The sequence below is a fragment of the Phragmites australis genome, chromosome 9 (genome assembly GCF_958298935.1).
Source record: "Phragmites australis chromosome 9, lpPhrAust1.1, whole genome shotgun sequence".
In the NCBI taxonomy this organism is placed as follows: domain Eukaryota; kingdom Viridiplantae; phylum Streptophyta; class Magnoliopsida; order Poales; family Poaceae; genus Phragmites; species Phragmites australis.
In genome coordinates, this window is record NC_084929.1 from 18,754,192 (window position 1) to 18,826,280 (window position 72,089).

At 45.5% G+C, this 72,089-nt stretch overlaps 2 protein-coding genes and 1 pseudogene across 9 annotated transcripts; 2 read left to right on the forward strand and 1 right to left on the reverse strand.

The window, feature by feature from the left end:
• Window positions 1–10,592: 10,592 nt before the first annotated feature.
• LOC133928045 (uncharacterized) lies at window positions 10,593–26,451 on the forward strand (annotated as a pseudogene).
• On the reverse strand, window positions 25,794–37,175 carry LOC133928722 (TATA box-binding protein-associated factor RNA polymerase I subunit B). Of its 8 annotated transcripts, none has more exons than XM_062375176.1 (10): window positions 36,377–37,175; window positions 35,687–36,294; window positions 35,445–35,601; window positions 34,514–34,638; window positions 33,445–33,940; window positions 33,144–33,329; window positions 32,858–33,062; window positions 30,766–30,933; window positions 30,535–30,682; window positions 25,796–29,746 (listed from the first exon to the last, which is right to left on the reverse strand). In XM_062375176.1, the coding sequence occupies exons 1-5, from the start codon at window positions 36,999–37,001 to the stop codon at window positions 33,479–33,481; spliced, it is 1,977 nt and encodes a 658-aa protein (XP_062231160.1). In that variant the 5' UTR covers window positions 37,002–37,175; the 3' UTR covers window positions 25,796–29,746; window positions 30,535–30,682; window positions 30,766–30,933; window positions 32,858–33,062; window positions 33,144–33,329; window positions 33,445–33,478. The 8 variants fall into 8 exon arrangements, with proteins under 8 accessions (XP_062231167.1, XP_062231164.1, XP_062231163.1 ...); XM_062375177.1 differs by having other exon boundaries at window positions 25,797–28,125; window positions 28,446–29,746; window positions 32,858–33,329; XM_062375183.1 differs by having other exon boundaries at window positions 25,794–29,746; window positions 32,858–33,329; window positions 35,445–35,598.
• Window positions 37,176–50,523: 13,348 nt separating this feature from the next.
• LOC133928724 (SAGA-associated factor 11-like) lies at window positions 50,524–58,719 on the forward strand. The gene is made up of 3 exons (XM_062375184.1): window positions 50,524–50,652; window positions 50,772–51,104; window positions 58,217–58,719. The coding sequence occupies exons 1-3, from the start codon at window positions 50,611–50,613 to the stop codon at window positions 58,385–58,387; spliced, it is 546 nt and encodes a 181-aa protein (XP_062231168.1). The 5' UTR covers window positions 50,524–50,610; the 3' UTR covers window positions 58,388–58,719.
• The last annotated feature ends 13,370 nt before the right edge of the window (window positions 58,720–72,089 follow it).

Here is a 72,089-nt window from a genome sequence, read left to right on the forward strand (position 1 = left end):
CCGGTTCGGCCATTAGGGCAGCCAAACTACCGCAATCAATGTCGACATACCTGTTGTCCGGTTTCTAGACGCGTTCTGCGCGCGCACCGGATTTGCATTCGTGTCCCCCATCAATCCGAAAGCCGTATGGATGCACCAACCACGTCACAGCGTGTCCCATGGAGTCTTCTATGTTACCCTAGGAGTCCATCCCCGTTTGTGCAGCGACATGACCAAGACGCTATTGCCAACCACAGCATGTCGCAGCTATCACCCGTTTCATCTACGCTGATCGTTCTTCCTCTCAGTAGATGATCTACCAAAACCCATGCCATAGCATTGTGTTCCCAGGTTATATAAACATCCTTGTTCAAACGATTCCTCAAAATTCATAACCAATCTCTGGGAACGCGAGCGTCTTCGTTCCTACATTTGTTCACGGTCACCACCAGGCCTAGAAGCAGTCATCGCTGTTTTGCCGCTACCTCGGATTACCCCTTCCAAAACCAACCATACCACTGAGTTAGTCTTTCCACGTTCTACGCCATGCTTCCCTCGTTTCACTGAAATACCACTGAAGCCGACATTGATGTATGTGGCCACGCGCCCGATCGCTGTCTTCGACGAAACCGGAACCACCACCGCTATATAGAGTCACCAGTAGTATCCTTAACCTAGAAGTGCAACCTTCGGCCTTTTTGATCTATCATAGGTGGTCGATACTAAACCTCAACGTATTCCTTATTTAATCCAAGACGGTACTTGCATAGTATGCCAAGTCAGCGCCACATCATTATCCTTAGCCTAGTCAGTAAAGTCTAGTCTGCCCTACACTTCTTGAATCTTGTGCAATTATGTTGACAAGCATGACACAGTGATTGTGCGATAAAACCTTTCCCATAGGAAGATAGTTTCGGAAAATCACTATTTCCTTTCAGCCTAATCCATCTTCCGAAAGCCAGTTCTCTTTTCATCTTAACTCCGATTTAGGCAATTCTTGCATATAAATGTTTCTAAAATTATCCTTATCCAACCATAGTAGTTTTAAAGTGTTCTAATGATGTTTGGTATGTTGTTCTTAGTGTTTGCTTTGTGTTGTTTGTCGGTAGTTCTCGCGATTAGTCGATAACGTTCCGGAGCAGTTCGAGGGACTTCAAGACCAAGATTTTAACAATACTGAGCAGCAATGGGTAAAAGACAAGTGTCCTTGATCATCTTGAACCTATATTTTTAAATGTTTTGTTTTACAAAATTGCATGCAGTGTCTATCAACATGATGGGTAGTCACCTATGTTAGGGTTTTTCCTAGATTTTTCCTTATCATCCCTTGGAACCTAGATGGTTTATGGTTAGGTATCTTTGGTGGGTAGATTGCTTAGCCATGCTTTTGGGATGTTGAGAAGTGTCATATACTTGATTAATGAAATTATGCAACAATGGTCGTTAATATATTAATAGTCTAGCAACATGGAACCTTAGGCCTTGAGCAAAGTGATTTTGGTGGTTGTCATGGTTATGTTGTTGGTTTAGTGTTTGCTCAAGTGACCTAACTATGGACCGGTTCGTGGAGCGATAACCCAAGAAATATCGTACCAACCCCACGAGACCTGGTATGGGACAGGCCTAGCCTATTAATTAGTGGATTCTAATTTTTGTGCGTGCCAAACGGAAGAGTGGATGTGTGGGGACGGTAAAGGGCCGAACCATTTAGTTAGTGGTATGAGATGTGTAGTGGAAAAGAAGGGTGAAAATTTTCTGGAGCTTCAAGGCGCAAAAGGGGGCTTCTGGGTAGTGTGATGCCACTTTGACGGCGGTGAAACCTAGCGGGCATGCAAATACTGGATGAAACTTTGTAACGACTTTGTAGTAACTTTCCGGGTGACACACCACTGGCGTGTGTTAAGTGTCTAGCTAACAAGGCAACATGAAAATCACGACTTGTGGGGAAAGCTGGACAACCTCTGCAAAGTGTAAAAACTGTTATAACAGCCGTGCTCACGGTTATGAGAGACTTTGATCCTCACATGATTAGTGGATTGTGGTTATGAGTTTGGTTGTGGTTGTGGTTGTGGTTATGGTTATGGTTCTGGTACATGGAGTACTAGATAGTTGTGGTTATGGTTCTGGTACAGGAAGTACTAGATGGTTGTGGTTGTGGTTTTGGTTATAGTACAGGGAGTACTAGACGATTATGGTATGCAAGGTGGGGAGCCTTGTATGCTGCGTGTTAGACTGTGTGGGTTATATTCACTTAATAATTGTTTAATGCTTTTGAGTCCAAATATCTTTTCATTACTCGCATTTACGCAAATATACCATGTGTTAGCCTATCCTTGATATAAGCTTGCATATCATTATTTTTTCCACACTTGCTAAGCGCATCATGTGCTTACACTTGCTATTTTTCCTATACCATGCGACATGTGTACTTCTGCTCAGTGAGTGAAGATATTGAAGACTATCAAGACAAGGTTCCAACGTTCTAGGCGCGTGTCTCCTGGTCGGTTGCCTGTGGTGTTGTTGGGCACCGGTGCTTCTGTTCCGCTGCAGATATCTTCATAGAAGATAATATATGTCAATTGTTGTAAGGGTTTAACGTTTATTCTATAAAAGTATTGTTTTTGTTACTTCACCTGTGACGTCCTTATATGTGTTGAACATCCTGGACACACATAAGCTGCATCTGGTTTTGGCCGTTAAAACCGGGTGTGACGGGGTCCAAACTACATCCATTTCTTTCTTATTATCTCTACTTTACTGACCTGATCTTGTACATGCTCTGCTTCAATAGTTGATCTATAGCAAATTGTTAACGGGACTATTGTTTTTTCTTTGAGCTGCAGGACTATTGGTTTATAACACATTATTAGCATGAGATTGCTCCAACAAGTTACGACTCTAGATTTATCTGTAGATCTACTCAAATACGTCCTTGTGGGCCGGCACTACTGCCTCTGCCACATGTGGCCTAAGCTAAGCAGCCGTTACTTTGCAGCGATTTGCATATTTGACCTCGGTTTTCTTTGGGTTTTGCACGCTTGCCATTAAGAATAATAATTGCATATCTACCACTGAAATCGTATGTCTCTATTCTATCTAGGCGTGAAAAATAGATAGCAGATATCCGTATTATGTAATATTCATATTCGATCAAATGTAAATGTGGTAAGAAAAATCCGTATTCAATGGATAGACGGATACGAATATAGATAGATCCGAATTCGTTTCCCACATATGAATATGGATATATCAAAATCCGTTTTTTCGAAAATGGATAAGGATATAGATATGAATAATATCTGTATCCAAATCTGTAGAAATAATCCTATGAAATATAAATATGACTGACATAAAGTTCTATTCTTTTCTTGTTCTCTTACTTAATTCTTATGATCATACGTACTATTTTACTGTTTGATATTATAACACGTATACTATAGCGATAAATCTAGCTATTTCATCTCCCATCCAATGGTCCAAAATCATCTAAAGTCATGGTATTGTATCAAAAATGACTCTTTGCCTTAAAGTAGATGATCAATCCGCTAAAAATGAAGTTCCTTATGTTGAATTGTCATCATGCTCGTATTAAATAAATTTAGTATTTCATAATTTGTTGTTAAAGTTGTAATATGTTCATATACAACTTAATATAATACGTATTCGGATGTGGATTCATATTCGAATAATCTGATTTGTATTCGCATTCGAGAATATTTAGATTTGTATTCATATTTGTATCAAAATATGAATAACAATGTAAAAGTGGATTATTCGATTCGTATCCGATCTATTTTCATCTCTAATCCTATCATACTTGCCATCGAAATGACAGAATTGGTTGACTCTTGGAGAGTTGGAGTTTAGGACCCTAATGCCCTCATCCCGTTGAAGCCGCTGGTTGCAACAGCTCCTCCCACGCCGCCGGGCTCGCCTGACCACCATTGTAGTTCCTCTACCCACACCGGCCGTAGTTCCTCTCATCTTCGAGCTTGCACACCTGCACCTTCGCCCACAACCAAGCTCACATGTCGGCCAGCCAGTCGCACGCAACTCCCACCACCGAGCTCTTAAGCTAAACGCTCATGGCTCCCCCCAACTCACCCACTGACCGTGCGCACCTCCCCATGCGAAGCTCAAATGCCCAGCTTTCGTGCTCCCCTCCCACAGCTCCCCCCCCCCCCCCGCTGATTTCACATGTCGGACGCACGCTCTTTTCCCTCTCACCGTGTTCTTGGCCGATTTCCTCCTTCTGGCTTCACCACTTTAGAGCTTGTTTGGGAACTCCAACCCCAACGGGGATCTCGGCCCATTACCTGGGTGTGAAAACCATGAGGCAAGCTTCTCCACGATGAATGAATGCGTCATTTGGAAACCCACGTGACATGGATTTTATGGCCTAAATCCCGTCATTTCCACTTGGGAATGATCCATGCCTCCTGAGGTCTGGAATGTTTCCCCATCGCTGAGTTGCGACCTCATCTCGGCCTCCCCGCTCATGACGCGAGTCGCGACAAACACCATGTTCGTCTCGTGGCCCATTTCCTCACTCCGGCGACCGCATCTAGCTCATAAAGTGAATCTACTCTTCTTCCTCCCCTCCTCCTCCACCTCCTCCTCCTACATTTCATCTCGCACAATGAGGGATTTGGTTCCACACCTCTAAACTTCTCAGATCTCAGCAAGAGAGTAGGAGCTCGATAAAGGCAACCAAGGAATGGAAGATCATCGGGATCGTGTAGGAGCTTGAGGAAGGCGACTCGGGGAAGGGAACATCTCTGGGGGCTAAGCGGAAGGCCAGCGTGCTTCTTCCTTCTCCCTCTGACCGAAGGTATGGAGCCAAAATCCTCTCATGTACCTCAAACGTGGCGGCGATGGAGGGGGATTGGTACTTGTTCTTGGTTGATCCGGCAGTTACACGTGCTGATTTTGTGCAAGATTCGGTATATCTAGTTAGGCTTTGTGGTTCAGTGTGATCTTGCGTCGGTTGTGTAGCCTTCCGGTGAATTAGTCAGATTTCTCTAGTCTATGATTTTAGTTGGATATGGTATGATCTACAAGGTTCCGCTGTCAATTGCGCTTAAGAATGGAAGTGAATGATCCTTTTCTCCGTGTCTTTCAAGCCCAACCATATTTTTCTCCAGTTATACGAGTAATTACAATAGAATGTTGATATTGTCCCCTCTACTTCTCTCTTCAACCCCGTCGTTGCCTAATCGCCACTTGCACGAGTCTACCGCAGCCTGCGTGACTAACATGTAAAATGCTTTCGACATGTCTAGTTCGATCTGGTAGTTTGTCAATATGTATTGTGCCATTTTCGTTTACATATGTCTTCATGTTTGTCTTCAGTTCTTCGTATAAGCATATATGATCCATTTACATTGACTTCATTCTTGAAGGATTTGTATCTATGATCCTTTTCCTGCAACTCTTTTCCTTTCCCTGATGCAAATATTATATCTTTTCCTGGACACCTGTTTGCAAATCTTGGTAAAGCGTGCGCTTCAATCTGATATGGTCCACACATATGTTGTTTTTTAGGTTGTATTTCAACAGCCTAATCTGATAAGGATCATTTTTCTATGGTCCTTCTCATTGTGTGCTTTTAGTTGGATGTGGTGTGATCTACATACACTCCCAATCATTGAATCATTAGTAGGTAATTTTTGCTTTTTTTTTAGTTTGGACAAACTTGCTGGGCATTGTCCCTAGTATCTGCTATCAGTTGATAAGGCAATTGGATAGGGTTTTCCACCATTATGACAATTGAAAAGCATGGAATTCAGATAGATGGAGTTTGTGACTGACTGTATACAAACTCAATTGATTGAGTGGTATGATGTGTTCATATACACACATGTATATAATCTAGTTAGTGTTTGTCTATAATCTAGGTTTATGGAGTTGCAGATGCTGGTTTGCTTTGAGCTTGTGAGTAGGAGTTGGACTGTGCATGAGGATTAATAATATGAGACAGATTGTAGTAAGCAATATACTCCTGCAAAGATGTGAAACCCCGCTGACAGTACACATACCAAATGAGCAAATGCATGTAAAGTTGCTACTGTTTAATTTTGAATCCACTGTGTGCAAAATAATTATGCTGACTAACTGAATTTGTTTTACTTGTTCCCTTGCGATTTTAGGTGCCAAGGGTTGCAGCACCCAGATGTTGATGCATTGTGGAGGTGTATGAGAGAAGGGTTTTTTTTTTGACAACTACTTCACAATTTATCTCTTCAAAAAGTAGTGTTTTTAGAAGCAGAAGCGGACAGGGACATGCAATTTTTTGGATTAGAGATCTAGTTCAGTTGCAACAAGATGTATATGAGCATACCACAAGTAGCTTAACTTTACTGGATAAAATGCTAATGGCATACCATTCCTCTTCAAAATCATGTGTCATTTTGTTTATTGCATCCTCATGCTCATGTTTTAAAGAACTTCTGTGAGGCAACACTAGTGAAGTCATGCATGCCTCATTTTGTTGTTGAATTATCTATGTGGATGTATGGATTAACATAAACATCTGCTATAGATTAACTTGGCTGGATGTTTGATGGTACTTTCATTCAAAGTTTGTGTGAATTGGACTCATGCCTGATTTTTATATTTGAAGTATACCTATGGTTGTATTGGTACAACTCTAATTTGAATGTTGGTACAAATTTGAGCTACTGTTTTCTTGAATATTTCATGATTTTGTGATGTTGATGTAGATCCTGTAACAGGTTTCTTATGTTATCAATTTTTTCTGATTTTTTTCTTGGTTTTTCCTGATTTTTTAGAACTTTCTATTGTTCCCCGGGATTTTGACCCCTCCTGCTAGGTCTATGCACATTGTTACCGAACCCAAAAAACCGAGCCGAATATACCGAATCGTACCGGTCAACTTGGTTTGACCAGTTTTCGGTTAGGTAGATGGAAAGTTTGGTTTTCTAGGTTTTGGTTTTTTGTATAACCGGCTGAAAACCGAATGAACCGAAGGAACTGATTTGTGTTGGCCTCATTCTCAATGTCTATGGTTTGTTCAAGTGTTCATTGCGTGATGCCTGTGGCCTATTGGGTTGTTGGCTTCTATTCATTACTCAAGCCCATCTTGGCATCTTCTATCGAGTACTTGTAGGGTGATGCTGTGTTGCACCATGTTGCATTGCCGCCCTATTTCCTAGATGTCGTATTGCGTCGCCACCCTATTTACTAGACACTGTATTGCGCCACTAGTCTCAGTAGGACAGTAGGTGATGGCTTTCTTTGTTTCTTTCTTTTTGCTCTGAATTGGAATGCATGCTGATGCTGGGTGGTGGGTGCTGGTGCAAAGGATTAAACTGATGGATTTGCTTTCATTATTTTTGTTATATCCATTGTCTATTGAAACAGCACATTGACCATTTACTGAGTACTGACTACTAATAGAATGAGCTTGGTTTGGTAGTATGGATTGTTTGTAGTTTGTTTGTTAGTATGGACTATTGACTGTTTGTGCCTTCTAGATTGTTTGTTAGTATGGATTGTTTGTGAAATGTGTTGTGCCCTGTGCTGAACGCCTGAACTACTGATGCTTGTCGCATGATCAACTGATGTGTTGATGCCTGTTGGACAGTGAGGGCGTAAGCCGTTGGGCGAATGGCTAGTGGCTGATGTGCATGTGCTGATGAAATATTGAAATGTGTTGTGCTCATGTGCTGAACCTGAACTACTGATGTGTTGTTGTCTGTTGGACAACAGTACAAGTGAGGGCTAGAGGCATTGGCTAATGTGATGAATTGCTGATGAGATGTGTTGTGCTGATGACTGATGTGGAGGTGATGTACTGATGAAATGTGTGGCGCGTTACGTCTTCTCAATTCGTGTCAAATTTGGTAGGAATGGTATTTAGCGACACCGAACCGGAATAATTTGGTATTTACCGATCTCGAACCATATTTTAAAATACCGTATTAACCAAAATAACAATACCATATTTATACCAAAATAACGAATACACCAAAATGAATTAACCGAACGAACAGCCCTACCTCCCGTTCCCAAACAGTAGCAGGGAAAGGCGGGAATTCCCCAGGGAAATGAAGTGCCCTCTAAATCCCCATTGGGGATTTTTCTCCCTAGGTTTCCTACCCCTTGCATCCAAACAAGGCCTTAGGGATTATGTAGTAGAAGTGACCTGTAGCTTTGGGAATTAGTTGGGGAAGGAAGGGGATATTATTGTCTTTTTAAGTCCCTCCAGATTTTTATTCTAATTTGTCAATTCATTTCATGCACAAAACATAACCATGTCTAGCGGAATGGCAAACTAGTGGCGGACAGATTGTGTTTGGGGGAGTTCCATTGACATTTCTGCAATTTGAGTTTTTTAATGGCAAATCTACAGGTCATGCAACAACAAATGATTACCGTATTGCTATATCCAACCGATAATCCCTATCATGTAATACAGGTTCACCGCCGCCTCGCACAGCTGTGTCGTGCACCACCTCGTGCAACAGACACAACAAACACTGCCATGCAGGCTGGGCCAAGCGTCACCTCCGATCAAGCATTGCTAGAAACAGTCGACTTGTGACCACATGTTAACCAGAGCCGTGTGATTGCCACCATCAATTCTAGCCATCCCTCCCCCTGTCTTGCCTCCTCATGATACCCTACCCAACCTGCTGAGGCAGTGCCTCAGTCTCAATGCCTCCGCCGCCCCCATCCAGCTCCGGCGTGCCCCCACTCGACCCAGTGGCAGACATAGCTCAAAATTTTAGGTGGGGCGAACTCAAGCAAGAAACTAAATCAAACTTACAAATACACCGCATATGCATACCACATTTATATTGCAATCACACAAATTAGAATATAAATTGTAAATGAACTACATAGAAGAAGATTTAAGATGATACCTCTCATATGAAGAGTAAACAACATTTTGTTCACCATATAATTCAAAATACATCAAAAAGATTATGGATCAACCTGCCAAATTTAATAAATAGATCAAATAGTGAGTGCTAATGAAGTGATAACATACGGAAAAAATTGATGAATATTATGAGAATACATGCCACTACTAAATCACTAATCATGTCTATGTCCTCTAGGTTTAGTTGGCAAGTCCATTTCCGATCTTTCATGGTTTGAAACCTCTTTTTAATTTTATCACAATCAAGTACTTTAAAAATCCCCTTATCAATGTAACACAACAAGTCATTGAGTCGATCCTCGGCTCTGTCACTTCATCTCCTCCTCCCCGGCTTCCCATCCACCTAACTACCGCCTCGTCAGGTGCCGGCCAAGTTTTGGGTGCCTGTCGGGTTTGGATATGGCAAGTGATCTACGCAACAATCCTTCTTCCTTTTTGGAAACATTGGGGAAAAAATCCAAGCAAGTTAGGGTTCCTTACCAACGAAGGAGGAGGTTTGCGGACACCAATTGACGCAAATTCCAAATGAAGGATGAACTACAAAGGACGTGAATCCAAATTTCCAGATGCGAATCCAATTGGTGCGGATGACGTTCTTGTTATTCGGTGGTAGGGCGATGGAGGAGGTTCACGACTTTGCGGGCTCGCAGCGGCTACAGAGCAACTGGATCTAGACGAGGTATGATCGCTGGTTAGTGTACTCTCGCATCAACATGTCCACTGCCTTGGAGTGGAGTGACGGCCGCCAGCATGGAGCCGTGGACATGTGGTGTGATGTGTCGAGCACAAAGGAAACTAAGAAGAGGTCGCCAACTATGGTGAAGTCTCCTGACGGTGAAATGGAGCCAGCGGCGGATAGAATCAAGTGTGCGGCGAGCGAAATCGAGACAACAATCATTGGAATTGAACCGGTGGCAGGTGCCCATGTTGTTGGCTTGTTGCGTGGGGCGGCGGCTAATGGGGGATTGGACTATTAGAGATTGAAGGAGCACAGAGCAGGATGGTATAGAGCTAGGTTTCTTATTGGGATGGGCCACTATGTTGCGTGCCGAGCAATCGAACGAATAGTCTATGATACTCGGGCGGCCCCATAGACACCCATAGATAAAACCATATACATGCACCTGACCCACATCCTTTTTGAACACCCGACCCGTCAGATCTAATTTTGCACCCAAACCCGCACCACCCACCAGGGGGCGCAAAACCGGCGGGTACAATTGCTATCCCCACCTGTGTGGAATTCCTCTTCCACCGTTCAGTGCCCTCCATGCCACTGTCAGATCTAGACGGGGCACCCCTGCACCGCAACTCCACCTCTCTTCCTTTCTCTTGTTGGCATCGCTGTCACCCTCGTCGACGCCTTTCCTAGACTGGCGTGGAATGGGGATCCATTCGGGTTTGAGTTGATTTCTCTCTGATTAGTAAGGAGCGCCACCTTAGCTTGCTTAGAGAATTGTTCGCACTAATCTTTCATTTGCAGTGACTGTGAACCCTCAAATCCAAATCTTTCTTCCTCTGCAAACCATCCAATTTTGTTGAGGAATTGTTCGCTGCGTGAGTACTAATAGCAAACAAGCAGTTCGTTTGTTTTTCAAAAGTTTTTGGGATTCAACTGAATTCCCATGCCCCATGTTAAGTTGGCCCTTGCCTAATCTGCCCCCCACCCTCTCTCCTCCTAACAGAGTAAGTAGATAGGTGAACAATGGCTTCGTGGAATACTTCTATGGCATCTGAGGATGATTATGAGGTAGGAAAGAAATGATTCTGGGTTTCTTTATCTATCTGGTGCTGCATTTTCCAATTTTATGTTGACTTCAACTTAGTTTAGATACAGGTGTAGAGTTAGATCTTATTTACCAGTTGCTAGATGCATAGATAACATCCTTAACTACTGCTCCCTCCAGTCATAAATACTTTACATTTTGGTTAAGATCCAATCAAACTTGTGAAATTTTGACTACCAATAACTTTTAAGATATTTAGTTTGAAAACATGAAAATTATATGTATAGATTTGTATTGAAAAATACTTTCAAAATCTCATAATTTTATTGGATTTTACAAATATATTATAAAGGTACACATTAGTGACTGTGTCATATCCAAAATGTCAAGTATTTTTTACCGGAGGGAGTATAATGTTCAATGGGTAGGTCACTTAGATATAATTTGGTTATCTTCTAATTGTTGGGTGAGTTCATATTAAACTGCCACTTGGGTAGATTTGTTGATGGATGACACTTCAACTAGTACAATATTCAAAGGGTGTTTCTGTTACAAAGTTCGAAGCTTCTAATCACCTTTCATTTAGCATTTTTTTGGCTTAGATTAAGTTGATTGAGCACAATTGTCAACTCTTTTTGGTTGAGTATGCAATGCAAACTTCGTAAAGGGTGTAGAGGTATAGAGTTTACATCATAGTGCCGTAAAATTATTTCGACTTACTAATGAATAGCTCAGTATGTAGAATCGAAATAGCTATTGTAAAAATAATAAGGTAAGTGAAGAAATATATGACACGAGAATAACAGGGTGACTAGATGATGCAATCTCATCCATAGGGGAACATTGTATTGCTATTTCTTTTTAAAAAAATCACTTATCCATATATCTGAATTTACTGGAAATTGTGCTTGATATATGCTGTTGTGTTGAATTATGTGTTGCAGGCTGAACAGAAGAAGCAAGCTACTGCAGATGTTCTTTTCCATTATTCACAGTTTGTTATGGTGTGCACTGGTGAGGGTGTTCGCCCAACTGATCTCAGGTTGCACCTTACGAAGATATATTTGTTATCTTGAGTTTGACTTTTGTGATTCTTCCATATTGTGCATTTATCACACATTTTTTAATTCCTCAAGCAAATAATTGTATTATTCTTGTTAGAGTTTCCTTCTTTGTTTTCATTTCCATGATGTTCTCTAGATACTAAGGTCGAGGATGTTTCAACCCACACAATGAGAAAGGGTAAACAGTAACAATGCTTGGCTAATTAAAGTGAAGTTCCAAAAGCTTCCTAAAGTTAATAGATATCAATGCCTTTATGTACTTTATTAACTTAATACCTTCTGCTTTGTTTTATAATCAAACTTGCACCTCCTATTTTTTTTTCTCAGTAACGAGACCTATAATTTGTATAATATACAAGAATTAGACAAATGAATAAAAACTTTCTGCTGTGGCTTGGAATTGTATTTGGTTCTCCCATTGTTCCCACCAGTTCAGCACTTCCCTTCGCTCCTAAGAAATGGCAACTGATGGATATAACCAATAGTAATGCACAAAAATCAGCAGGTTGTTCTAGTTGAGAGCTCAAAAACTCCATATTAGTAATATTGATTTCTTATCTTGTACTCTCATGCACTCTATATATTGTTTCTAATGAACTCCTACTAAATACAAGTTACTATTTTTAATATAATATCACAGCTAGATTTAGGTTTTTCTTTTAGAACGCCGCAACACGTCCCGGATTATATTAGTCCAGTCCACCCTGCCGTCGGCTTCCTTCTCCTGGCCGGCTCCCTCTTCCCCACTGCCGTCAGGAGCTCTCTCTGGTCCGAGCCTCCGACCGTCCAGCCGCCACCGGCTTCCACATGCCAGGCCGCCTCCAGCGTCGCAACTCCTCCTTCGCCCGTCCTGCCGCTGCTCTGATCGGACCGCCGCCGAATCCGACCAGGCGGCAGCCCACTCTCCTCGCGCGTCACTGGATCCGACCGGGCGGCAGCCCACTCTCTTGCGTGCGCGTCTGCCGCGGTCCGTCGTGCCCACATTCCCAGCCGCTGGCTCCCGTACGCGGCTGCTGCTTCGGCACCGCTCGAATCCGGCTGGGCCTCGCCCTTCTTCGCCCGGCGGAAAAGAGCCGCACCGTTGCGGTCATGGACACCTGACGTGCTTCCCTACCGGATTCGTCTTGCCTCCCCGCTGGATTCGGCAATCATGTCCCCTGCTGCCGAGAAATTTCGGTATTTGCCACCCAATTCGCGTGCCTCTCTAAAATTACTATCTAATTCGCGTGCCTTTAAAAATATAATACCGGGTACGCGAATTTCTTCAGAATACAACATCCGCACCAACATCTTTGGCGCGGAGGTGCCCATTTCTCAATTTCATTTTTTCTCTCCACCAGGCCAGACCATTATGCCCCTGTGTATTGTTCACTACCCGCACCAATAGAATTGGCGCGGACCTACTATGCTGGTGTGAGGAGCGATGCTGGCGAGGCTTAAACTATGGATTTTACGAGCTTTATGTGTTCTATGGAATTTATGAGTCTATATGTGTTCGAAAAATTTGAAAGCAACTTCTTATTGAGGAATGTGAACTGCTATGTTCTGCCCTGCTATATAGAAATTTTAGTGAATTTGTCGTCCAGGAATGTAGTGGGTCAGCGCCAAAGAAATTAGCGCGGAGGTTTAGCAGTCCAGCGCAAGCAATACAGAGAGTATGGGGAGGCTGGCTGGTCGTCACTTCCGCGCCAAATACTTTGGCGCGTAAAGTACATTTCGCCACGCCATAGTATTTGGCGCTGAACATCTGCATCTCCACGCCAATTTCTTTCCTAAATTCCTGGCAATGCCAGTTTGCTTTCACAGCAACTTCACAGGCAACTTCACAGGCTCATACAGATTCATCGAGTTTCATAGTCTCCTCGGCAATTAGGATTACAATACCATACAGATCTATAGTTTTGTCTGACTAATTTGAATTACAGTAGCCTTTCACATCATTCACTTATTTCCTTTCCTTGGAGTGATCTTCTTTGCGGCTTTCTTTCTCGGGGATCTTCTTGGTGTGGCCATTTCCTGACTTGTCCCTTCTCCATCATCCTTGTTCAATGCCAACTGCCTGATTAAATACAGAATATGTAAACTTTCATATAGGATCAACAAAAGCAACAACAAATTATCGTTTTCTTACCGCCTTGTGATAGGTCCTAGATTAGCATTACTTATTCATTTGTTGCCATCTTCTACCTTTTGGATGTGCTAGTTTCTCCTAGTGGTCTCCCATTCTTGGCACGACTCTTCCTGCATATGGAAAGAAATGAAATTGTAGTGCATAATGCAAATGGAAAGCAAACATATTAGGATATGATTTTACCTTTTCTTTTTTGTACCATTGTTCAGGAACTTTGAAGATGTCTGCCTATGGCCTTTGCCTCCACAACTCTTACACAGGACTTGCCACTTGCCTTTGGTTCTAGGCTTGCCTTTCTCTAAGCATCCAAGTATCATATTCTTCCTTTGTCTCCCCACTGCTCTCTTTGCCATAGGTGGCAACAACTTGAAGCCAAGGTCCACTTTGGGCCACTGGAACTTATCTATTAGAGGTTGAATTACACCTGCATATGCTAGCCTAAAATGGTACACAGAATAGTAAGGATGAAGATACTCGGCCATCTGGTGATTTCTAATTGTTGTTGTGACTGCCAATGCATGTGGGCATGGTTTCCCAGACACTTGTCACTCCCTGCAAGAGCATGTGTGGTTACTAAGATTCACCACATGCCTAAGTATCTCATGTTCATTAGTGATTTCAGTCACCTCTGCTACATCCCTACCACCTTCAGTCACCCTCAGGTGGTTGCAGCTCCTAGTCATTGCATTGAGTTGACGAACTACAATAGGGAGCATAGTACCTTGAAGCATGTCACCTATCTTCCTCCTCTTTGCATAGAGTTGCATAAACTTGGACCTTAAACTGTCTACAAGCTCAGTAATTGGGAGATCCTTAAAGTCCTTCACCCAGTTGTTCCATACCTCTGCCAGATTGTTGGTGATGAAGTCACACTTTATCTCTTCTAAGAATCTGCTCCTCATCCAAAGTAAATTGTGATTCTTTTTCAACCATGGTTCAACTTCTGGATTTGCCTCAAAAATCTTGTTCATATAGTGCTCAAACCTGTCTGCCTGGAAAGTCCTAGCTGCAGGATACATGTTCCCAAACACTGGGCCATGAAACCTCTTTACAAAATTCTGCATCAAGTGCCAAAAACATTCTCTGTGCTCTGCCCAAGGGAACACATTCTTCACAGCATTCTCTAGGCCCTTGCAAGCATCAGAGCTTGTTGCTAAGTATGGTGGATTCCCTATTGCTTCTTGCAGCTGCTGCATAAACCAAGTCCAATTTTCAGTGGTCTCAGAATCAAAAAACTCCAAATGCAACTAGGTACATTCAATTGTGTCCATCTAAAGTTGTAGCTGAAGCTAGATTCCCATTCCACCTTCCATTAAGTTTTGTGGCATCTATGCTCAAGTATGGTCTACAACCATTTAGGAGACCATCAATGCTTGGTTTGAAGCAACAGAAGAATCTGTGGAAATAAACCTCATCACAATCAACCTTTACATCTATCTCTACAACACTTCCAGGCATTTTCTCCTCAACCTCTGCCTTGAATCTGTACAAGTATCCAAAGCTTTCTTCCCATGACCCAAAAATCTGATCAATAGCCTTTTGCCTACTAGCCCACACTGTAGAATATCCCAGTGTGACATTGTACTTGTCCTCTAACTCTTCTTGCAGTTTTTTTTGCACCCATATTTGGATCCTTCTTTAGAAAGGGGATTGCCTTCTCTGCCACCCAATGAAATGTTGTTGTCTTGGTCTTCACTCTGCCAGTTGATGCACATGTGTGCTCAAAATTGTTCATTGTAACCTGCCACAATAGGAGAAGTTAGTTAGTACAATTGGTTACTAACATAAATTTGATAGGTTACACCAATATGCAAAGTTAAAAGTTAGTACCCTCAATTTTTGTTTCCATTCCTGTGCTCTTATCAAATCCACTCGCCACTGCCTCTTGGCTATTGCCCCACTTCACCCGTGATGCAAAATCCTTTTGCAAACTCTCTAATGAGCAGCATCGATAGTCCACAACCCACTCATCATATTTGCGCGACACCAGCTCACAAGTTCCATCATCCAACTTAGCACAATAATCACCAAACAAAACACAGAGGCTAAAAGCGGCATCGGGATCTATCCTACCGAATACGAAAAAGAAAACAAGACAAAAAATCATTTACCTTCCTACCTAAATCATCCGTGTTCCCACCTGTTTCTTCCCTAACCTGAGCTACAAGGATGGAGATTAGGGCTTACTCGGGAGGAACCTCGCTGGGAATAATGGAAGCCACCGAGATCCACCCTTGCTCAAGCAACCGAGACTTCCCTTGGACAGCCCTCAAGAACCCTAGCTCAAACTACAGAAAGAGGTCGGGGGTTTTTGTTTTGAGTGGTTGGATGGTTGGGGATTGACATATTTATCCCAAACACATAGAGGTTCCGCGCCAAGCAGTTTGGCGCGGGAGGGTCCGCGCCAACTCCATTAGCGCGGGTAGTGAACAGTACACAGGGGCATAATGGTCCGGCCCGGTGGAGAGAAAAAACGAAATTGAGAAATGGGCACCTCCGCGCCAAAGGTGTTGGCGCGGATGTCGCATGCTGAAGAAATTCGCGTGCCCGGTGTTATATTCTGAAAGACACGCGAATTGGATGGCAATTCCAGAGAAGCATGCGAATTCGATGGCAAATACTGAAATTTCTTTGTGCTGCCCTATCCCCATCCGAGACATCTCGCTCAAGCTCCAGGATGAGGAGCGTGAGTGCCGCATGGACTTCATCTCAGAGAAGTCAACGCTCGAGGTCGATGAGATCCGCATTGGCAAGGAGACCATGGAGATGCTCGCTGCACTTGGTATGGCCGACATCCTCTGGTGTCGAGCGTCAGGCCGAGGTCACCTCCACTCCCAGATCTGACCGCTGCACTGCTGCTTGCCTGCTTCCACATCCTTAACGTCCTCCTCCTGGACGTCTCCACCTCCCGAGCCCAAGACTATTGGCGACGTCTCCACCTTCACGCTCTTGGGCTGATTGTGCTGTTCTGCTGCTTGTTTTGCTAGAGTTTTTTTTATTTTTATATTTTTTGATTAAAAATTTAAATAAATAGATTCCCCACAGGAGAATTTGTAAAACTAGACGTCTGCAGCCCTTTCAGGGGGCTGCAGCCCTCTGAGAGGGCGGTTAGAGGCCCTAACCGCCCCCTGAGAGGGCGGCAGGCCTAACCGCCCCCTCAGAGGGCGGCAAGGGGGGCTAACCACCCTCTCAGGGGGCAGTTAGGCCTAGAGAGGGCGGTTAGCCCCCTTACCGCCCTCTGAGGGGGCGGTTAGGACCTCTTTTTCCCCCTAAAAATGTAATTTTTTGTGTAATTCAAGAAATAAAAAGGAAGGGCTTTAAGGAAATTAAGAATTTAAATTTGGAGTAGGTTATGTAATAGTCAGAGAATAAAAAATCAGTAATTAGCAGTCGGAGCATTTTACGTGAGTATGGGGTGCGAACGAGGACAAACATAGTATTAAACATAGGGTGAAAATATTACAATACACTGTTACCGCGACGACATGATGAGGAAACAAAGGTGGCATGTACGGTTCGCACTAAGACCTACTTATTAGTGTGCCGATCCTAATCATAACATACCTTAGGGAGGGAAAGTACGTCGAGTTACATTAAATACTCTCTACTGAGTGCATCTAGGATACTTTCCCTTTCAGAGGGCATCGGGACCTACCGCCTTAGCACGGCGGGCTCTCTCCCGCTTCCTTTCCCTCTCAGCCTCCCGAGCCTGAGCCACGGTACGATCGTGCGCCACCTTCCTCATGCGCTCTTCTTCCTCCCGCTTGAGGCGAAATTCCTCTTGCTGTTGCTCGTACTCCCAACGTGCGTACGCTTCCCTTCTCCACCTCATGTTCATGTCGACTCACTGCTTCTGTGCATCATTTTGCTCATTGTCGAGCCATTGAATAAAATCACAGAGCGGTGGAGGGGACTGAACAAATGGAACAAGATGAGCGGTTAGTAAAAGAGGGTACGAAATCGGAAGAGATGAGGCGAATATCTATTATCGTACCGGTCGATAACCAGTTGTTGCATGTTGAGGCTTGTCATACTCGTAGTTGGCACACATGAAGAAGCGCAGCCTATAGGTGTATGAGATGTCCTGCGACTCACGGAGCTTACAAAGGTCACCACAGAAGCACATTGGTGGTTCAAGACCTTTAGGTATGGTAGTCCCCCAATGTTTCTTTGGTTGGCTTGATGGAGCTGAGGAAGACATTGCACTTGAGAGATATGAGAAATGAGTGATGCTTAAACGTAAGGAGGTTCGACTATTTATAGTTGGGGGAGGCAGGAGCATTGGATTCGCTCTTGAAGAAAGGAGTGAGGGCAGGGGCGTAGCTGGTGCCAGGAGCATCGGATTCCATCTTGAAGAATGGGAAAGTTGTGTCATTGATCATGGTCAGAGATTCCACATTTATTTGTACCCGTGTTGTCATTTATTGTTTGGAAAAAGCTGGCTAGTGTTGTCACGTCTTGTTTAAAGCCTGCACAAGGAGGCATGTTTTGTCAAGTCATGGTTAAAGTGCAGTAGTGTGGTCACTTCTTCATTAAACGTGTCTGAATACGAAATGCAGTTACGACATGCTAAGTCGACCATATAAAGTTAACGTGTCTGAATACATAGGAGTACATCACGAAGCGAATATGCATATGTAAGTTACATAAAATGTAAAATTCTACTGCTGCCTCCCTCGTTGTCGTCGCCCGTGCGCCCCATCGTGGTCCCGATGCCGCTGTTTAACCCTCACGTGACCCCTGGAGTAGGCGAGGGGGTCGGTTGGACCGACGTGTCTGGTAGGCCTAGTAGGGAGCACCGGTGTCGAGGCCTCGGCCTGCGTGGGCTGTGTCCAAAGGGGAGCACTGGGTACCTGGGACCGTTGGAGGACGTCGTAGTCAGGTGTGCCCTCAAAGAAGTCACGGACGAGGTCGTATGCGACGTCCGGGCCAGCCTCATCCTCCTGACTAGGGTAGGAGGACTGTGAAGGCTCCGCAGGTGTCCATGTGTACTGGCTGGAGGGGCCTACGAACAAATAATTACGTTAGATACGAACAATATGGTATTGGAAATAGTAGTAAAAATTGTATAATTGTACCTGCGTGGTATGACGGTGCAGCAGAAGAAGGCCACGCTGTCGTGCCGTAGTATGGCTCGAACGTTGCGGGCGGGGTCGGGCGTGGGGCCGTCGAAGACGGACCGACCTCGTCACCGAAGTAACCTGAGCACAATATTAACTTAATTTGATGAAAGTATTAAAAACTAGGATGAAGGGTGCCGCTAGTACCTCAGGAGGACGCACAGGGCTCAATCTACAAGGCTGCGTCGAGACTTGTGCAGGTGGATCTAATGAAAGTTTAATAATCAATGCAGTAGTAAGTAAATAATATTGTTCAATATTATTCAAAAATAAAATTCGTACCAAGTTGCTCCGAGCCTCCATGACGTGGTAAAAGGGATCGTGTGGGTGCCGACACGGATGAACGACGGTGCATGTCTGACCGCCGAGATGACTCGGCGTGGACACCACTGGACCTGGGAGGCGCCCTTGCTACATCTGTGGTAGATGGGCAGGAGGTTAGCTTTAAGGCACGCGCTGTCTTGTCGAAAACCCGCTTGATGAAGCTCGCAACATCCGACGCACTTAGGTGGTGCCCTTGCCGGAGGCGGTCCATGGCACCAGCTGCAACCCTATGTACATCATAAATGATATCTGCCTACGGATACGAACAGAAGTAAACAATTACAGTATACGGTTTTGTTCATTGAGTATGGACTACTGACTTCAAAAAACAACTTACTGCTAATGCAGCATCCTCGTCCCAATGCATCAGGTATGCCTCCGTTGTCGACGCGATGTGGGGCCGGATACCCTCTGGGGTGTAGGTGACACATGTGCGTGTACGTGGAACATACCACCGTAAGTACTCGTTGAAGTTCCGCTCGGTGTGGGGACGAGCCTCCTCCACGACATCCTGTAGCGCTTGGGCCCATGTTGCCACGTAAGGGGCCAAGTTCTCTACCCAGAGGTTGCCAGCTGGCTGGCCTTTCCGTGTGTACCTGCATTTGAACCATGGTAAATGTAAGTCACAGTAAAACGAAGGTTACGAAAACTGTAATTTTGCATATGTACCTGTGGACTTGCACGGGGACGGTACAGATGTGGACGAGAGGGAATGTCTGGTGATGGCCAAACTGCCGCATGACGTGGTGCGGTGAGTACTCTTCGACGTAGATGTCGAAGACAAGCGGTGCCTTCGTGAGCCAGTACTCCTCGTCGCGGGTACACAACGGTGACAAACCCAATCCTGCACGCCCTTGCACGGCCAAGATGTTGTATGGCTCCTATACCACATCGTCCGGATGTAGCCTGTCGAACTGGGTACAAAAATGCTCGTAAGCACTGCGAGGATGCTCGTGTGCCCAGTGTGGCTGCGTGATAAAAATCGTTACAATCGTTAGAGGAAAAAAGAACACGAAGCAAAGTGTTAATGTAAAATACGTACCCGACGACGGCACCACATCGAGGCCATAGTAGGCGCGTCCTCGTCCGGCTCACCGTACCATTCCTCTGGGTACGGGGAGCGGTCCACCACCAGTCTGCCTATGGCGAAATGCTCGTATGACCACAGTTGCAGAAGAATTGGACACCCGGCGAAAGTGGCTAGTGGCTCTTTTTTCGTGCACACATCGCAGAGCACCCGATATGTCGCAGCAAGGACAGCGGATGCCCAACTGAACTGTGGTACCTCCTCCGCATCAGCATCCGCTATCAACCGGGCGTACGGCACAAGCGTCCTGGCAACCAGGTGACCTTGGCCACTAGTGAACATAACCCACCTAAACAACCAAAGCAGAAAGGCCTCCAAATGCTTGGAGACCGCGTATGCGTTGGCATAGGGGTGTATGTACGCCGACTGCAAATATGACTAGTGTCAAAAACGAGCATTACTACATACTATAATAGTATTTGATAGGTTGTATTGTACTGTACCTGAAACTATAGGATCCACTTCTTCGTTGGCCCTCGTGCATCGGACAAGAACTCAGGCACGTAGGGGGGTGCGTCCGCCTTCCGCTCCATCGGGCCAAAGCGGTGATGCATGTCGTTGATCCAGTCAGCCTGCATATCGATGACCCCAACCGCAGCTCCCGCGCAAGGAAAGCCTAAGAGGTAGGCTACGTCCTGCAAGGTCGGGGTCATCTCGCCGCACGGGAGATGGAACGTATGTGTCTCTGACCTCCATCGGTCGACCAGTGCTGCTATTAGCGACCGATCAAAGTAGAAACGACGGACCACTGCCTCGGGGTTCTCCGTCGATCGGGCCTCGACCAACCGGCAAAGCGGTAGGAGTCCGGCCGTTGCCAACCTATAAGTGTTGCAGTATATCAATAATATGGAACTACATCAGTGATATGACAATTTTGTATGAAATTATCGAAGTACATGTGCTTCCATCGCTCGTCTATCGTGAGCAGCTCTCCAGGGCCCCGTGGTCGAAACACTCCTAGCTTCGTTTGGTGCTCGGCGGATAAGAAGCTGCCTCACTTGGTCCTACTACTGCTTCCGCAGAGTTCACCATATTTTGATCTTTCAGGTACGCCTCAGCTAACAAAACAAGCGGCAGGCCACGTTCACAACATATATCTATATACTGCCTCCAAGTTGATGTGGCTTCAATGGGAACAAGCTCACCAAAGTATCCATGACTAGCATGGCTGAGGACAGCTTTCAACTTCAACTCATGTTGCTGCGGATCCAGTTGGAAAAACCGCATGAGCTATTTGCACACACCCACAATGATCCTCTCATTAGCTTTACTAAGACCCTTCATGACATGACGAAATCCAGACAGATCTACACCGTTATGACCGTACCTAATTTCATCATCACCATAATATATCTGAAAAATTAATTAATCTGCCATCCCTGGAAACACCCGCAAATATAACCAATGTTAAGACAATAAACTATATTTCTAATTATTGGATAAAATTATTTCTAAATGCTATCCTAGGTTCGCAAATTATCATATACTGCTACCTCCTACGTCCACATGTACAACCCCAATATAGTAAAAATAATATACTAAAAATAAAATTCTACATTGCACTGCTATCGTACAATTTTCTAAATAAATTTGTACAATTTTATAAACCCTAGGTCATAAATGTCTAAAACCTATGTCATATACTACTGATGCACTAATTAACAACAACAAAAAGGAAAAAAAGACTTACCCAAAATTATTCTTCAAATCCGCGGCTCAAATGCAGCAGGGCTTCGCTAACCTCTCTTCCTCCCCTCTCCTCTCCTCTCTTCTCCTCCCTCTTCTCAACTTTTTCTTTTTTCGGATTATAATAAAATTTTGGCCTATTTTTCGATCTTTTTATAGGAGAGGGCGGGTGGGCGGGCAGCGAAGCGCGGCGGGCGGGGAGGCCCCTTACGGCCCCTGAGAGGGCGGTAAGAACCCCTACCCCCCTCAGGGGGCGGTAAGGGAGCCGGCTCGGGCGGGCACGCCGTACCTGTCCTCTGAGGGAGAGGTTAGGTCTGCCGCCCTCTCAGGAGGCGGTTAGGGCCTCTAACTGTCCTCTCAGAGGGCTACAGACGTCTAATTTTGTAAATTCTCCTGCGGAGAATCTATTTATTTAAATTTTTAATAAAAAATATATAAAAACTCGTTTTGCTGCATGGAGTCGCGTGTGAGCTTGCTTCTCTTGTTGGCTGGGCTTATAGGCCAAGGTCTGGTAGGCTGCTTTTTGGTTGACATCGGGTTGTCGATCTGCTGCTGCATACTACTAGATTTTGCTTTAATTGCAGCTGCTGATGTGCTAGGTTGTGATACGGTGCTATGAGTCCTTTTGGGTGCTTTTTGCGTTTAGATTTAGCCACTGCCTCCTACATCTTAGTTTCGTATTATAGTTTTTTAATGCCGCTGCATTCACATCCAAATCTATTTTCTCTTTGAGTTTATCTATATCATATGAGTTCACATATTTTTTCATCAATTAATCGATTTCTTTTATGGTTAGCTAAATTTTATCTTTGTTTAGCTAGTCATTTTTCGTCGTTATTGATGCAATTAAGCCATCTAAGATCTTTCTGTAACTTTAGTGATAAATTTATTTTTTGTCTCGCTACTCATCATCTTGGTCTATGACATTCTTATGTTATCTTGATCTTTCCGTAGCTCTAGTGATAACTATATCTGTTGTCTTGCTACTTATCGTCGCTTTATTACTATTCTTGATAAAGACACTATTTTGTTATTATCATCGTGACTACTATGCTTCGCTACATTTTTCCGCTTAATTCGACAGGATTACAAGACTCCACTCTAGAATAGCTTTGAACAGACAGTTTTTTGATGTATTAGTCTAATTTTTTTTACTTAGTGTCACCTCTTTCAAATGCAACACTATTGCATACGTCTTGCATTTAAGGAGGTGTTAGGAATATAGAGTTCTTATCTATTATATATAGGTTAGATTACTAGAGTCGTTATCCTGTACTTTTATGCACTCTATATATTGCTCCTAATAAGTTCCTATTGAATACAAGTTACTATTTCTAACACTCCCATATGCAGACTGTTCTATTATTGTTTTCTCGTTATTTTTTTAGTTGAATCTTGTTGGTTTAATCGCTAGTCTACCTAATTTGTTTGGGACAAAGGTTTTATTGTTGTTGTTGTATGTGCAGTAAGGAATCAATACCCAATACTAAAGAGAGAAATCAAGATACAGATTTCGCTTTTGCTTCTACTGCTGTAGCACGTGGTTCTTACAGGCTTAGCTTGTCCACACTGCACTGCTTGTATGTTAGCGACTACCTTCTCTGGTCTCGAGCAGGCGGTTTCTCTGTGCAGACTGCTCTGATCTGGGCACATCTGCTACTCCGAGCAGCACCCTATACTTGAGTGCTGTGTGTCAAGGACATACCACCTCGAGCCACCATGCAACAAAAGTGAAAAGTTTAACAATTGCAGATCGCCTCGATTAGGACAGATATCGAGCCTGGGAGGAAAAAACGAATCGGTATGGCTTTGAGGAGGTTTATTGAAAAATACACAGGTCACTCCCTGCTAATCGCCGTATTGGGAGTTCACCTAATTGGTCATTGCCTGGCTGGCCTCCTAATGATATAAGACCTACTTAAACATTTTTAGTGACCTAAACATGCGTTGTAGAAGTTCGATGACCTACTTGAACCTATGCAGCAAGTTTGGTGTCCCTTCGTTCAATTAATTTGTTTTTCTTTTCATCAGATCCTTGCCCAATTCAGTTTCTTCTATACAGCATGCCTCTACGTGCTTTGAATCCTTTGTATCATGTCACTAGCTTTTATGTTGTTCCACTATTACCAAATCGTTTGCCTCTTGTAAGATTCCTTGCTATTATGGCTTAAGTTTTGGTGGTGAAGGTTATAGTCACAGTGGCCGAGCTCCTGGACCACAATGGCTGGGTGGCACTGTGGCTGAGGTGAGATGCGCGGGCAACGCAAGAGGAAGAGGAAGAGATGGCTTAAGTTTTGGTAGCTTGTTGTTGCTTGCCTTTGATGTATGACGCCTAGCCCTTTAAGCAGGAGCTTGGTAACTAAAGTAATCTAATCTGAAATCAAATCATAACAAATAGGTGGGATAGCCCAACAACTAGATAAACCTCCTAATTCCTTCAAAAACTAGATACCTCCTAACTAAATTTAGATGGCGCCAGTATGGCAGCTGAGCCGGGCGCGCCAAGAAGTAACATAATCGGTGCGTAGTTGCTGCTTGAGCTCGCCTTGTTTGGTAGTGAAGCCCCACCATGGCACTTGCACTCTTGTCAATCGATTATTTTGCTTCTTGCTTGTAAACCTGAGATAGAATTAACTGATTTACTTGTTGTTCTAACTTTTTTGAAACTCAAGTTCAGATTTACACTTAGGGTTATAACTGTCCAGCAGAGACCTCATTGTAGACTAGATTGTGAGGTTTATGTTTTGAGTGCCCTTTGGCTAGAAATACAATCTCCATTTTGTTGCAAGGTGATTCAATTCAAAAGGTTCTGAAATGATTACTGTGTTCGCGCTATACAATGCAAAAGAGGCTTATGCTTTAGAACATACTAGTGGCACCCTTTTTGGATGTTTAGCAATTTAAACTTCTATGGAATTCCTAGGGAGGGATTACTCTAGGGCTCCGTTTGGATCTCTAAATTGCCTTTGATGAATTGAATTAAGCTCCAATGCAAATCCTCCAATGCAAATCCATGGGGGAATTGCATTTCTATCCAATGCCAATTATTTGTGTTTGGTTGCCAAAGAAATCATAGAATGGAAATCAGATCACTAGCAAATTCCAAATCATGTTTGGTTGTGAAAGAAGTGAAATTGGCTGGCTTCACACACCAACAAACCCCCACTCCGTTGCCCTCATCCCGCCATACCAACGCCGTCGGCCATGGAGCTCGCCGGCCATAGATCCTGCGACGGCCATGGACCCTGTGATGGCCATGGAGCTCCGCAACCATGGATCCTGCAACATCTTCTCCACGTCAACAGTGGAGCCTACATGCCATGCAGGTCAGAGCAGTGACCCCCTCGATGGTGACCATGAAACTCAACGGCGGCGATCATGGATCTGGCCTTCATGGAGTTCAGTGACAGAGAAGATGAGGCGGGGAGCCGTCGGCCACGAGGAAGAAGAGGTGGCCATGGTCAACAGTAGCATGGGGAGATGCCTTAGTTGGATCAGGTCGTAGCGATGGCAGAACGGCAGCGGGATCTCGTCACCAGCGAGGGAGACGCCAGAGGACGGGTAGGGTCGCCGGTGAGGTTGCCGTCGGAGCCCAACTCGAAGAAGGTACCGATGAGTCACTATCTAGGCCTCGCTACTCGCTTCGATTCAGATCAATTCAACCCCCCCCCCCCCCGGCAACAAGTCCAAATCGTGAGGCTCCTATCCTAGTTGATGTCCAATTCCACTGATATCGACTTCCAATTCCAATTCCGATTCTAGAGGACATCCAAACAGCTGAATTGACAAAACCCAATTCCAATTCCTCATTTCCTGGTTCAATTCCGAGAACCAAACAATACCTAGGAATTTTTAGGATTTAGTTCAAGTTTGTACTAAATCCTAGGGATTTAGTTTGGATCCCAAAACACCCCTTCCAAATGGGCCCTAAGTGGGAGGACTATAAAATAAAAGTGGTGGGGGTACTCTTGTTAAATTTGTGTGTCTTGGTGTTCAAGCCTAGGTGATACAGAAGTTACTCAAACTTTCTAGGGCATAATGTCGGGTGCATGCCTTTATGGATCACCACATCAGTGACTGTATGGTTCAGTTCTTAAATTGCGAATAGTTTGGGTATTCCAAATGATGCGGGTTTCAGTGAGTACAATGGCTGTATAGGGCACAATCAGACACTCAACAGTTAGTGACATTGTGCTTCCCAACTGCTATTCTTTTTCTTCGATGCAGTATTGTTCATGGTGCTTGCTATGGTCGAGAAGGCTTGTATGGTTCTGACTCAGATAGTTTATTCTCTCTTTTCTTCAGGAAGTTTCAGGAATGCCCACTTCTCTAAAGGAGCCACGACAGGATGCTGCCACACCGGATTTTAGTGGTGAGCCGTCCTCGTCTGGAACAATGAAAGGAGACAAGAACGAAATCTCTTAAGCTTCCTCAATCATTCGGCTCTGGTCTCCTGGTCTTCCTTATGCAGTGAGAAGATTGTAACGTTCAGATGATGAGACCTACTTGTATCATAGGAATTTAATGTAATAGCATGGTTGCCTAGAATTTCTTTTTATGACAATGCAGAAGGGACATGGTTCATCGCCAAGAGCTCAAGTCTGCTGTTCTGCTGCTTTATCTTCTTTCGTGACAGTATTTGTCCAAGTCTGGTTAAGACTTGCGGAGAGCTGAAAACTGCTGTGAATGATGCTTCATCAATCCTTTGCCTTCATTTGTTTTTATTCTTGACTATGTCATCAGCAGTTACAACTAACATTCACATAATCTGAAGGCACATTTAATCTGTAAGGAGTGGAGAATAGATGTAAGTTTATTTTGCAAGGCTATTGATGCAAAACAAATTGAACACAGCGGATAATCTTGCCAAGAAGAGCTGGCCACACGATAACTCCTGTGTTCTTTCGTGACCAAGAATCAGGGACAACTCATATATGCCTAAATTGTCTTTGCAAAAGAAGTCTGGGTGCAAGCTGCAGTCTGGAACGAGGCGTGTCTGCTTGTTCTTTAGCTGTTGTAGTGGCTAATCATTTTCTAGACCTTGATCTCTGTTGTCTTCGGAGTGCGGATGTAATTTTTTGCTTGATGCATCGTGGTTGGTTCAGCTCCTGACCCGTGTTGTAGCTGATTGGGTGGCTCCTTGTTGAACAATCTCCCTTCTTTAATGAATGAATGGCAGAGCTCCTCCCCTAGTTTTCACGGAAAATTTCACATAATTCTGAAGAAGGGGAAAAAAACGATGACTCCCTAGGTGACTGATTTTGCAGAGCCAGCTACGTCACGTCCCTAATGCTCTGGTTTCTACGATGTTCATCGATTTCTCAGTGGTTACACAGTGCTGGAGACTGGTTTTCTCAATCAGGAACCATTTTCCTCCTTTTAGATCACTGCTCCAAAGACTAGGATAAGAGGTGCCGCGAGGCTCATGTAAGTAGATTGTCTCCAAGTTCAGATGCCCGTCCTATCTGTAGTCTGGACATGCCACTGCAGGCTGGCACCATGCATGTCAGTCCCATGGTTTTATTCTGGACTGATGCCTGAGTCTCTGCAGGCCCGATCAGTCCTTGGGGTAGTGAGGCTCCCCAGGCTGAGAATGCAAAAGCCGGCCATGCATGTCAGGTTTGAGTTCTTCTTTCTGATGCTCAAATGTCGCCTTGCATTCATCAACCCCAGGCGATTCCATTCCATCCGTTCATCACAGAACCAATGGATTACGCATCCCACGTAACGTACGGCATCACCAGCCAGCGACTTCACAAAGCAGAGATCCGAAGCTGCAGGCCTTCAAGTCATTCTCCACGTCCCGGCGTTGTCAGCGTCGTCAGTAATAGCGGGGGCTGGCGATTGATGAACACTGCTTGTGCTTGGATCCGCTGTCTTGTCGGAAAGGAAAACCATCTATGTTGTCACAGTTGAACAAATACAAAACCCAAGCATTTCCATAACCATCACTCAGTATGCTATATAGCGCCAACAGTGGACAAACTTTCCTTGAACTGAACATCCTAAGAAAAGCAGGAATCCTCTATCCTTCATTTTCCGTGCTATCTTGCACACAGTTTCACTTGGATTGAAGCATGACCAAGGACAGCTCGTGATCTGAAAAACAAAATTGAACAACAGTAAACAGAAAACTGTTGCATCTATCTGTATCTCCAATGCAAAGATTTCATGCTACTCCTGTTATGTGTTTTGTATCTCATATGTGCACTTTATATTCCTTTTATCTTCCTAGAGAGTGTTGGACGATAGCTTAGCTTGCAAAGGAAACAAGAATTTTAATCAGAAACTCAGAAGAGACAAGACATGACGCTGGCAATACTCCCCAAATAACTGCAGAGGTGCAGGCGCAGGTTGCAAATGATGATTGGAGTTCAGCACAATATTTGTTGACATCACTGCTGATATGCTAGTATTACCTGAGCTTCTGAAGAACCATCTGACATAGTCATACACCAATGGCCTCTCGGGTGTTGGCGTAGCCGCCTCAAGATCCCACCTCCTGGACCACGAGTCAATGCTGCTGTGGCCACTTGACCGCAGGGTCTCAATGCTGATGCGCCTTGAGGATACTGGCAACGCCGATGCAGTGGAACAGCTGCTGGAGCACCCACTCCTGCTGCTAGAGAGCGTGGCCAAAGAAGATCTCAGCCACCTGCGACCGACAGCCTCTGACACCTCCTTGCCAGGCAGAACTGGCACCGAGTCATTGCCAAGGCGGCCGCTCGAGCCCAGGCTCTAGCTTCCAGTGGTGCACCGTGAGGACACCGGCACTGCCACTGCAGTGGCACCGTTGCTGGAGCATCCCCTCCAGCTGCCAGAAAGTCTGTCCAAGGAAGAGCGAAACCACCCACGAGATCCTCCCACAGCCTCTGACACCTCCTCACCAGGCGGGACCGGCACTAGCATCAGAGCCTCAATGTCATACTCATATGAGCAGAATTTGGTCTTGTCAGGGCTGGGGGTAGTGATAGGCGTATGGCAGGATGGACAGCATGAGGGTGTGGTGCAGCGAAGCCAGGTGACAGTACATGATTGATGGAACACATGCGAGCACACCGGGAGGGCGAGGAGCACATCAGTAGGTAGAAACTCTATGTCGCAGATGATGCAGACTGTGCTCCTCCCAGGCTTCATCGGCCCTGCAGGTAGCCAGAGCAACTCCAAGATCACCCACTCCACCTCTGGTAGAGGCGGGACTGATGGCTCCAGCATCTCCATCATCATCACAGCCCAGGCAGACGAGGATGCTACCAACTCTGTCCCCTTCACTGGCCCTTCTGCAGAATGTGCAGCAGGGGCTCTACCAGCATCCTCTGGAGCCGAAGACGCCACGACCATTTCGAGCAAGGACATGGCAGCCCTGTCCCTAGGCGAAGCACCAACAGCTGCTGATGCAGCAGACTGCATCCCAGATTCTGCTGACACTGCATCCCAGATTCTGCTGACGACGAGACCGAAGCCATTGGGGAGAAGCTGCGGCGAGAATAGAATGATGAGCAGGACAGGTGGCGACGGCGGTAACCTCGGCGAAGGACCACGATGCAAGATGTCACGATGACTGTAGCAATGATGATGATGACAATAATGGCGAGGCTTGAGCCGATGGACAAAGACGGCGGGTCTGATGGCGATAGGCTCGGAACAGATGCTGAGGCTGAGGCTGATCCTATAAGCACCAGCGAAGACGGAGGTGGGAGAAGGGGACCTGGAAGCATATCTGCAGAAGCGCAGCAACACCAATTAATTAGACCCAAATGTTGCGCTAATTCGGCAAAATTGCCTAAATGGAGATCATGCAAACAAAATAATCCAACAAGTACTGGAAGGTAAAGTGTGAGACTCTGTGAGCATAATCAAAGGGTCAATTTTTTTAGTGACAAATCATCAATTTATTCAGAGTGTGTGACCAAACATGTTCGTGGACGCATGAGCATAACAGAAAAGTCAAACAAATTCAGCAACCAAAATTCCCCGCACAGATCAAAATTTCTAGTTCTGAAAACATGCCCCGAAAAATAAAATCCGTGTTGGTAGCGAATTGGATCGCATGATTGCATCCTGTTCCTACCTCCATGCACGATAAAATCGAACCAATTCAAAATTGCTCAAGTGCTGCAAGCCGAGTGGAGGAACCACGGTTCGAAGCTGCTAAGCAGAGGAGACACGGTAACTACCTAATGCATCAGCGGCGGCGAGGATGAGGAGGCGGAGATGGCGGGGGATGCAGCGGTGGTGGTGGAGGCTCCTCGCGAGCGCCCTAGAGAAGTAGGAGACAACAAGCTACGGCTAGGGTTTCGCGGCGACGAGAGCGAGGGTGGAGGAGGCATCAGTAACCTACACCCTTATAAGTATAGAATCTGCATCAAAACACTAACCTGCTACACCAACAAACTTATCCTTCACACCTAAATCTCTAGCTCGGGCAACTTTTTGTCACCTATGCAACTGTCAGCCCTAGTTGCACACAAGTAGGAACACATTGTAGAAGTGTAGAGCAACCTTTACCTCTGCCCAATGCCTAGGTGGAATGGCACAGATGCTGCCAGCAAGCAGCTACCACGGCTCGACAGCCCAAGGTCAAACAAATATATGTACTAGGGGGGTCGCCTGCTGCTCCATCTCCAGATCTCCTGGACCAAACCACCTTGCTCAACTGCATCAAGTGTTGGAAGTTACATCAAGGGGGATGCACTACAGCACCTAACCAAATGTGAAATATCATTGGGGAACACCTACCTCTCACCTCCATCTGCTCAAGCAATTCAACTGGCCGCCACAAACACTTCTGGCAGCGGCAAACAGGTAGATGATCAGATGAGATAATGGTATGGTTTCCTTGGGCTGCTCCACACTCCACCACAGCCCAGTTGGAAAAACTTCTTCTTTTTTTTGTTCTGTACCTGCCTGACAGAACAATTAAGAATATCAGCTTTGCCCAGTAACAGATCTTGGTTCTTCAATGGACAAGATAGTAGGTTCAAATATGCCTAGGTCCAAAAAACCACATCCGATGGGAGAACCATCAAACAGTTGAGTTGTCCCTGGTGTAACTCGATAGAGGACAGATTGATCAGACATCTGACTCACTTTCCATTAAGGATACATTTGCACCTATTTGGATTCAGTGTTTCCCAAGATGCGAAAGTGTAATAGTAAGGGCCTGGTGTAACTCGATAGAGGACAGATTGATCAGACATCTGACTCACTTTCCATTAAGGATACATTTGCACCTATTTGGATTCAGTGTTTCCCAAGATGCGAAAGTGTAATAGTAAGGGCCTGTTCAGTTCGTAGCTGCGGTTGTGGCAAGTTTCCTTTCCTGGTGCCATGTCCCATGCGTCAGTCACTGCAAAAAGTGTGGCAAGATTCCTCGTTGCTTGCCAAAATGTCGCGCCAAATTTCAGGCTTGTTTGATTCATGTCCTAAGGTTGCCAACGTGTGCCACAATATTTTGCCAAACCTGCCTGTTGGGGATCATCCCCTGCCGTCCCCGCACCAAAGGGCAACTGCGAAGTTAGTTGGAGTTGGAGTCGCTGCGAGGCAACCGCCGTGTCGGCAATCTTCCACGACCGGTCCGGCGAAGGCGAAGACTGGTCTGCCCCGACTGCCGGGCGAAGCTCCAGTCCATGTTCCAGGCCTTCGTCTGGAGGCGGCGAAGGCAGGACCAGGCCTTTGCCTGGAGGTGGCGAAGACGGGACCAGTCCTTCGCCTGGTGGTGGCGAAGACAGGATCAGGGCTTCGCTCGGAGACAGTGAAGGCAGCTCTTCAAAAGGCTGGGCGGAGAGGGCTTCGACACCCTTCGGTTGAGAAATAGCTGGATAGTGGGCCCAACTGTCATAGGTACTGTTGTGGTTATGGGACCATGCTTAATTGTACCATATTGCCCCCGAATATTCCGAGGATGTAGCAGGTTAGGGGGTAATACGTGTAAACCGGGCCTGTGATCGCCGGGTACGGGCTATAAATAGAGCCACAGTGTAAACATGAACATGACTCCAAGACTGTTCATCTTCCAGTACACGTCATATAAAGAGCCTTCGCCAGTTCTACCCCCGAAGGCCCATCTTGTCGGGGACTTCGATCCCAACACTGCCCAAGGTTAGGCGATCAAAATGAGCGACACAATTTGGCAAGCAAGGAGGAATGTTGCCACACTTTTCTGAGTCTCTGACACGTGGGACCGTGGCAGCAGGAAAGGAATCTTGCCACAACTGTGGCTGCAAACCAAACGGCTGCCTAAGTTGGTTAAACCTGCCTAACCTTAGGCGTGGCAAAGTGTGGCAACCTATGGCTATGAACCAAGCATGCCCTTCACCTAACCTTGGGCAAGTTTGGCAAAATATTGTGGCAAACATTCCACGGCATGTAGGTCCTGTTTGGATTGCAACCTATGATTGCCACGCCTAAGCTTATGCAGCCTCAGGTTTGTTAGGCAGTGTTTGGTTGCTGCCACCATTCCAGTTTGCCTAACTTCTTAGCCTTCTAGCCTACTTGTCATAGATACAATATTTTGCCTAAGTTTGCCTAAGGTTAGTTAGTCAATTTTCTTGCCACAAAAGTGTGTAATGTACTAATGTTTACAGGTCAACTCTTTGAAGTTAACTTCAGTGCCAAATCATCATTATGCAATTGAAAGCATGCAGGTATAGTACTCCAGAAATGATCCAGAAAATGATTGCATCAGTGAAAGTTTTTAATCTATAAGAAGGATCAAACTCAAGTTGTAAGGATATAAGTAATATTTGAGAAATGAAGAAAACACCATGATCCTCAACTTAATCTTGAAAGATGGTTCTGCAACATAAAGAGATTATAGAAAAAGGATTACCAAGCTGCTCTTGTTGGCTTCAACCATTTTCCTTTCAATTGGTTCCACCCAACCTATTCGGCGACTTTGGTCCAGAGTCCAGCCTTTTTTCTCTTGCTATTCCAGCTCCCAAACCACTACTCTCCTCACCATTGCTGATCCCCAAGTATTGCCACCACCATGAACCAGTGAACCTCGCCGAAACCGCCGCAGGTAAGATGTTCAACTACATGTTCAATACTTCGACATAATTCTGTTCATTCTAAAGAAGAAGGGCATAATTCTTGGTTGTTCTCAGTTTGCTTACCAATGCCCACAGGCCACAACAACAAGCTCTTGTTGTCTGAGGTATGCAGCTAATCATCCTTTGAAACCACACTTAAACAATGCAACCGCATGTTCCACCAGAAATGGAATGGAGGAGGCACTCAATGATACTTTGTTTACCATTCAGATAGCAAAACTCTAACTGGCCAAGAATCACATGGCATTCCTGGAGTGAGAAAATGCATGGAATTAATTTTTTATAGGAAAAAACATCAGTGCTAGCAGACCAAAATGCTCAACGAAAATTATGTTATTTTAAAAAAAGTGACGCGGAAACTTACCATGTTGGAAGAGTATAAGACTCCATTAGAAACTTCAGTCCGATACAGGTCTTAGCTCATCTTTTGTTTTACTAGAGAGGTTCTGTAAGGTGTTCAAGCTTCTTTCAATTCGTTCCTCTATACATGCGAGTCTCCTCTCAAGTTTTAACACACTGATATGCATGATACGAACATCAACTTCCGCAAGCTTTGCAAAAGAACGTAGCAACATGTAATAATCAGCATGTGCAACATAAACAAAACCACCAGTTAGTCTCCTCCTCCTATAACGAAGATAGCCATCTGATTTCCTTGGTTTCCTTGGTGGCATATAATGAAATCCATGATCTTGCATCTCTGACTTAATCATTTGTATTGCATCACGCCCTGAAGATGCAGAAACACAACTTGCTTCAACAAAAGTTCCATCTCGGTATCGCTTGTTCACTCCATTTGTAATTGTCATTTCTTCAATACCTTGAGACTGGGATTTAACTTGCTCTTTTGGATTCTCATCCTGCAACGCAACAAAGTTTTGCAAGACAAGTAGAATGATGCTATCAATATAACCTAATTGGCTCAGCCATAAAATCAACATGAAGACCCCACCCACAAACAAAATTTCAAGGTCGAACTCAATCTGTGCTTCAAGCGCAGGAAACTTTCTGTGAATAGCAATCCCCCACCCCCTCCCAACCATGCTGGGGAAAGAAACAAAATTTCTCACTTTCTTTTCTGTTTCTTCAAACATGGAGATTGAATTTGAATTTTACATGTTTAGTGATAGAATACCATGACTACTGCACATTATTTAGAAAATTTCATGATAGCAAGTTTGGCATGATAGAGCCTAGTTCATGTGCTGCACTGCGTATTAAGTCATTAATACAGCTTAGATAGCCAAATAACTGATCTTGAAAGAGGAAGCTTAAATAAGATAACGGCAATTATGTTGGATATCTCAATGATGCATATACTTTAAGCAGTAATCCATAATGGACACAGTCTTCAAGTACATACTATAATATTTTACCCACCTCATGCAAAAGGGAATTAGGTTTTGAAAACATTGTCAAGTGAAGTGCAATACCTCTCTGCCTTTGTACATATCCCAAAAGATCTCTGTTAGATGCTCCTCTTCAGATGAAAATGTAATCCCAGTAAAAATAACTTCCTTGCAGTATTTGAGATAAGAATGGAGGTCACTCGAGTAGTCTGTGAAATTAGAAAACTCCAAGTCAATGTCCTTCCATTAAGTACTCCCATCAGTCAAGAATATGTACAATCAATCCATTATAACTTGATCAAAGATATCGATGCAAAACTAGATTGGAACATAAAAATGATGCGATTGTCATAACAATCTTTTCACATCACACTCTCGTAATTGTTCTCTCAATTAAATGACAATAAATTCTCATGGTTAACATAGCATCTTATACTGTTATGAATTTGCAAAGTTCAAATGTCATCTTTTTGTAACTGGTGAAAATTATAGAAAAATCTAACAATCCCGATTTCAATGCTAAAGCGAAGTTACTCAACACCATCTATATTAAAGAAAAGGACAAAAGCAAAGTTCTATCTTAATCGAAGCATGCTCCATAGTGGTCCAATGTTCTCCACCAGTTTACTTTGTTTGTGTAACGAAACACCAGTAGATGCTAATTGTACTACATTAAGGCATTACAAGAGGAGTAATATCCATGCAGCAGAAGATACTTGTGCATTCTTCATGAAGTTTCAAACACAGAATGATGCACAGGACCCACATGTGCTGAAGTTTTGGTTTTACTCAACATTTACAGATCTCTTTACTTGCAAGGACAGAGAGCAAGAATAAGATCCATGAAATGTGAAATATATTTATTGCACAGGCATAAACGGCCATTTGTACTTTAATTTTTTAGCAAACTGAATTTAAACAACCTATAGTCAGCATAAGCATGACAAAAACTGGCACATGTGCACTAGATGATAAAGATAAACGTGGACACAAGGCAATGACCATCCAAATTTACCATGCTCAACATTGATTTTATCATAGGAAGCTGCAACAGCGCACAACAATTCTCTCATGCCAAACTCTTCACTGTTACTGCCATCAGGCTTCATGAAAGGTGCTGACTTTGTGTCAGGATCATATCCATCAGCGTTTCTTCCTCCCTCACAGATCTTCTGCAAAGGAACATAACTTCAGTTCATTTACATTATCATAAATCCTAGATGAGTTATGGAAAGGGGCCCTATGTGACAAACTCACCTCCCATATCCCTTGACCATTGATTTTATACAGAATTCGTAGAGCCACTATTAGTATAGCCATTACACAAACCCGTGTAGGGATTCTAGCAGGATTACTGGACAACCATAGCTCTGCAGGCATTGCCCACTCATAGATTTGGCATGCATGGGGAAGGATTCTATCTATCGGTAATGACGTATCCATCAAGCAGCGTTGAGCAATTGCATAGAAGTTAACTGAAGGAAGCCTCAAGCCTACTCTTTGTGCTATGGATCCAGCTGCCACTTCCAGTTGCCATGCTCCAATAACTCGCACTGGCCTGAACAGCTGCCTCGCATCCAAAGGGCAGTCTTGCACTTGCAGAGAGCTCCCAAGGATCCTGTCTACTTCGGTAAATGCCGCCACATAAGGGATCTTCCCCTCCATTGCCCACCTGTAAATGTCACTCGGTAGGATGGCTTCACGGGCAATATGACAGGCCAAGAAACAAACTGCAAGTGTTGAGTAAACGGGCAGCATCATCCTCAATGAGCGCAGAAAGGCAAACTCAACCCTGTGCCTGTCTTTTCGTCGGGGCAAGATATCATCCTCCCATTCATACTTCACATCGTCAGATTTCTTGTCATCTGCACACCAAGAGATAGATTTATGTAGAGTTTGTTCTGTTCTTTCGAAGTCAATAACTCAACAGGGGAGTAAGCTGTTCACCTCCACCACCAAAACGCATATATCTCTCTGCGGTCTCGTGGTCCGCGAGCACCTGGCGTGCCCACATTCCGTCGAACACCTTGGAGGCGGCCACCCACCGCACCCAGACGGTGCCAGCGACGCCGCACACGAGCGCGCCCACCCGGTGCCGCTCCACCAGCACCTCCAGCTGCCTCTGCAGGATCACCTGCATCCCCCGCACATAGCGCCACCGGACCCGCGCCGCCAGGTCCTCGGGCTCGCTCCACGCTCCGGCGGGCGCGAAGTCCCGGGGTTCGCTTGGCTCGGAGAAGTCGTCGAAGGCGGGTGCAGCGGCGGGGGCGGGGGTGGCGACGGCGTGAGGAATCGGGTAGGGCGCGGGGGTGCGGAGTTTAGGGGTGGGGGTAGGCTGGGTGGCGACGCGGCGGACGGAGATGTTGCCGGTGGCGGGGAAGTCGTTGGGGTCGGCGGCGGTGGCCTGGGTAGAGGTGTGGATGGCGGAGCACTGGCGGCAGGAGAAGAAGCCGTCCTCGGCGTCGTCGGGCTCATAGCTGCAGCCGGCGCCGCAGTACTCGCAGACCAGGTGGATGCCGCCGCCGCCGCCGCCATTGTGATCGGGGGAGCCGCCGCCGGGATTGTAGTCCATGGCTCACCGGCTCGGTCCCTCAGTGCCGGTGGTGTACGACTCCTCTAGCCTTCGGCTCGTGCAAGAGATGCGATTGCGCGAGCGCAAGCGGAGCGCCGCCGAGGGAGGCCAAGTTGGGCGGCGCGAGAGACGCGAGGGAGAGAGGCGGGGGTGGTCGGTCTCGGTCGGGCTGGGTTGCTGGGACTTCAGGGATGGGCTGGGCTGCGCTGGGGATCAAATGGGCTTACGAGCGGAGGAGGGTTCACATTGTCGAGTTTTTTTTATTTTTACATTTTCTTACTTAAAAAATTAAATAAATAGATTTTACATGAAAAATTTATAAAGATAGAAGTCTACCGTCCTCTCAAATAGCTGTAGCTCTTTTAAAAAGTGATAAGAATGTCATGATAGCAAGGATAGATCTTACCGCTCTCTGAGAGGTGGTAAACCCTTGCAGCCACCTGAGAGACGTTAGGTTACTGTTCCCGCAGTGAACAGTACTCAGCTGCTAAATTTTCGTTTTATGTCTCCTCTGTTTAAAACAGTGATCTTCTGTTACTTCAAAAATTATAAAAAAATTTGAACATGTTTCATAATTCATGTGCAACCTATTTTAATTGGATTCACCTAGAAAGCATGTGTAGAATTTAAACTAAAATTCTCAAAAAAAAATGGTACTTTTATAACTTCTAGAAATTGTTAAGGCATCAAATAAATTCCCAAAAATCTGAAAAAAAATCATTAATATTCTTCTTATATGATAGACTAATTTCTAAAATTATTTTCAGCCCTAAGTTTGTATATGTTTGAATTCAAATAGAGTTAAAAGAAGAATATCACATGAAATTATAAAAATACATATAAATGGAGTATTAGAAAGGAAACTCACTTTTTCACCATATAATATAGGGTTGAAAATATTTTTTTACCTAAGAGGTGGCTGCAAGTGTTACCACCCTCGACGGTAAGGCCTGTCCTTGCCACCGTGGCATCCTTATCGCTCTCTGAAAGAGCTACAACCCTTTGAGAGGGCGGTAAGGCCTGTCCTTGCCACCGTAGTATCCTTACCTTCCTCTGAAAGGGTTGTAACACTTTGAGAGGACGTTAGGCGTCTATTTTTAAATTTTTTCATTCAAAATCTATTTATTTAATTTTTTAAATTAGAAAATGTAAAAAAAAAACTCTCCCATTGTCGCCGCCTTAAACCCTCCGCTCAAAGGAAAAAACCAGTTATTCATTTTTTTATCAAAAACGGATGGTCTCTGAGTAAGCAGCCAACTTACTACATTGTTCAATACTGTAGCGGTATTTAGAATAGTATTTTCAAAAATAGTATAAACCCTTATTTAAAGGTTAACTATGTGCGAGTGCTAACTATCCACTCACATGGGCGGATTAAGGCTGATGGGGGGGGCACATGCTACCACTCAAATTTGCTAAATGGTATGTTTTCCTCTCAAAATAGATGATGTTTTAGTCTCTTCTATAATATTCAAAATATATGATGTTTTATTATTTCAAGGTAATTTTAGTCCAAATTTTCTAATCTTACGGTTTCATTAAGTAACGTCATTTTCAATACAAGTCTTATTTTCATGCAATGAATGATATTAACATTGGATAAAATTGTCATTTTATCTTTCATCTTAATATTTTTCTCAACTCTAAAACGTCATATATTTTGAGACGGAGGGAGTATCAGTTAACTAATTTTTATGATTGATGTCCCCACAAATTAGTTATAAGGTTCCCACACAACAAGAAATATAAGTTGAACTCGATAATCATATGTAGCGTGCCCCCAGTTAATTTTTGTTCTAGATTCGCCCGTGTCCACTTAGACTTTAATAAGTAGTCATGATGTGGAAGCCACTAGGCAAACTCCAATTTGATACAATGTTATCCCTATCTTTCACAGCACAAATCAGTAATAACAATAGATAATTGGTAGGATTCACATCTACAATCTAAATAGCAATAATTTTGTAGAATAGATGCAAAGAATGAATACATATTTTCTCCAAACCGTGTACCAGTAGAGGACCACATATTGAAGAGTTGAATTTGGTCAATTCACCATGAATTGAAGCACAACAAGGAAATCAATTCGCACGGTAGAACAACAAAACTCGAGATTAGTTTTTAGTTTCTTTCAAAAACTCAACAACTTTTCAAAACCCTACCTATCATGGTAATTCATAAATCACGAAAATAACAATAGTCTGACTCTTTTTGTTTTATAGTGCATGCAGGCACTTTACAACACCGATTCTAACTCAGACTAGGACTCCCTAATTTAACTGGTTCAACTCAATTTTGCTACGTGCATTATAACTCGCACATAATGAATCTAAACATGTGAGCAGATTTATTGGAAAGTACTCAGAATAAGCTTTCCAAAACAAATACTCATACACCCCAAGCGAACTCCTGAAATGTACGTGATGTCGTCTAGGGGGGGTGAATAGGCGTTTTCTGAAATTTAAAACTTCGCATTAGATTACTGAATCCGGATACTCTCGATCAACCCGGATACTCCGGATTATACAGAACCCAGATACTCCGGGTTATACAGAACCTGGATACTCCGGACTTATCCAGATAATCCGGATTATACAGAAAATTAAAACTTATGAACTTTCAAGAAAATCTAAATGAGTCTATAAGTTACCATAGGCTCTAAGAGATGCCTAAATATCTTATCACCAACAACCTGCAGTCACACGCACACAAAAAAGTAGATCGGAAAAATCCCCAAAGATCAACTAGAACAAGTAAATGTACAATAAAGTAAAGGAGACAAGGATTTGTTCCCGAAATTCGACCATCTTACAAAGAAGTGTCTACGTCTCCGTTGAGGAGCTCACAAAGAGTCAGGTCTTTTTCAACCCTTTCCTCACCCAAGCGACCACAAAGATCAAACTAGAGTTCTTACTCAAATCAAAGGGTAATACAAATTTCTCGGGGCACTTCACAAGCTTGGGTGCTCTTCGGGTGATGCCTTGCCGTCTAGGAGCTCAAAGCTCCAAGAGTAAAGAACACGAATCGAAAGCTTGGCGATGACCTCAAGGGCTCAAGAATGGACTTTTGCTCTCTAGCACTCAATCTCACTTCCCAAACCCTAATCTCCAAATCTTGCAAGAATTAAAGCTCTAGAATAGTTAGAAGGGCCATTGAATGGCTTTGAATGAGTTTGTCCACGAGTTGGTTTAGCAGCTATTCAAGAAAGGGGTGTTGGGTATTTATAGCCCACTTCAAAAAACTAGCTGTTACTATGTATTTTGTACTGACCCAGAGTATCTGGGTTCACCCGGAGACTCTGGGTAACACATGGGCACACAGGCATAAGCATTGTCCGAAGCCTCTCCGGAGGGTCCGGAGACACCAGAACCCGGAGTATCCGAGCCAACCCGGAGACTCCAGGTTAAGCACTTAAAAGCCTACCTGAGACTCTCTCATGGAGTCTCCGAGCTAACACGGAGACTCCGGGTTGAGCTCTCACACTCAAATCGAGACTCTCTGGCAGAGTCTCACTCGGAGACTCCGACCACATACCAGACATCAGAGTATCCGGGCTAACCCGGAGACTCCGAGTTGAGCTCTCAAGCTCAAACCGAGACTCTCTACCGGAGTCTCACCCGGAGACTCCGACTAACTTATCAAAGTCCGGAGTATCTAGGCTAACCCGGAGACTCTGAGCTCAGACAACAAAAACCTTTTTCCGGTGTCTCAAACCGAGACTCTCTGCTGGAGTCTCACCCGGAGACTCCGACCAACTTATCAGAGTCCGGAGTATCCAGGCTAACCCGGAGACTCCGAGCTCAAACAACAAAAACCTTTTTTTCGGTGTCCGTGGGCAATTGTGTCTCTCAACTTTTGGTTATAAAAGGATACTTTGAGGACTGAGACACCTTCAAGACTATCAACACATATCCCTCTTGATAGTATGGCTATCTCTGACTCAAATTCAAAATAAAATGAATTAAAGCCTATTGAGTAACTATATGTAGCTTCTCTTTTTTTTGTTGAGGGACGCCAACATCTCTTAACTTATCCAATGGGACTCTATTTGCTGTGGAGGAAGTTGAGCTTGCGGATCAAATTTTGCTTTTGTTCTCCTTTGATAAGCATTGCCCTTGTCTCTTCCCATCTTCACGAGTCCTGAGATACACCAATAGGGGAACAATTTGAGATGCTAGAAGGATTGCACAAGAAGAAATTGATAAACGAAGCTGATTGGCAGAAAACTGATCAAGAAGGAATTGATACTCCGGGTAGCCCGACTCCAGGGAAATATGCTAGGGTTTGGGAGATTGAATCATAGCATTGCAACAACCTTGGAGTATGTGTTTCTAGGAAGTATATGGAGCATATCTACCAAAAGAATCCGACTCTAGATCAAAGCATTGAGAGATCAGGTGAATTGTTCTTGAGATACCTTTTTAGGGCAAACAAAGCACCAACGATCAATCCGGAAAGTGGGCCAGAGAATCCGGCGTAGGGATGAAGTTGACTTGATGAAGAATTCCCAAAGCCCTTGGAGAAAACTTGAGATTGCCAGAGGGACCTTTCCACGGAGAGAGAGGTGTAGAAGAAGTTGTGGAGATAGAATGAAAGAGGAGCTTCTGGGGGGATAAAAAGCCTAAGTGACCCAAAGACTCCAGGTTGGAGTTAGAATACAGACAGAGACTCCTTCCCGAAGGGTGACCCGAACCCTCTGGGTTGAGTGACAGAGCCCGGAGTATCCGGGTGAACCCGGAGACTCCGGGTTCTGTCAACTCAACAGAAATAGCAGGACGTCCAGAATCTGGACACTCCGGATAGGTCCGGAAACTCTGGGTTCTGGAACTTGACAGAGATAGAATTTTGAGCTGAGATTCGACGGGGGATTTCGGGAGAAGGATTGTTGGACATATAAGATCTTTTTACCACTTGTGATTAGCCAACAAACAATAGTACATAACTATGATCACAAGTAGCATGATGTGATCAAAAGATCAAAGAATCAAATGTTTTTTGAAAATAGCAATCAAAGAGATTTTTGCAAAATTCTAGCTACCAAAACTATAAAACTAGAACAGTCAATTGCATGCAACATATCAAGCCACGTTGCGAGAATTGAGGATATTTAGCTCATTTCTCAACTCGCAAAACCTTTACTCATCTAGTGGCTTTGTGAGGATATCAGCTAGTTGTCTTTTGGTTCTCACATGGCGAATATTGATATCCCTTTTGGTTGAGTGACCTCTTAGGAAATAGTGACGAATGTCTATGTGCTTGGTTTTTTAGTGTTGCACGGGATTATTGGCTATTTTGATGGCACTTTCATTGTCACACAAAAGTAAAACTTTGGTCATGTTGTAGCCATAATCTCTCAAGGTTTGTCTCATCCAAAGAAGTTGAGCACAACAAGCGTCCGCGGCAACATACTTGGCTTCGGCGGTGGATAGGGCTACGAAAATTTGTTTCTTTGAAGATCAAGACACCAAGGACCTACCCAAGAATTGTTAAGTCCCTGAGGTGCTCTTCCTATCCACTTTACAACCGGCATAATCAGAATCCGAATAGTCGTAAAAGTCAAAGGATGAAACTTTAGGATACCATAAGCCAAGGTAAGGGGTATGAACCAAATATCGAAGAATTCTCTTAACGACCACCAAATGGCACTCTTTTGGAGTGGCTTGAAATCTTGCACACATGCACACAATATCGGGTCTAGATGCATAAAGGTAAAGTAAAGAACCAATCATGGAGCGATACACCTTTTGATCCACGGTCTTGCCATCTTCATTGAGATCAAGATATCCATTAGCTTGCATAGGAGTCTTGATGGGTTTGACATTCTCCATATCATACTTCTTGAGCATGTCTTTGATATATTTGGTTTGACATATGAAAGTCCATTCCTTAAATTGTTTGATTTGAAATCCTAGGAAGAACTTCAACTCTCCCATCATTAACACCTCAAATATCTTGGTCATGATCCTACTAAATTTTTCATAAAATCTTTTATTAGTAGAACCAAATATAATGCCATTAACATATATTTGGCAAACAAATAAATCATTATCAATATTCTTAATGAAGAGAGTAGAATCGACTTTGCCTATTTCAAAGTCCTTTTTGACAAGAAAATCCCTAAAACATTCATATCATGCTCTACATGCTTGCTTAAGCCCGTGGAGCGCCTTATAAAATTTATAAACATGATGAGGATACATGGGATCTTCAAATCTAGGTGGTTGCTCCACATACACCAACTCGGAGATTGATCCATTTAGAAAGGTACTCTTCACGTCTATTTGATATAACTTGAAATCATGGTAAGTAGCATACTCAAGCCTAGCTACGGGAGCATAAGTCTCACCAAAATCTAAACCTTTGATTTGTGTGAAGCTTTGAGCAACCAATCTTGCCTTGTTTCTTGTCACGATCTCGTTCTCATCTTGCTTATTGCGAAAGACCCATTTGGTACCAATCACATTTTGATTGGGTCTTTTCACTAATGACCATATTTCATTTCTCTTGAAGTTGTTGAGCTTTTCTTGCATGGCCATCACCTAATCTGAATTACCAAGTTATTTTACCTTCAATGGTTCCAAAGAGAAAACAAAAGAGTAATATTCACAAAAATTTGTAATTCTAGAACAAGTAGTTACCCCTTTTGTATATCACCAAGGATATTATCCACCGGGTGATCTCTTTGGATATTTTGATGAACTCTTGGATGAGGCACTTGGGATAGAGGTTGAATATCTTCCACCTCATCATTATCAAGAAACTTGTTAGAGTCATCATTAACTTAATCTTGATCTTGAGTTGATGTTGATGGCTCTACTTGAGTTAATGAAGATGGTTGAGCTTGATCATTATGATCCATTTGTTGGTTTTGGGGTTCTTGAGGCTTGATTTTACCAATTGCTATCTTCTTGATTACTTTGTTTGGAATTTTTTCATCACCTAAAATAACAGGATCAACTTGCTACACTTATGAGTCATTTAGATTCATCAAATATCACGTTACACGTGATTTCAACACAACCGGAGGTTTTGTTGAAGACACGATAGGCGTAAGCATTTGATCCATAATCAAGCATAAAACCTTTATCTACTTTAGGAGCAAATTTGGAACTTTTGGCCTTTTTATTTAGAATAAAGCATTTGCTATCAAAGACTCTAAAGTAGGATACATTAGGCTTGTTACCGGTTAGAAGCTCGTAGGCGGTCTTCTTCAAAATCTTGTGAAGGTATAGCCGGTTGATGGCATGGCATGTGGTGTTAACGACTTTCGCCCAAAATTGATCCGAGATCTTGTACTTATCAAGCATTGTTCTTACCGACTCTATGAGAGTTATATTCTTACTCTCGACAACCCTATTTTGTTGAGGGGAGTAGGGTGCTGAGAACTTATGCTTGATCCCTTCTTCATCAAGGAATTCTTCAACTTGTGTATTCTTGAATTCACTTCCATTATCGTTTCTCACCGTCTTGATCTTTAGATCAAATTCATTTTAAGCTCTTCTCACAAATTTCTTGAATATGGCTTGTGTTTCACTTTTATCATACAAAAAGAATACCCAAGTGAAACGAGAATAATCATCAACAATAACAAAATTATATTTGTTACCACCAATGCTTATGTAGGTGATTGGTGCAGATAAATCTATGTGAAGAAGTTCCAATACCCTTGTGGTCGTCATTACATTCTTGGTAGGGTGAGGAGCTCCAACTTGCTTTCCCGCTTGACAAGCACTGCAAATTCTATCTTTCTCAAATGAAATATTTATTATTCTTAGGATGTGCTCCCCCTTTAGAAATTTAGATAAATTCCTCGTGCCAATATGGGCTAGTCGGCGATGCCATAAACAACCCATGCTAGACTTAGCAATCATGCAAGTTTTAGGCCTCACTTCATCTGTTGAAAAATCAGTAAGATAAAATTTACCCTTCAACCTACCGGTGAAAGCTATTGAGGCGTCATCCCTTCTAGAGACGGTCACACCCTGATTAGTAAAAAGACAATTGTAGCTCATTTCACAAAGTTATGTACGAACAATAAATTGTAACTAAGAGATTTAACTAGCAAAATATTTGAAATAGAATGATCATTGAAAATAGCAATTTTACCTAGGCCAATTACCTCTTCTTTTCTATCATCACCAAAAATGATATTTTCATGTGATCCTTCATCCTCTTCAAATAATGAGAACACACTCTTCTATTCGGTCATATGATTTGTGCAACCGTTATCAAGCACCCAACTTGATCCACCGGAGGAGTATGCCTACAAAATAATTCTAAGCCATTATTTTAGGTACCCAAATTTGTTTGGGTCCTTTCATATTAGTCACAAGCACTTTTGTTACCCACATTCTCCTTTTCACAACACGGTCCTTTGTGCAGGCACCAACGTAAAGAGCAACTACTTTACTATGGTGGTTTCTCTTAAGCATATAAGAAGCATAAAAGGTAGATTATGGAGTATGGCTCTTGGGTTGCTTTTCTTGAGTGATGTGATCAACTTGCTTGTCTCCCTTGATGAACTTGAGGCACTCCTTGCCATTGATCACCACACACTCATTTAGCTTGCTTGTATGCATATCAAAGCCAAATCCTCTCTTTTGCTTATTATCATTGGTCTCAATGATCTTATATAGTGCATCTTTGGATTTGTATATTTTGATGCATTCATACTGATGAGTAATGTTGGCCTGATCTTCCGATAGGTAGCGATAAGTCGGTGGGTGGAGAACTCGACGTTGATGATCCAAAGGCTTCGACCCGAACAGATCGTCTCCCTTGCAATCACTACACCACAGCTCTGTTGGTTATCAACCGTGTCACGCGGTTGACCTCGCCAAGAAGGCTCAATCCCTGCAAGCGTACCGAGAACACAAGCAAGAACGTAGAAGATACAATCTGAAATATTGCGAATTGAATTCAAGCACTCGAAGTCGGGGTTCCACAAACACTTGCAGCGGCCTAGTCGGTCCGGAACAAGAGCGAAAATCTCCCAACTGTGTGTAGATCAATATCTAAGCAAAACCCAACCCTAATTAGGGCGGCGGCTACTGTATATAAAAGACTAGGATCGGCCAAGGACCCCTGGACGCATCCCTAATGGACTCCAACACGATACACGGCCCAACGGCCCAAAAGATGGTGGCGTAGCACCCTGACAGATTCTGGACATCCACTTGTTTCGATGATTCCTGTTGACTCAGAAAGAATTTGGACATGGGACCAGTCCCGTTGGAAAGATTATCTCCTTAGATTTCCAACCATGTGTAGAATGTCGAAAACGGAGTCCGTATGCGTCCTGGGCGACGATTTTAGTGCAGGCTGGTCCTGGACTCCGAAACGGACTCGAACTTGATTGGACCTCTACCTTGGCTTGGGCGCCCTTGCTGTTCTTCTCCCGTGTTCCTAAGTAATAATACATCACAATTATTCAGTAGCATCCCATCCTTATCAAAATATAAAGAAACACTAAGGAACGAGCTCACCTCATGATTTAGTTGACGTGTACGAGCTCGTGTCAATGGACCTATTGTTGGAGGAATACTCGGTGTGTGTATTCGAAAGAGTGATATCCTCATCACATACTTAACCAAGGTAGTTAGCATCTTATTTTCTTTTTGTAAGGCTTGCAAAGATTCAACATTAATGGCACAAGCATTTATATCCATATTGTAATAACGAGAGCAACCATTGCTAGTAGAAGCATTAGAGAGTAAAGTTGCATCATTAGAAGTGGGAGTGCTATTCTTGAGGGTATCAATTTGTATTTCAAAAGTTTTATGAGTTTCCTCCAAACACGAGAATTTCTTTTAAAGTGTAGAATTGCTACTCTCAAGACTAGCTATTGAGGTATTGGCCAAATTAAGATCTTTGGTCAATTTCTCAATTTTATCATTTTCTTTAGCAAGGATCTCCTCGAGTTCAAGGTTTCTCTCATTTCAAGGATGAGCAAGTCCTCTTGCTTCTCAAGGGTCTCCTTATGACTCTCTATTGTTTCCATTAGCTCTTTCATTTTAGACATAGAATTTTTACTTAAACATTTAAATATACTTTCACAACCACTATCACTATCAATATTACTATCTAGGAGTTTGGGTTGTGATTTTACCTTATACTCTTTTACCATGAGACACTTGGGAGTGTCATCATCGCCGATCTCTCCAAAAAGTGACTTTATTGGTGTAGAGGTGCGGATGGCGATAGTGGCGACTCCTTCATTATTGGAGTCGGAGTTGGAGTTGGAATCCCACTCCTCTCCAATGTGAGTTTGACCCGAATACTTTTTCTTGTGGGTCTTGTATTTGTCCTTCTTGAAGGGCTTGTTCTTCTTCTCATTCTTGTCCTTGCTCTTCTTCTTGTTCAGACAATCAGCAATAAAGTGGCCAATTTTACCACACTCATAGCAAGCCCTCTTGGACGTTCTTCTCTTGGACATATCTCTCTTATACTTGCTATAGCCACCATTCTTTTTAAATTTCTTGAATTTTCTTACACATAATGCTATTTCTCATCATCCGAGTCTTCATCTTCACTTGAGCTTGATTCTCCAATTTGCTTGCTCTTGCTCGCCTTGAATGCAACTTCTTTGTTCTTGGAGGTGGAGCTTTGCTTGACAAGATTTTTGACTTCATTTGCTTCCTTCTCTATAAGCTCATGAGCAAGAATCCTCCCAAGTATATCACTTGGTGTGAGCTTTTTGTAATCCTTTCTCTCTCAGATGAGTGTGACTAAGGTGGGGTTTTTTGGTGTAAAGGCTTTAAGCAATCTCCTCACCACCTTATGATCATCAAGCTCTTCACTTCCAAGCCCTTTAATTTTTTTCACTAGCACCATCATACGATCATACATAGCTTGGGGGGTTTCATCATCTTTCATCACAAATCTTCCCAACTTACCTTCAAGCAACTCGATTTTCGATTCCCTCACACTTGTGGTGCCCTCATGTGAGACTTGGAGTGTGTCCCATATTGCTTTAGCTTCCCCAAGTTCATTCACTTTGTTGAATTTTTTGGGGTTCAAGCACTAAGAACATTTGTAGCTTGAGCATTTCGATGAATTACTTGCTCTTTGTTCCGATGTGAGTTCGATGTCTTCCGCCGGAATATCGAGATCTACACACACAATCTTCTAAATGCTCAGATGGAGCGAGATTAGATGCATCTTCATCTTGTGCCTCCAAGCGGCGTAATGTGTGCCATCAAAGAACGGCGCGCGCCCGGAAGGCACGAAGATGAAGTTGTTAGAAGGAGAATTTAATTTACTATAATCAAAACCAATTTTGACTCCCCTTCTATCTTTGGAGCCAAATGTTGTTGAAGCATCATCTGAATCCATGAGACTCCTTAAGCCACCACCCAAAGTTTCACCCTTCGGACTCTTCAGGCTCTTCTCCCCGGATGCCGACATCTTCAAATCCTCCAAGCGGTGAAGCCTTATAGGAGGTTAGACTTTGATACCAATTGAAATGTACGTGATGTCGCCTAGAGGGGGGTGAATAGGTGTTTCCTGAAATTTAAAACTTCGCAGCGGATTACTGAATCTTGATACTCCGGGTTAATCTGGAGACTCCGGGTTATAAAGAATTCGGATAATTCGGGCTTATCCGGATAATCCGGATTATACAGGAAATTGAAACTTATGAATTTTCGAGCAAATATAAATGAGTCTATAAGTTACCACATGTTCTAAGAGATGCCTAAATACCTTATCACCAACAACCTGCAGTCACACGCACACAAACAAGTAGATCAGGAAAAATCCCCAAAGATCAACTAGAACAAGTAAATGTGCAATAAAGTAAATGAGACAAGGATTTGTTCCCGAAGTTCGGCCACCTCACAAAGAAGTGCCTACGTCTCCGTTGAGGAGCTCACGAAGAGCCGGATCTTTTTCAACCATTTCCTCACCCAAGCAATCACAAAGATCAAAATAGGGTTCTTACTCAAATCAAGAGGTAATACAAACCTCCCGAGGCACTCCACAAGCTTAGGTGCTCTCTGGGTGACGCCTTGCCATCTAGGAGCTCAAAGCTCCAAGAGTAAGGAACGCGAATTGAAAACTTGGCGATGACCTCAAGGGCTCAAGAATGGATTTTTGCTCTCTAGCACTCAATCTCACTTCCCAAACCCTAATCTCCAAATCTTGCAAGAATTAAAGCTCTAGAGGAGTTAGGAGGACTATTGAATGGCTTTGAATGAGTTTGTCCACGAGTTGGTTCAGCAGTTATTCAAGAAAGGGGTGTGGGGTATTTATAGCCTACTTCAAAGAAATAGCCGTTACCATGTATTTTGTATTGACTCGGAGTATCCGGGTTCACCCGGAGACTCCGGATAACACATAGGCATGCAAGCATAAACACACTCCAGAGCCTCTGCGGAGGGTCCGGAGACTCCGGGTTAAGCACTTAAAGCCTACCCGAGACTTTCTCGCGGAGTCTCACTCGGAGACTCCAGCTACATAGACACCGGAGTATTCGGGCTAACTCGGAGACTTCGGGCTAACCCGGAGACTTCGGGCTGAGCTCTCACGCTCAAACTGAGACTCTCTGCTAGAGTCTCACTTGGAGACTCTCTGCTGGAGTCTCACTTCAGACAACAAAAACCTTTTTTCCAGTGTCCATGGGTGATTGTATCTCTTAACTCTTGGTTCTAAAAGATACTTTGAGCACTGAGATACCTTTAAGACTATCAACACACATCTCTCTTGATAGTACGGCTATGCTTAACTCAAATTCAAAATAAAATAAATTAAAGCCTATTGAGTAACTACACACCGCTTCTCTTTTCTTTTTAAGAGACGCCAACATTTCTTAACTTATCAATAAGACTTAAAACATATTCATAACTTCAGCAAACCTATTAGTCACTTAATCGTTTGTTATCAATTAGTCAAAACCTATATAAAGTACTTAGATGCACTTTCAACTCCGTATGCGAGTAGAATATAATTTTTATTTAGGATATGTCTAGCTTTAACTGACTTGACTTCAAACAACTCTATTGGGACTCAAGTAAAAAAGAAACTCATATTTCGAATTGTGGAAACATAAATGACATATCTCTTTACAAAATATTTATATAGTCTACCTGAACTCATATTGAAATTAGAATAGAGCGAATCAAAACTGCTATCCCTTTTGATTTTTCACCTGGTTCTTTCTTTAGGTTGGATGTTTTAACTTACGTGGTTCCTCGGCCATCGCAACACCCGTAAATATTTGGAAAGTCTTATACGAAATGCAAGTGGAAACAACTCGACCGTATCAAACCAACTTAATATGTTGCCCGACTTAAATGCTTGCTTATCTAAAGATCACCTTATGATAGTGTGCAACGCTAATGGAGCAACCATTATAAAAGAACGTAGGACACTGTTGTTGTATATATATAGTTTTTAAATTTTGGAAAAATCTTAAGCATTAGTGTGTTTGTAACGTGTTGTATCGGACTGTAATTTTTATAATTTACACGAAACCATATAAGCACCTGAAATATGCAAATGTTTTTTAATGCGAATAGGCAAATGTTAGAACAATGGAATGAACAAGGAAAATACCCCCACACTAGTTATCAGATGACTAGAACCCGAATCCGGGCGGAAGGCAGGCACCATGTCGTCCTCCAACGACGCCACCCTGAGCCCTCGATCCCAGGTACGCGCCCTTGTCCTTCCTCTCGCAATCTCCATCCCCAATTTCTTTTTGTTAGCGATCTGATCGGCGAATCTCTCTCCTCTCCCCTCCCCTCCCCGCCCCTCGCGCGGCGCGGGCAGCTGGCGCTGAGCTGCTTCGAGGAGCTCCTGGACTGCGCGGTGGCGGACGTGGCGTCGGAGTGCCACCGCATCGCGCGCCTCGGCCTGGACCGCAGCGTCGACGCCGAGGAGGAGGAGCTCCGCGTCTGGGCCGCGCGCGCAGCCGCCGGAGACCTCCACCCCGGGTCCGGGGCCGGCGGGGGCGGCGAGGAGGGCGGCGGGAGCAAGGGGGTGATGGACGTGTTTGGCCAGACGCACCCGGCCATCGCCGCCGACGTCGTCGAGTGCATGAACTGCGGCCGCCCCGTTGTCGCTGGCCGCTTCGCCCCGCACCTCGAGAAGTGCATGGGCAAGGTAGGTGACCCACCACCGTTTCCAGTTCCTTTGGATCTCAGTTACCTCGTTCAGTCGTTTAGCTCCTAGCTTTCCTCCTAATTAGTGCATAGGCCGTCGAAATGGCACAGAAGATCCGAATTGGATTTTTTTTTCTTGGAATCGAATGGACTGTGGACTGTGCGCTGCCTAGACGTCTGTTATGTGCTGATCTGAGTGATGGTGATATGTTAGGTTCTTTGGTTGATTGGTTCCCTCATGGACTTGGGAAAATTAGTAAGTAATCTGAGGGAGAACCATTGGTCCATTGTGATGTTTCTGCATGAGCTCTTGTTGTTCGAAGAACAAATTCTATGAAACATTTCTGATTTCTGCATGAGCTCTTGTTGTTCGAAGAACAAATTCTATGGAACATTTCCGATTGCGGGCGGAGGGATTGCCACGGGTGTTCACTGGAATTACATTAACCTGAGAGCCAATTGATCGCTGGAAAAGAACAGCCAGCTACTTCAGTTTTGTGGAGTTTGAGAGTTTCTAAAATATGCTTGTATGCAGATACGAAAAAACGCTAGTCAATTTGGTGAAGCCCCTTGTCATGTGGGGGGCGTCACGTACAAGCGAAGGCCAAAGAAGATCAAGCCGGTCACGCCATCTACTCCTCAGGATCATCATAAGGATGTTTAGCTTAAAAGTTGTTAGGATTATTGCTTAGAGATAAGGTTAGCTTCGGGTTGTTAGCTCCGGTTTGTTATAGATAGATTCTTAGCATCAGTTTGTTAGGCCGGACTCAAATTCTTTATAAGCTGAGTACTGGACATCAAATAAGAGGCAAGCAATAGATCAATCTCCTATCTCTCTCTCTTCTCACGCCCTGCCTCTTCGGTGCGGCTGCCGATCACGGAGCCGTCGCACCGGCGCGGTCCAGGGCCGCGCCCTATTACATCTCACGATTACGCTCTTCGTTCCCTTCCAGCCACCAATATCCCATCCTGTGACAATTTGGTATCAGAGACTCAGTTCGATCCCATGGCCAACTCGGGTGACATCACCATGGCCGACCTGGCGGCCAAACTGAGCAAGCTCGAAGAGATCATGCGCCCGATGGCTCTGCTTCCGTCCTTGTGTGCAGAGCTCAACCAAAAGGTTTTCGAGCGGGGCCAACTGTAGATAGCGCTGAACTTGGCGCTCTCACGCGTGGAGCAGGCCTTACCCAGCTATGAGCTAGAAGACATCGTCGGGGACATGGAGTCGACCGTGGATGGTTTACTGCCCAAACCGTGCAAACCTTCCAACATTAAGCCGACGAATGACCACGCCATCGGAGGACAGCCGGAGGGCCGGTTCCCGCGATACCCCAAGATTGATTTTCCAACATATGATGGTTTGGGTGATCCGCTTCCATGGTTGAATCGCTGCAACCAGTTCTTCAAAGGACTGCGCATTGAGGAGAAGGACAAGGTCTGGTATGCGTCGCTCCATCTGACTGAAGGCGCCCAGCTGTGGTACTACTGCATGGAGCACAACATGGGTGAACCATCAATACACGCTTTGGGCCGCCCTCTGGGCGAGCTCACGATGCTCTAGCGCACGGGCTCGGTCGACGAATACTGTGATAAGTTCGCGGCTTTAGCTTGCTGAGCGGAGGGACTAACGGAGTTACAGCAGGTGCAACTTTTTACGGTGGGGCTCCTCAATCTGCTGCGGATGGTCGTGGCGCTCCATCAACCGAAGACCCTCAATGACGCAATGATGCTGGCTCAGGCGTACAAACAGAAGTTTCTGCTACCAGCCACGATCGATAGCTCCTCCAGTCGCGGAGGGAGCTAGGCACCATCACGCGTGCTTTCCCTGACGGCTCCGGTCATGGGCTCCACCAGCACAACGGGTAGCAGCGCATCAGTTGCACCACCTGGAAGTGGCAAATTGACAGCGCTCTCCCCTGCACTCCCACGACGATGTCTAACACCGGCGGAGATGGCGCTCCGTCGCGAACAAGGACTTTGCTACAACTGTGATGAGAAATTCGTGTCTGGTCACAAGTGCAAATGACTGTTCGTTATTGAAATCATCGACTTCTCTGAGAATGAACATGCCGAGGACATCAACGCCATGGTAGCAGTAGACGAACCGACTATTTCACTCCACGCCGTGACGGGAATCAGGCCCCACGTGTTCCAGACCATGAAGGTCCATGTCGAGGTGGGCCACCATGTCGTCACATCCCTTCTTGACTCGGGCTCCTCGCATAACTTCATTGATGAAGAAGTGGCACGACGCGTGGGAGTCACCGTGGTGCCGCGCACCGACACCAGCGTGGCCGTGGCAAACGGTGATCGACTGATTAGCCCTGGCGTGTGCATGAACCATCGCGTCATGATTGGGGTGAGGCGTTCGACATCGACTACTAGTCGCTCACGCTGGGTAGCTACGATATGGTCCTCGGCGTCCAGTGGCTGGGCTCCCTAGGACCGATCCTGTGGGACTTCAGTCGGCAGACCATGGCGTTCGGTCGGGACGACAAGCGCATACTGTGGCATGACGTGGAATCGACTGTTGCCACGCCGCCATCAACCCACGCGATGTCTGCTGGTGTCGCCAAATGGATGGAGGCCCTGCTGAGCGAGTTCACAGACCTTTTTGTTGAACCGCGCGGCCTCCCTCCAGTTCGTGCGCATAGCCACCGCATTCGGCTGACTCCAGGGACGAGCACGGTCATTGTCCGCCCGTATCACTACGCACACGTCCAGAAGGACTAATTAGAGTGCCAATGTGTCGAACTGCTCAGCCAAGGTGTCATCCGGCCAAGTTCTTTGGCGTTTTCATCACCGGCTCTCCTCGTCAAAAAGAAAGATGGTTCGTGGCGACTCTGCATCGATTACCGCGCCCTCAACACAAATACAATCAAGGACAAGTTCCCGATACCCGTGGTTGAGGAGCTGTTGGATGAGCTGCGAGGCGCCAAGTTTTTCACCAAGCTGGACTTACGTTCCGGATATCACCAAATATTAGTGCACGCAGACGACGTTGAGAAGACGGCCTTCCACACTCACAAGGCTTATTTGAGTTCTTGGTCATGCCTTTCGGATTGACAAACGCTCCGGCCACGTTTCAGGCGATGATGAATAATGTGCTCCACCCCTTCCTTAGGCGATTTGTGCTTGTTTTTCTGATGACATACTAATATATAGCCTGTCATGGTTGGAGTACCTGCGGCATGTGCGCACCGTGCTACACATTGCAGGCACACAAGCTTTTCCTCAAGAAATCAAAGTGCTTCTTTGGAGCTGCAACGGTGGCATACTTAGGCCACACCATCTCAGCTGTTGGCGTGGCCATGGACGACCAGAAGATCCAGGCGGTGCTGGCTTGGTCACTTCCGCGGTCGGCACGAGCCGTCCGGGGTTTCCTTGGGCTCGTCGGATACTACCGGCGCTTCATTCACGACTTCGGCACGATAGCAGCCCCTCTCACCAAATTGCTCCGCAAGGAGGGGTTTGTGTGGTCGGATGAAGCTGAGATGGCGTTTCGGTCACTCTAGAAGGCGCTCACGACGGCACTAGTGCTCCAATTTCCGGACTTCACCAAGCTGTTCATCGTCGAGTGCGATGCGTTCGGCTCCAGTTTCGGCGCTGTGCTGCACCAGGGAGGCGGGCCGGTGGCATTCTTCAGCAGGCCAATCGTGCCACGGCACGCCAAACTAGCAGCGTACGAGCGGGAGCTCATCAGGCTCGTCCAGGCTATTCGCCATTGGCGGCCATATTCGTGGGGACGGTCGTTTGTGGTCTGCACAAATCAGTTCAGTTTGAAGTACCTCCTCGACTAGCGCCTCGCCACAATCCCACAGCACCAATGGGCCAGCAAGCTTCTGGGATTTGATTTCCAGGTGGAATATAAACTAGGGAGCACCAACGTCGTGGCTGATGCTCTGTCTCGGCCAGATGAGGAGCCACCAGCTTCGGCCATGGCAGTGTCTGCACCGACGTTCACCCTATTCGATCAGCTGTGCCAGGAGATCGACTTCGACCAAACACTCATGACGTTGGGTGCTCAGATTTTGGCCGGCGAACGCTCAACTCAATGGGGGCGTTGTGGACGAACTAATCACCTTAGACTGGCGAATATACGTGCCGAGGTACTCACCTAGCATCTCCGCTGTATTGGCGGGGGCTCACGACATGGGATATGAAGGCATCCAGAAGACTCTCCACCAGTTGCGAGCAGACTTCCATGTGCCAAACGCCAAGGCGGTCGTGCAAGATTATGTCCGGGCCTGTGAAACGTGCCAACGCAACAAGGGTGAACAGCTGCGCCCAGCAAGCCTACTTCAACCTTTGGAGGTCCCTTCGATGGTGCGGATGGACATAGCAATGGATTTCGTGGAGGGCTTGCCGCAGGTGCATGGGAAATCGGTAATTCTCACGGTGGTGGACCGATTTTCCAAGTACGCGCATTTTATCCCATTGGCACACCCGTACATGGCCTTCTCGGTGGCCCGCGCCTTCTTTGATGAGATAGTTCGCCTCCACGGTATCCCAAGCTCCATAGTCAGTGATTGTGATCCTATTTTCACCAGCAACTTTTGGAAGGAGCTATTCCGGTTAGTAGGCGTCCGATTGCAGCTGAGCTCGGCATTTCATCCCCAATCAGATGGCCAGTCCGAAGCCACAAACAAGATCATTACGATGTTATTGCGTTGCCTCACGGGCGACCGGCTGCGCCATTGGTTGCTGTGGTTAGCCTGGGCTGAGTTCTGCTATAATATGGCCTTTCAAACATCGTTGCGTACCTCACCTTTTCGGGTGGTATACGGGAGGGATCCTCCATCTCTACGCACCTATGTACCCGGAGAGGCCATGATGCCAACAGTTGAGCGCTAGCTGCTCGAACGTGATGAGTTCTTGTTGGAAATCAGGGAGCGGCTGGAACAAGCACAATAGTATTGCAAGTGCCAACACGATCAGCATCGTGAGGTCTACTATACGATCGGGCAGTGGGTATGGCTTCGTCTGTTTCATAGGCCAATCGCAACTTTGGATGTCAAGGGCAAGAGCAAGTTGGGACCTAAATATTATGGCCCATTCCCGATTTTGGAGCGTGTGGGAGAGGTCGCATATAAGCTCCAACTTCCTGAGGGGGCTCGCCTACACAATGTGTTTCATGTCAGTCTGCTCAAGCCTTTCCATGGCGTACCACCAGTCGAGCTGCCAAAATTGCCGGTCACTCGCCACGGCCGGGTCTGTCCAGCCCTAGCTGTGGTTCTGGGAAGCAGACTTGCCAGGGGCCAACATGAGTCGCTTGTTCAATGGGAAGGTACAGTTGCATCAGAGGCATCTTGGGTTTCCCTCGACGAGTTCCGGCGTCTTTATCCAACTTTTCAGCTCCAGGGCGAGCTGATTGTCCAGGGAGGGAGAGATGTCATGTGGGGCGTCACGTACAAGTGAAGGCCAAAGAAGATCAAGCTGGTCACGCCATCTACTCCTTAGGATCATCATAAGGATGTTTAGCTTAAAAGTTGTTAGGATTATTGCTTAGAGATAAGGTTAGCTTCGGGTTGTTAGCTCCGGTTTGTTATAGATAGATTCTTAGCATCAGATTCTTAGCTACCATCAATTTTGTCATTCTGTCTTAGCTAGCCAAGACTTTGCCTGGCCTACCCTTACACGCCATTTCAATCTAACAGATGTGGGCAACTATTAGGTAGTTCTGAAAAGCTAAATTTGCCTTTTAAAGGGCATATGCCTACATTTGGCGGGTTGCTGACTCCAAGGATATGGTGAGATGGTGCCAAGTAAAGCTGCAACACGTCCAACTGATGAACTCACAATCAACGTTCACCTTTGGCTGATGGAATTAACAGTGGCATGGGGAGGGTAGGGACTTAACAGATTTTTTTTTTGTTGGCTACGTCTAGGCTACACTTGTTGGTATATAAGGGATTAACATTTCAAAAGAATGTCATATTAGGGTTTAGGGATTTTTTTTTGAAAAAATTATGGCCCCTACAGCTATTACATAGATCAACCACTGTTAAGGGAATCCGATTCGATTATTTTTAGATTTTACACTTCATTATAATTATAAAATTTCGGGAGGATTTGTTCATCAATCTGAAGTTTGGTCTCCTGATTCAATTTTATTCATGATGGCTCAGATTTCACTATTCGTTCTGCTGATGCAAAATTGATTATGGACTGTGTTTTTGGTGCAAATCTAGATTACGCAGATCATGACATGACAATTTCTAAAGCAATGCATGCTTATGTTAAATCACATTAACACGCTAATTGAACTCATGATGCTGGAATGGGATCACTCAGATACACCAAGCAGTTGGTACGAACCAGCTTTCTTTACACTTCATAGGTGAATATGCATTCTTTATAGCAAGCCGAAGTGTCTAACATGAACTATTATGGTAAGTTTTTACTATAGTTTTGTGTTGGGACTGGATGAAAACTTAACATATTCCTTTTGCATGCTTCACCCAAAAGGATAAGGCCTTGAAATAAATCCATAAGGACGCCCACACAGAATTGGAGATAATCAGCATCTCAAGAAAATCCTCTCCTAGACGCTGTTCCATTTGTTTGAGGAATGTTCTCTCTTGTCCAGCTTTTCAAAGGGGCTCATGGATCAGTTAACTTGTAAACTAGTTCCCTATTGAGAGGATTCTTGAATCTTCATCCGTTGTTGTCCAACCAGTCCATTGGATGAGAAAGGGGGCTCTTCTTTCTGTTGAAATGATTAATTTTGTGAAGCTCTATATCTCAATTGGGTCCCAATGACTTTGCGATAGTTGCCTTTTCCTTTTTCCCTTTCTGATCATTTGGGTTGACTATATCTGGTCCCTAATGTTTTCTAAATTTGATTTATTCTAGTTTGGTAGATGGAGATAGCTTCATGAAGATGTAGCAGTCCTGTAATATTTGTGGTTAATTATTTTTCCTATCATTAATTCATTATATGTTTTCTCCACCTATTTCCTGTGTGCCGTATGGAATTAAAATTTCTTGCATGAAGAAAGTGGATTTCTATGTTTGGTCTTTAGGGGAAATGGTTAATGTATTGCAACAGTGTATTGTGCAAGGTTGTGAATCACTTACGCCTAGTTTTTCTGTTCATTGCTATTTCAGGGCCGAAAAGCGAGGACGAAAACCACAAGAAGCAGTACAGCTGGGCGGACCAGAAACAACAACGGTAGCGTGGCTTCTTCCTACTCCCCATACCGTGACACAGCAAACAATAACAGGGCAAGCGTTCCTAATGGCACGATTGACGGTGGCGGTGGCACGGGAGAGGTCTAAAGCAGCCATGCGTTGCAGGAGTCCTGACTTCTGTGCTAGCCTTGACATGGGTGGCATGATGCACATTTCGTTGATAAATGTGGTTTGCGACTGTGAGTGCCACGCTGGTGTTCAGTGAACATGAGAAGCCATGCGTTAGGGTTGAATCCTCTGTGAATTAGGATGGAAAACCTATCGAGAAGGTCACCTGCTGTCTTGTTGATAAATGATTTCGGCCTTTTGTACAGCTTGCTTCTTTCAGCATTCAGTAGCTACACTTCATTCAGGCAAGTCTTTGACATCCGGTGACTGGCAGTTATTATATATACAGCATCACTAGCAACTTTTGGAGAGCTCCTCTCTAGCAAAATAGTGGGTGCCGTCCTGCTGCCGCACCTCGGTTGTGGTATGGTCGGAGTTGTGAGACAGCAAGCCAGCGCGGCCAGGGTGCTAGGCAGCGTTTTTTCTGAACGTCACCTGGTCGCAAGACCATCACACGAACTGCTTGCCCGTGCAACCGTGAATCAGAAATTCAGTATGGGGTTGTTTTGGTTGTCCGCATGCATTTGTGAGCCACGCTCATCTGAGCCAGGCCGAGTGTATGCAATATCAGTTGGTTTGTTTGTTTTTATTTGTTCAGTCTGATTATTCAGATGATGTTTGGTTACTAATATGATGATATGTTGCATGAGACAAAAGTGGACAAATATAGGTTACCATGGTATTTATTGTGTTCCTTAGTTAATCTTATTAAGCCTTAATATCCTTTAAAATACATTAATACCACTTAATATACATTAATCATACACTAATAACATTATTAGTTATGCACTAGTCTTACATTCAGCGAGTTTGCCTCCGCAAAAACGCTTAAATTCTACGTTTTTGCAGAGCAATGCACCATATATTCTTTGGACCAACGATCTTTTGGCCCCTTTTTAATTTGGAGTGATAATGTCTGAAAATCGAAACCTACCTTTTTTTCGCAACGATATTGTTAAAAAAGACACCTTTTATGCGTTAGTCATGTGATCAATTAAAGAAGTAACTCATTAGCAGTTACTAATCCAACAATTACAAACATGAAGGTTCGTGTACTATATATTGTAAACTACTATTCATCAATAATACAAGCCATCATTATCTCTATTCTACTTTCTATTTCTGTCTCTCTAATTCTACTGCAATGCGTTTTCAGCCACATTATGTTCTACCATTGATCGGCCAGAAGACAACAAGCATAGAGGCCAATCGGCCTCAACATCCAAACAAGGTGAGCACGATGGCATCACCAATCCATGGAATACTTGCATCTTCTTCCTTCTTCGTCGTTGCTATCCTCCCACAATGTCCACACCCTCGCCATTACCACAATAGTACATGTTGTGGCTTTGCTCCTCACCGATTTGGCCACAACAGCGGCCCTGCCAATGCCGCAACCCCTACACGTGTCGGTTCTATCATCTGGTCACTAGCCTCATTGCCCCCACCTCCTTTCTCCTTTGGAGTTAGGACAGTAGCAGCAGTAGCCACCAACGTTGTATCCTTCACGACGGTAGCGGCATCAACCATGGTCGTTGGCTTAGGTCTCCAGCCAACCATGGCAACACGTATATGTGTTGTCCCCCTCTTCAACGGCCCGACAATGGTTGTGTCCTCCTCAGAGGAGGATCCTAAGACAGAGGAGTACATCCCACGGACGTCCACCCCCACCGCTCCTCCTCCACTACCTGTCCCAGACATGAACAAGCTGGCAGTAGTTGAGGCGTCTCCAACTTCTTCAGCGGCTCCATATTGTCGCCTCCGCCGCACTGCGACCCCGGTGGCTAACCGTCGTCCAGATCTCCGCCCGGGGTCAAGTCATGGGTACACGCGGCCCTCGACCTCCCCTTCGATGGTGCCTAAGCGTGCCCGGGCGCGCATGCATGAATGGGGAAGGGGGCCTTCGGGCCCCTTCATGCATGCGTGTGAGGGGGGAGGGGGCAGCCACAGTTGACTCTTGGTGTTCGCATTTTGTCAGCCAACTTCTCAACGCTGGGGGCTCAGCTTCTCAGCGATGCTGATGTGGGCACCTCCCGGATCCAACAGTGAGATGGCACCCGAGCACTCCAAGGCGGTACGGTGATGCACCCGCTTCGGTGCTTCCATCTTGGTGGTGTCCGAGACTTGAACTCGGTGCTCCAGCACGTGGTTACCCAACGACGGCCGGCGGCACTCCCACACAACTCTGACGTGACGGCTAGCCTGACTTCGGTAGGCGACAGTGGTGCACAGCAAGGGGGAGGGCCGGATGGTTAGGGTCCAACCCTAACTGTTGCCCCCTTTTCCTTTTATAGGGTGCAAGGTGTGGTGTGCCCTAACTGGGCTTGGGCCAAGAAGACCAAAGGGGCCAAGGCCTAGGTTTCTTCGGCCTATGGGAAATGAAAAGAAAAAAACAACTTGCTACTGCTTTGGGCTAACATAGTATAAGGGCTTTTGCCCAAATTTGTTTTCGGCCCATGTTGAGGGTAAATCTCTGACAATGATTCCGGGTATGCTGGGTTGTGAGTGCGTGATCGGTGTTTCGGGTGTGGCTGTGGAATGTGTGTGTTTGTTGCTCAAGAACACCATGGTTATCTATGTTCAGGCCCCCCTGGAGTAATAGCCCTATATCCCGTGTATTCCTCTACCCTCCTTATTTACAGAAGATATCCCCCCTTTATATTCCAGGGGGTAGAAGTCTTACAGGTGGGCCCAACAAAAAGACCCATGTCTACCTAGAGAATCGATATAAATAATCATTACAAGTATACATGCGCTGTGCCTGCCCTGGGTCCCTGCGGCGCCCGTCCCGTCCATCGGTCGCACCCTTGTTTGTCGCGCCCGGCCTGCCCGGCCTGCCCTGTCCTGTCGCATGCTTCCCACGCGCGCCTGCTGCGCCCCCTGCCACGTCTGCGAGGTCGTCCTGCAACAATTAATGTTTGCGAGATGGGATACGGTAACTCTGAGCCGACCATGTCACCTCAGCCGGAGTGAACTGCCTGGGGAAGGAAAACGACGTGAGTAGCGGCATTAAATGAGGTTTGACTGGCCTAGATGAGTACCTGCCCCGCGACCAATAAGGATTGGTCGCGGGGAATCCTACGAAGGCCCTGATCGTGGTTGCGCTGGCGTCGACTGGTCGCGCGGGGGTCATGGACCAAAGAACGAAAGTGGATACTACACAAAACTGACCGTTGTGGGCCATCCTGGTGGGGACCCCTATATTCTTTACATCGACAGTAGCCCTCAAGCTCCCTCACGGATGTGATGATCTGAGCTGTTTTTTGTAATGTTGTGGTCAGGCCTAGTCATACCACTTGGACCTTGGGTGAACAAGAGCTTTGCCTAGGGAGTGATTGGTGACATAGTCCACCACTGTGTCTGGCTTAGGAAACCGCATCTCGAGGGGAGGCTAACCGTCCAAAGAGAGAGGTCGTGGGGGAGAGAAACCTCGACAGTTATCGGATTTTGAGGGAATTTTGGTTCCCCAAACAACCCTCGAAATTCGAGGCGACAGGATCGAGTCGATCTTATAAATTGAAAGGCAAAAACCCCGAAAAACTTCTTTGCACTCAAAGCCCTTGCGCCAAAGCCCATCGCCCCCAATCTCATCCTATCTTTCTTGCAAAAACCACCGTTGAGCTCCCATGGTGCCGTGCACTGGAAAGGAGCCCGACTTCCCCAAGTCCAAGTGCACCGCCGTGAAGCTAAAGCAGATGTACGAGAATCGCATGCTTTCGCATCGCCTGTCTGTGGGATATCACCCTGGGGGGAGGTCCCTGCTCCCCACCAGGGGGAGATCGTAATCTTCTCCTCGTTCTTCCTGGCGGGTCTTGTCCCCTCCTTTTCTGAGTTCTTCACCACCGTCATCTCATTCTACGACATCTGCCACCTCCACCTCAACCACAACTCCATCATCATGTTCAACATCTTTGCTCACATGTGTGAAAACTTCATTGGGATCGAGCCATGCCTTGATCTCTTTCGGTTTTTCTACACGGCCAGGGTGAAACCCGGGCCAGCCACTGGGAGCTACGGCTTTCGTCTCCGTGATGGTGCCGTGAGTTCCTATCTGGAGATGAACCTCAAATCATCGTGGTCGGGCTGGAGGGACGAGTGGTTCTACCTCACGACTGATGACTACTTGGACAACCTCTGTGTGCTAGATGCACTGGCACATCTTGCGGAGAGTTAGGGAGCTCCCCCAAGCAGATCGTCGAACTGTTGTCCCTTGCCGGCCGGGTCAAGACGCTTGCGAAAGCCAGCCTATCGGGGTCGGACGTCGTCCGTGACTTCATCAAGTGTCGGCTGTGTCCCCTGCGGCGGAGAGCACACCCGTCATATCTGTACACCAGGAGTGATGATGACACCCAGAAGAGCTCCATAGGTAACATCATAGTCGTCCCTCTATCACTATGTATTGGCCGAGAGGTGTCTTATTCCCTTTGATTAGATCTTCCTGACGAGGTCATCAACTTGCGGGTCAAGTCGCTGATGGTGGCAGCCTCCAGGAAGGGTGGCCCTCCGTGTGCCCCCCTGTGTGAGCTTCCCCTGTTGGAGAGGGCTCGAGTGAGACTAGTATGTTTAGCATTTTTCCAAAATTTCTTGCTCGAGCCTTTTCCTTGGTCATGGTCTCATGGCTCGAGATATTTCTCGCGTCTCCCCGAGGTAGATGTCTTGCGGCTGATAGTTAACGAGGTCGAGGAAGCCTTTCGGGAGATTGAACGTGAGGGCCGCCAGCCCTCGTTGTCCCCTATTGCTGCCCCAGACACCCACCGACCTGGTCGGGACACCAACCCGTTAGGTCGGGGAGGCAACCAGTCTACTCAGGGTCAGGCGGTGATTGCGAGTAGCAGCTCTGGGAGTAGTGCCGGTCAGCAAGAGGCTGACCTGTAGCTCCCTGACCAGACCCGCCAAGACCCAGCGCCTTGCGACCAGACCCGCCAAGACCCGGCGCCTTGTGACCAGACCCGAACAGGCTAGGCCTACCCCGACCAGGATAGGTCCGACCAGAGACCTTGCGACCAGACCGTCGTGGACCAAGCATCTGCGCAGTGTGGGAAGAGGCTAGCGGAGGACTCGTCCACGGCGGAGGCATCCCAACATGCTCGTGGAACCTCGAGTACTAGCGGACCCTTAGCGGGTTGTCTTCCCCGACCGGTCGGTTCGGCGGCTTCATGAGGACCAGACTGATGCTTAGCTCCCCACCGCCGTAGTAAGTTTCATTGGGTAGGTATAGATTCCTTGAATTTCCTTTCCTTCCTGATTCAGTAACTTTGTTGTTTGTCGTAGGCCCGTGGTAGCCCCTAAGGCTCCCATCACGACTCCTCTAACGGCGCCACCACAGGACATCCTAGTGCCTTCGCCAGCTCTACCTTTGCCCTCTGGAGCACCGACGGCGATTCTGGTCCCCGTGGCGCTAGTCGAGGAGTCCATGCCGGCCCCTGACTTGCTTGCTCGGGTTAGCCGTATCCCCGCTTCTGTTCGCAGACTGGTCGAAGAGAAGGAAACGGTGGTCAGTTGGTGTGTCGAGCTGGAGAAACAGCTGGCCCAAGAAAGGGAGGCTGGGCGCTTGCTGTAGCAAAGGTATTGCGAGCTCCAGCGGGAGAAGGTTGCGCTTTCCGCCGAGCACTCCACGCTTTTCACTGAGCACTCCCAGCTCAAGGAGGATGAACGCACTACCCTCAGTATTCTCTAGGACACCTTCAAGGCGCTGGCGGATCCCCTGGGGAGCCTCGGGCTAGGAGCCACCGAGCCGAAGGACAATCGCACAACCCAAGCCTGGGCCTATGCCATCAAAGTCCTGGCAGAAAATTTTTCTGAGCTCCCTGGCGATGAGGGGTGCAGAGGACGTGGCGTAGGCGGTGAGGTTGACTGCGGAGTACATTTTTCGATGCTATCGCAGTCGCGACCCTAACTTCAACTTGTACCTTATCCGGGAGGGTGCCATGGTCGCCGGACCCGAAGCTGAGGAGAGGCTGCATCGGGAGTGTCAAGGAGCGATGGATTATGTGACTTCTGTCTTCCGGGTGGTGGACTCCGAGGAGTAAAAAATTTTATTGTAACTTTTGTTTTGTAATATATTCGAATGAACCATTCCACTTTTTGTTCTCTAATGAGTTTGTGTTGTTGTGGTCGTAGAGTTCCTAGAGTGTCTAAATCATTTGCCAGTACTGAGCCCCCACCTATGCCGACCAACCCTCGAGCCCTTGCCGAGCCCCTGATCAATCCTCCCTATGATCCCGCTAACCAGCGTATTTCAGAGGCGGCGGCCGAACGTGAGCTGGGGCTTGTGGTCGAGCAAGCGAGTACGCCGAGCGACCATCAAGGTGTGTTATTCCGACCACTTGAGCCACGTGTTGGTCCTAGGTTACCTATGCAAGGCTCGACCAGCTGACTCATGTGTGGCTTATAACCTATTTCTTGACCAGCCTGTCGGGAGGAGCTACTCGCGGTGCGGAGGGATCTAGAGTGGGTGACCAGGGAATGCATCCTCCAGAGAGAGGAATTTTGTGACCGCCTTCGCTGTTGTTGGGAGGATCTGTCGGCGGCGTAGAAAGACCTAGAGCAGCTGAGCAAGGAGAGCGACAAGCAGCGAGTGAGATTCTACGACCATCTTAGCCGGGCCTTTACCCCCTTCGATTCCTTGCTTCGGTCCGTCGGTGTTCAGGTTCGCCCGACACTTGGGAACACTGTGACCGGTCACATTGAGTGGTTTCTGGCGGCCTCCAAGGAGGCAGGTGGCCTCGAGCAGAGGATTCGCGTGGCCCTTGGTGACTACCTTTTTGAGGTTGGGGTCTCCGGTGCCTGCCTTGCCCTCGCCTACATCCGCGACCGCTTCCCCGACCTGGACCTCTTGCTGGTAGTTAGTGCCGGTTTTGAAGGCACTAGGATGACCACGGAGGAGCTCGGCTCCTGTGCTGACTCATTTTTGTATGTTGTTCATTCCTGCCTTTGGATTGTCCTGTTTGACCCACTTAGGGGTATCTTTGGGCCTAGGAGTATTATCTCTATGTCGTATAGAGCTAGTCCCCGGGTCTCATTCGAGTGGTTGCTTTGTAATGAAGGATACTTGTCTTTATGTGGATTTTTTCTGTGCTTGGGCGGCGAGCAGCCTCGAAGTGCTCATAATGCCTAGGGAGGATCGCGTCGACCCGCTCTTTAGCTAGGTCCCGGCACTAAGGATGACCTTTAGCCCGACAAGCCTTTCGGTGGCGACCAGCGCTCAACCCGAGCTAGGGCTTGTGGCATTGTTGTTGTTAATCCTCAGGCGCCATCGCCCTAGCAGCGTGCAAGCGGTCAATTTTGGATCTTGTCCCATCAACATGAGTGAGTGGGCTAAACAAACCTAGTTGCAAGAAAATAAATCACATATCCTAATAGTTTTAGCCCCAGACTGTCACGTCGACGGAAGAAACTATTGACTAGGTGGTCAAGCTCTTGAAACGGAAATGCTTACAATTTGGTGGGAGATCGTGTTTGTCCGTGAAGTCCTGCAACACGAAAAGCTTGGTTTCTTGGATTTGAAAACACTTACAAGTCATGTCCATGCTCGTTCGGAAGGTCCTGCAAAATAGAAAAACAGGCTCGCCGTTGAGCAGCCACATACACAGGACCGGCGTTTTGCGGCTTGTGTAATTTGCGGCCGACCACCCTGGCTAACCTGATCCCATCAGGCCAGGGAACTGTAGGTCGCTTTGGAGCACCCCTCCCTCCCAGGGAGGAGCCTATTATGACCAGCCCAGCCTTGGACTGAACCCAGGTCGAGGTCGTCCATGACCAGTGCTCTTCCCGTGCCTAGTGGTCGCAGTGGCACCTGAGGCCTTGTTGGGACCAGGCTGCTCGATCCTTAGAGCATGTTCGCGGAACTCTTCGCCCGAGTTTTTATCTTAGTCCTCACCCGGCCACTTGGTCAGGCCCAGATGGCTAGCAGTTCGAGGCGACCAGCGTGCGATTTCCAACTGGCGAATCGAGTTCCATTATCCGAATTTATGTGACTTGGACTGCCAAGTCGCACTACCAGCACTCGCATGGACCTTAATCGCTGTTGTGGTGGTGATCTCCCTAACGGGCTCGGGTTCGATCCACTTCGTGGACTTGTCGACTGCCACACATAGGAATTTAAAACCGCTTGGGGCTTTAGGGAACGGTCCCATGATGTTGAGCCCCTAGAGAGTAAAAGCCCGAGAGAGTGGTATGGTTTGCAGTGCTTGGGTTGGTAGGTTGGCATTGTGGCCGTGGTACTAGCACGACTCACACTGTTTCACCTGCTCTCAAGTATCCTAGAGGGTGGTGTGAGGTTCGGCCTCCACCTATGCCTCTGAGGATGTTAGGGAACACTGTGCTCTCCCCATCCTGAGCGATGTGCGATGTATTTCAGAAAAGAGTTGTTACTCCCTTGGTGGCAGAGGCGACCCTCTACAAAGGAGTATTCTCCTGGTCTACCTGCGTGACCCTTTCTATTGACACATCATCGTCAGGCGCTACTTGATTCTGAAGGTAGTCCAAGATCTGATCCATCCAGGTCGTACCCGAACTGAGCAGGGTGACCACATGATGGCCACCCGAGGTCAACGGCACCAAGGGAAGTATTGCATCCAAAGGTGTTGCCTCTGGTGTTCTGTTTCCCAGCGGAACATCCCTTCCATGTTGGTCTGAGACCGCAGTGGGTGGTGGTGTGAATCTTTTTCCCAAAGACTCTGATCAGGGCAGATTCGCAAGAAGAGGCCAAACGGACCAGCCCATCAGCCCAAGAAGTAGTCCTTGCGAGGGATGTGCCTGACTTCCTGGTCGATGGCGCGTCGCTCTAGCTTTCTTACTTCAGAGTGGTATGTCGCCATCGTCTGGTCTGAGCAATAGAAAACCCTTTGGCTCTAGGGTGACACCCAATGCGAGTCCATCATTGCTAGTAGGTGTTACTCCCTCCGCGCGGGTGCTACTCGCGTTCCAGATAAGAGGCCCTCATACTCCGTAATACTATTACTAATTGAAAAAAATAATTGAACCATGTACCTAACAATGCAGGGTCTTGTGCTCGTTCGTGGTTGGTGGAAGTGTGCCTCTCTTAGGGACCAGTACTGCGCCCGTGGTGCCTTGAAATCCTGCAAGGTAGGACAAAGATTCCCCCTTCCTATCGATGGGTGGTAAGTACTGGGGGAGGAGAGGGTTACCTTTCTGAGGTCCTGGTACCCAGCGTGAAGTGGTTGTTACCCATGTCAGAAGTGCAAAGTGTGGACCCCTCTGTCCGTCCTCGGGTTGAACCTGCTCGAAGAAATAACACCCATGATTAGTTTCTAGGTACTCTTTTACCTGATTGGATCATATTTGGCCGATGGTTCTGGTTTGAGCCACAGGGCTGGGTGTTGACTATCCCGACGCGATGAGCGCTCCTCCGGATGGGGCTGCCGTTGATGAGGCTGGTTCCCCCAGGACTTGCAGTCCGTGAGCCCCTGTTGGCGCTGGGAACATGGATGGCTCTGCTGCTCTTCGTCGAACACCGAGGCCTTCGGATCCTGGTCCAATGTCTTGACTTTGGAACATATTAGGTTTGTCTGGGTCGTATCCCACGAAGAACACCTCGCAGTGACTCGGATCCTCCGAGAGGGACTCGTTGGTCGTCGGGGATTCAAACATTAATAGCCCAAAAGAAATTAACGACAATTACTAGAACTCGAAAGCGTCCCCCCTACCTGGTGCACCAAATGTCGAGGGTAAATCCGTGACAATGATTCTGGGGTATGCTGGGCAGTTGGTGCGTGATCGGCATTCCGGGTGTTCCTGTGGAATGTGTGTGTTTGTTGCTCAAGAACACCATGGTTATCCAGGTTCAGACCCCCCGTAGGGTAATAGCCCTACATCCTGTGTATTCTTCTCTATCCTCATTTACAGAAGATATCCCCCTTTATATTCCAGGGGGTAGAAGTATTACAGGTGGGCCCAACAAAAAGACCCATGCCTGCCTAGAGAATCGATATAGTAATCATTACAAGTATACATGCGCTGTACCTGCCTTGGGTACATGTGGTGCCCGTCCCGTCCATTGGTCGCACCCTTGTTTGTCGTGCCCGAAGTGCCCGGCCTACCCTGTCCTGTCGCAGGCTTCCCACGCGTGCCTGTTGTGCCCCCTGTCACATCTGCGAGCCTGTCCCGCAAAAATTAATATTTGTGGCATGGGATACGGTAACTCTGCACCGACCATGCCACCTCAGCCGGGGTGAACTGCATGGGGAAGGAAAACAGCGTGAGTAGCGGCATTAAATGAGGTTTGACTGGCCTAGATGAGTACCTACCCTGCGACTAGTAAGGACTGGTCGCGGGGAATCCTGTGAAGGCCCTGGTCGTGGTCGCGCTAGCGTCCACTGGTTGCGCGGGGGTCATGGGCCAAAGAATGTAAGTGGATACTGCCCAAAAGTGATTGTTGCGGGCTATCACGTTGGGAGACCCATATATTGTTTACATCGACAGCCCGAGGGAAAAAAATTCTAGTGGCTGGTTATTTCTATTAGGCCTTAGGTCCCAATAAATCACCCATAAATCACCCATAAATTGTGCTATCTGTATTATTTATATAAATATGCATTTCCGGACCTGATGAGTTCTGGATTTACACCATGTTCTATGTGTATGCATTTCCGCACTTTACTTCAGCTCGAAAAGGATGATGAACTTCTTTTGAAGAATCATAACTAGCACCCAACAGGCACTACTCCTTTACCTGAAGTTAATTCTAATATTCAGAATACCAAGAAGTTCGATGGCAACAATCGCCGCCCAAAGAACTTCAAAGGTAACAAGAAGCAAAAAATCCATGGACACGACAAGGAGAAGGGCATTTCCAAAAACAACAAAGACAAATATGAAATTTATCATAAATGTGGTTGCTACAGCTACACAACTAAGAAATATTGCACCCCTAAAGCCTACAAGCTCAAGGAGAAAGATAGGAAGCACATTTTAATCTTCATCCTAATACCACCAGGAAGGCCAGTCGTTCCCAAAGCATTCCTCTAGAACCGGACAACAACATCACTCTGCAGGAGCAAGAGGACCTTGAGAGCACCGACAACATGATCATAAAATTTTCTTCCAAAGACTTGTTTGGAGACCTCAATTAGTCTCCCAATTAATTAGATATTAATATATATATGTCCTACATAGTTTAGTAATAGGTTGTTGTCATCTTATACTATATTGTATATTTCAATAATGTATTAGCATATTTATACTCAATAAAGTTGTATGTATTCTATATATCTATGAAGAATTTCACTTTAAATTCTCAATTTTTATATATAGATGTCTACTGGGGACAATCCAATGGAAGAGGAAATATGCTTAGTGGATAGTTGTACCACTAACTTTATACTTAAGGAAACCAAATATTTTCAAACTCTTAAAAAGAGTAAATGAAATATTTTGACAATCGTTGGACGTGATGCTATGATTATTGGCTCTGGTCACACCATAATCACTCTCCATATGGGTACTCAGATTACAATCTATGATGCACTATTGTATCCCGATTCAACTCGTACCCTACTAAGTTATAGAGATATCCGTCAAAATAGTTTCCATATCAAAACCCATAATGACAACAAAGAGGAATATCTCCTCATTACAAAAAATAATAGATATGCCAAACAAATACTAGAGAAAATTCCCTCTTTATCTTCATAATTGTACTACACGTACATCAAACCTGTACCACATGTTGCATGTAAGGTAATTTTTTAGAATGTAGACACATTCCAAATATGGCATGATCGCCTTAGTCATCCTAGCGTCGGGATGATGAAAAAAATTATCAGTAATTCAATAGGTTATGGAATGAATGCTGCCAAATTTCCACAATCCCCGGATTTTGTGTGCATTGTATGTGCCACAAGGAAATTGATTTTAAGACCCTTTTACCTTAAAATCTGAGTTAAACCACTCAAATTACTTGAACGCATTCAAGTGATATATGTGGTTCAGTCCAACCATTATCTGGACCGTTTAAGTACTTCATGGTTCTCATTGACGCATCTACATAATGGTCACATGTGTGTCTTTTGGCCACACAAAACTTGCATTTGCCAAAATAATTGCTCAAATTATTAAATTACGAGCACATTATCTTGAACATAGGATACAATCTATTCGAATGCACAATGTGACTGAATTCGCCTCATGTGCTTTCAATTATTATTGTATGACCCTAGAATTCAAGTCTAGCAATCAATACCATTATTACATAATTACAACTTACAAACTTCATGTTGGAGTCATGCAGTCTTACACACTGCTGACTTAATTCAATTGTGACCAACTACATATCACGCATCTTTCGTGCTACATTTATTACATGAAAATCTTTCTAGCATTTCCCATTTGTGAAAGTTCGGTTGTGTTGTATACGTATCGATCTCACCACCGTAGCGTACATCAATGGGCCCACATATGAAATTGGAGATCTACATGGAGTATAACTCTCCGTCGATCATAAAATACCTCGAGTCCCTCACAAGGACCTATTTACAACTTGATACGCTAATTGTATATTTGATGAGGAGCATTTCCCGGTATTAGGGGGAGATTTCAAATACCAGAAAGAATGTCAAGAAATCAATGGGAATGCCACATACATTTCCTTCTGAGATTCACGTACCCAAGAATCCTAACTCCAAGTTCAGAGAATCATAAATTTACAACATATTACAAATAACCTGCCAGATGCGTTTACTAATCACAAAGGTGTCACTAAATCCTACATTCCTGCTAGGAATGCGCTCAAAAGAGTGGAAGTATCAAACAAAACCACTCAACTCCCAAATCAAAATAAGAGGGGGAGAAGTACGGTAAAAAATGATAAAGCTTCTTAAAAGCTACCGCGGAAATAGAGAAATCCCTCCTCCAAAACAGTAAATACAAATTAACGTCAAGTTGAATAACACCTAAGGCCTATGAATACTAAACATCCAATGGATGATCAATATCCACATCCCAGCTCAACCGTGCACACAAATATTAATGCTGGGATATCGGAACACCCCGACTCTATCGTAATGGGAAATCATGATGGGTAAGAAAGGGTAGATGAAATTTCCATCAATTATATTGATTCTGAAGAATCATTTGATCGAAAGACTAGAATTGTCAACACTTCTCCTCAAAGATTGCAAATAACCTTCACAATGATCCAGATCCCAAGACCATGACAGAGTGCCGCAAGCTCTCGGACTAGGCACAATGGAAGGATGCAATCCAGATAGAATTGTGCTCGCTCTCCAAAAGGGAGGTATTCATATCAGTAATACCTACTCCTCATAACATCCTCCCTATGGGATATAAATGGGTTTTCATCCACAAACAGAATAAAAACAACAAGGTGGTGAGATATAAAGTGAGGCTTGCAGCAAAAGGGTTCACATAGGGGACCCGACGTTGATTTCAATGAAACCTATTCTGCAGTAATGAATAGAATCACATTCCGGTATTTAATTTTATTGGCAGTTCAAAATCATCTATCTATGCAGTTGATGGATGTAGTAACCGAATACCTATAGGGTCACTTGATTCAGACATGTACATGAAGGTTCCCGATAGGATCCAAATTCTAAATCTAAATGCAAACCACAACATGTATTGTATAAAGCTTAAAAATCACTATATAACTTAAAGCAGTTGGGAAGAATGTGGTACAACCGACTGAAAGAGTTCCTTC

Coding starts and splice junctions, on each gene's coding strand:
- LOC133928724 (XM_062375184.1), top strand. CDS start 50,611: ATGTCGTCCTCCAACGACGCCACCCTGAGCCCTCGATCCCAG. Junction 50,653..50,771: donor CCCTGAGCCCTCGATCCCAG/GTACGCGCCCTT, acceptor CGGCGCGGGCAG/CTGGCGCTGAGCTGCTTCGA. Junction 51,105..58,216: donor TCGAGAAGTGCATGGGCAAG/GTAGGTGACCCA, acceptor TTGCTATTTCAG/GGCCGAAAAGCGAGGACGAA.
- LOC133928722 (XM_062375180.1), bottom strand. CDS start 37,001: ATGGACTACAATCCCGGCGGCGGCTCCCCCGATCACAATGGCGGCGGC. Junction 34,639..35,444: donor TAAAATCAATGTTGAGCATG/GTAAATTTGGAT, acceptor CTAATTTCACAG/ACTACTCGAGTGACCTCCAT. Junction 33,941..34,513: donor ATATGTACAAAGGCAGAGAG/GTATTGCACTTC, acceptor GTTGCGTTGCAG/GATGAGAATCCAAAAGAGCA.